This window comes from Vidua chalybeata, chromosome 2 (genome assembly GCF_026979565.1).
Source record: "Vidua chalybeata isolate OUT-0048 chromosome 2, bVidCha1 merged haplotype, whole genome shotgun sequence".
Classification (NCBI taxonomy): Eukaryota; Metazoa; Chordata; class Aves; order Passeriformes; family Viduidae; genus Vidua; species Vidua chalybeata.
The window spans coordinates 114,278,144-114,349,167 of NC_071531.1; the positions used below are offsets into that span (position 1 = coordinate 114,278,144).

Sequence of the window (71,024 nt, forward strand, 5' to 3'; positions counted from 1 at the left end):
ATTTGTGAATTTTTCAAAAACTTCATTTCATAGGGAGCATCCAAAGAAAGCACAGAGGGACGTGATTTCCACTGCTTAATATTCAGAAAGTTCCACATGCTTTGCAATAGATCAGAATTTTGCTTTTTATCAGATTATTTACCAGAGAGAGATACAGAAAGCAAAAATTTAGCATTGCAGCTTCAGTGTATTTTCGTCATTTGTAGACATAAGAAACTGTTATTGAAAATATTTGTCCTGATAAGAAACAGAGGAAAGTGAATGGTAACAGTTTTGAAGAAATTTTACTTAATATTTTCAACCTCCTAAATACAACTAAAATGTCCATTGCGTCCAAGGGTAAATCAACAATTAACTACTTCAGCTCTGAAAAGCAGCATCTAAAAAGAGGGATGAAATCACTCCTGTAAATATTTCAGCTTTTTGAAACTTGTTCAGCTCCATTTAAACAAGTCCAGAAACAATTTCAGCTCTATTAAAACAAGTCCCAACTTTTCCCTTAAAGTCAAGGTTAAGCTAAAAGTACCTTCTCACATTTGCCACACAGTCAATGCTTTACTCTTCAAAAATTCTGTGTCAGTGTCTTAAAAATTGAATTTGGAACTCTCAGTAAGGATATTTATGCAAAACAATAGAAAAATTAGAAGCCACAACTCAGCTGTTTATTGAGAAAGAACATCCCAACACAGTATCTGAACTTTTGCTTAGAAAAGAAATTACTTTAAGGAGAAAGCAAGATTCAGACTGTTCACAAAAGTCAGTTCTGTGCACACCTGAACCTTCTTGTTTCCTCTCACCCAGCCATACTTTACCAAGACAAACCTGGGAACAGTTCTTCTGGTTCTGCTAAGTTATGGGGAATGTTTATGTTTTCAGAACTTTAAATAGTGAAGCAACAAAATTAAAACAAAGCTCCCAAACAATCCAAACAAGATGCAGAAAAATAAGTTTTCACCTCTAATCCCCTATAAATAAATAGAGTTTAAAAAAAAAAACAAGTTTTACACTGGCAATAATTTCAGTTATTCAGAAGTAATTGGATACTTTTCTTAGCATGACCTATCATTATAACCACCCAGTGGTAATAAATGGACTTTCAGTACCTGCAATAAAGCAGCTCAGAGTAAACAAAATACTTATTTTGAGAAAACATACAAAAATCACAACTATTATATTAAGAACTCTGTTGTAATTATATCCAAAATAACTATCAGAGCATTTGGTTCATACAGTGTTGCTGCAAGTTTTGAAATCAAGTTCTTGATCCAAGACAGTCAGTGCCAGAAATGGGCAACCACCTCAAGCTTGTCTGCTTGGGGACACAGACAGCACAATTTGTGTGTATTCATGACAAAATTGGAACCATAAGGTAAAAGGACAGGAAGCAATCGATGCAAAGAAGTTAAAAAAAAAAGACTTCAGTAATGCCAAGTTCCCTGCTCTGTCCCATTAAAGCACATTTAGAACACCCAAAGAAGCTGCCTCCCATCACAGTGTTTTGTTTTGGGTTTTCTCTTGGTTTCCTTGGGACACTTAAGACCTCCTCAATTTCAAAAGCCAGATGCAATGACTTCCTGCTACAGCTCAGGTAAGAGTTTCAACTGGTGTCCTGAAGAGAATTTGCAGTTTGTGAACCCCTCATTACACATGGCTGCCAATCCATATTTAAATGCAACCATGAAACACTCTAAAGACAGTGCAAAAGCTGAAGGAATACCCATGAAATATTTGTTAGCTCTTGAAAAGTGCCCACAAGCATCATCTGTGTTAATACCCTGTATCTCAGCCTGCCACTCAGCACCTCTTACTCAGAGAAGAGAAACTGCATGGCAGCAACAACCCAGCCCCTCACCCAGCTGTGACAAAATGCTCAGAATTTCTGAGGTTCAAACACAGTCAGTTCATTTCCATCGTACAACTCTCTCAGTTGGCTTGACTCATATTTTATGGAAGGTTCTTCCATTCGCATCTCAGGCTCCAGAGCGTTCTGCCCTACTATTTTAAGGTTCACTAGTTTTATTTTCCAGGTGTTATTCCTCATGGGGCAGCTGATGAGCCCAAAGATTTGCTCAAAGACACCCAAACAAGTGTTGTCCCTGTGCACTGTGCCAGCCACTGCCACCAGCACCAATCCATGAGGGGACACGGCACATTTCAGGCCATTGGAACGCAAATTTGGGTTGAAGAGGAGACATTCTTCTTTAACCAAGGACAGCAGGCGCAGGCTCACCATGTCTGCACCCACATATTGTTCCACGTTTTTTTCCAAAGTGTTGTAACAGAACTTCAGTTTGGCATCCTCCCAAAAATGTTGTGGTCCCCACTCTGCTTCAGATTTTACTCCCAAAGGGTGCTGAGAGTTCAGGAGTTCAAAGTACCACTGGCAGAATTCTCCTCCTAGACCACCAATGTCATCTTGTTCTGACTTCTGTCTGTTTCCATGATTCTGCAGGCAAGCAAATTTTTTTCTTAGAACTGTTCAGCAAGATTATCACTTAGAAAAACATCAAATCATGCACATACTTATATTAAACCTTTTCAAGTGTTCTGAGCCAGAGTGCCTGAAGAGAAACACCAAAGTAAAAGCTCATTTATTTTTACTAACATGATTATGTAATGTAGAGAACCAGGACAGGTTCTTTGAACTACACCTAGAAAGTGCTTCAGTATCTTGGGCTCTTTACAAACAAAGAGGAAAATCCTGGTTCTACTGAAAAAGGGCAGGGGAAGGATGTAAAGTGACATTTTTTGGAAATAAATGTACAGTTACTTTGTAGAACTTCTCAGTATTTATGACTTGACAGCAAGACTTTTTTTAGAAGTAAATCAAGTATCAAGTTTGCTAACACCAAAGTCTGCTAAGTATTAAATTGTGTTATAAGCATTAAGCAATTAAGCGTGTAAAGTCTGGAGAATTCTGTATAGAAATGCTCTATTTGCTTCATCACAAGTTGAAATTAATTTCCAATTCTGTTACATAGGTTCAAGTTTCCCATTTCTTCAAAGTGGTGAAGAAAGAAGGGATGAGAATTAAGAGAAAACAAATCAAAGAATGATGTATATGATAAAAAATCAGCTGGCTTTCTTTTAAATTTATGAATGTGTTTTAAGTACTTCATTTACGTACCATCAACCACAGAACTTTGATAAGAAAAACCTTTTTTCTTTTGTCGAATTATGCACACAGAAAGTTGTTTTGAAAACAATTCTCAGCTAAACGCTAACTGCCATCAGTTAATCCCTGAGTGAAAGCTCTGTGCAATAGGTTCTCAACAGGGACAGAGTTCTCACAGCCCAGGAGGTGGGGCTGCTGCCCATGAGTGCTCTGAACCACAGCAAGGGGCCAATTACAATGACAAATAAACCCCTTCAAGTGCATTACACCACGAGGATTTGCTAAATGGCAAAGATTTTAACTTCAAAATAACCTATTATTGCCAAAACACGTTTCCTTACCCCGTATTAAGTGTTACAAACTCATGGGCAAAGTTTGTTCAGTTCTTTCTGGCTTATATGGAATTCATTGCTGCAGCTCAAGGGAACAGCTCTTACTCAGCTGAATGTGTGTTGGTTTTCCTTCTCATCAGCCTGGGACATCAGCATGGACATTGTTCAGATCTCAAAGAGGAGAAAATCATCTAAACTACAGGGATAAGGAATGTGTCCTCTGTTCTCATCAGTGTTCTGTTGCAGGATTACCAGATCTTGAGGGCAGGCATTCCTTACTACAGCTCTGAACAGAGCCCACCATTATGATGAGTTCTGTTGTTTGGAAAAAAGGGAAAACAAATGGCACTGACCTGTCACTGCTGGAAACTGCACATTTTATCAATATATAAACTCACTAAAATCACGAGGGCCTCTGCAGGATTTCTGTGCCATTCATAATGTTTTCAGCTGTCCCTGAACCCACAAAACTATCTGTGAGTATCTTCTATTTTAGCCTAGAGGACAACTTAAAAATTCAAAGCATGGCGAAGACCCCGCACATTAGAGTTCAAATACTGTGGAAAACAGAGGAGACACCTTCAGATGTTGTCATTTAAAAACCAACCCAACCAACCCAACTAAAACCAAACCGACCAAGAGTTCAAAAGGTTTGGGACCTTCCTACAGGTGCAGAGCCACATTTGCACGGGTCATGCTGTGGAGGCAGCGCTGGGCAGCCCGAGGATTTCCTCAGCAGCAGCTCTCACCTGCGCAGGAGGTTTCCTGGGCCCGGGCTCCGGGGCTCGAGCCGGGAGCTGCCCGCTCCAGAGCTGCCTCACACGCTCAATCAGAACTTGTTTCTCCGAGGAGGGAGGCACCGCCACTCCCTGTGCTGCCAAGTACTTGAAGATGATTTCCCTGCAGACTTTCCTGCGCCTCAGAAGCTCTTCCACGTTTTGGCTGTACAGCAGAATGGCATGAATGGCCTCTGCAAGGAAAGAAATTGAAGTTAGAGTTACCTTCTTTCACAATGAAACCCCAAACCTAAGCCATTTCTTAAACTCCTGACCTCCAAACACGGTACAAGAAAAGGTGGCAGGACACGAAGAGACCGAAAGTTTGTCTGGAAACTGAAATCTGGCCTCATCATATCACACAGAATACACCCAAAGGCTTGCAAATATGCTTCTTGGACAAGAGTTCCAGTGAAGTGCTTCAGCAATGCACAGCAGTTTGAGAAAGTGAGGTTCCACCTCTTTCCTCCTTCCTGAAGCCTGCTGGAAATGGAACTAAATCTGTTTTATTTCTACACTAATGTGATTACAACTCCCATGTTCATAAGAAAATGCATCCTAGCACAACAACAGTGCATTGAATGGCAACAGTAAACAAAATTCAGCTACAAGGCTCTGTGGCAGAACAAGGAAACATGACAAACTTAAATTCACTTTTAAAACAGTTGCAGCGGACAGTTCCCACCTGAACTGAGGCTAGCACTTAACAGGAGACCTATAAAAACCCTAAATCTAACTAGAAAGAAATAGCTAAAATAAAACACAAAAGTCTTTTAATTTAACTTACAACCACTGCAAAAAAGTAGGGGAAAAAAAGGTAAGGAAAAAAAAAAACTACAGGCAAAACACCTTTTAAAGAAATGTGTTGGGCAAATCTTACAGGTTTTAGTTACATCACATAAAACATACTCAAGGCTTTAGGATGAGCATATATCTATATATATATACTCATCAGGTGTTCATATATATGTATATATATATATATATACCTGAGACCACTGGGCAACAAACCCAGGGGCCTCAGGTAAATCTCATAAAAAATGAATTCTTATGAAACAAATCTCAACAAAGTGATGGAGGATGCTCACAACCGGAAGCGTCCTGCAAAAAAAAAAAAAAGCAAGCTCAATGTAGATTCGTATTTTACCCTTTCAAAACCTGGAAGCAACAGCGAGAGACTCCTGAGCTCCCAATACTTTTAAGCACTAAGGGCACAGCCGTGCTCGCAGCTCACTGCAGGGCTCTGAGGGGGAAGAGATGCGTGCAGAGCGGAAGGTTTGCTACGAGCCCGTCGCCACCGCAACCTCCTCGGCCTGGACAAGCCCAAGCCCCGAGCAGCCAAGCCCCGGAGCTGCTGGGCTGTGCAGGAGAAGCTGTGCAGGGTCGCTCAGGCAGCGACCCTGAGCCCTGCGAGCCCCGGCCCTCCCCGGAGCAGCCGCAGCCGCCGGGCCCGGGGAAGCGCAGGCGGGGCCCAGCCCCGCTCGGCAGGCCCCGGACCGGCGGCGCCGGCGCTGCCCGCGCACCTTGGCGGTTCTCCGGGTGCACCAGGCGGTTGGTGACGGTGTCGGTGAGCGCCAGCAGCTCGTCGGTGCGCAGGAGCTGCAGCAGGTCCCGGCACCCCGCCCGCTCCCGCTCGCTCAGCCCCGGGCCCGCCATGGCCGCCCCGCCCGGCCGCGCAGTGCGCGGCGCCGGCTGGAAAGAGCGGCCGGCCCCGAGGTTCCGCGCGGAGAAACGGCCGGGAGCGGGGCGAGGCGGCAGGGAGGCGGGTTCGAACGTATCGATTGTGGGTTATACACGTGGAGGGTTTATAGCGGAGCGTGTCCTTCCCTTCCAGCCCGCCCCGAGGGCGTGCTGAGCTCTGCGGGCGTGCTGGAGAGCGGCAGCATGGAAAGGGATGTGCGGCTACTGGTCCATGGCCACTGGATGGGGGCCGGCCCTGGAGCCAGGGCCGGCATCCCTGTCCTGGGGACATCAGGAGATTGTCCTGGGGACATCAGGGACAGCATGGCCAGTGGGGATTGTCCCGCTCTGCTCTGTTCTGGGGCACCATGCTATAAGAAAGTTATAATGCCATTAGAGAGTGTCCAAGGGAGGGCAAAAAAGATGGGGAAGGGGCTTGAGGAGAAGCCGTATGAGGAGGGCTTGGTCTCTTCAGCTGGACAAGAGGAGGCCTCAGTGCAGTTAAAGCATCCTCATGAGGGGAAGAGGAGGGACAGACACTGATCTCTCTGTGGTGACAGTGACAGGACCCCGAGGGAAGGACCTGAAGTGGCAGAGAAGGTTTGGGCTGCAAGTTAGAAAAAATCTCCTCCCCAGCAGCAGCCTGGCAGAGTTCGAGCAGCATCTTGACAATGAATGCTCTTAGCACAGGGTGTGACTCCCGGGGTCCTGTGCAGGGCCAGGAGATGGACTCGGTGATCCTTGGGGGTCCCATCCACATCAGGATATTCTCTGATGTCATTCTATGATTCCTACCACTGGTCACTGGTGACCAGAGTCATCCGCTTGTGACTGAGGCATGTGCCCAAGTGATGCATCTCCCCAGGACTGGGAAATCCAACAGCACAGCACCTGCTTAAGGAAACCAAGTCCTATAAGTTTTTGTTTTGGGTTTTTTGTTTGTTTGTTTTGGGTTTTGTTTTTTTTACTTAATGCAAGCTCTCAACCTTGTGTTGCTCTTCCACTTGGGACTATCATCTTTGTCAGGGGCAGAGCAAACCAGTGATGGACACTTCATAAAAGAGACAATAGGAAAGAACAAAAAAAAAGGGAATAGAAGACAGCAGAAGCTTCCACTGAGCTAAGCATCATAAGCTGCATGCCGAGAAAAATAAAGGTGCAAGAGTGCTTGACCTTTCTGTGGCAGAAAAAGCCAACACTCTCCTCGACCCCCTACTTTAATAGGGATGTGTAAGGAGACCAACTTTTTGTGGTAAAGCTGCCTGTGATTTCAAACCCAGGAACACCCAGATCCTCTAAAGATACACTAAAGAACCATGTCTGAATTACTGATGATGCTTTTGCATAAACAACTGAACTCATCATAGTGGTGGGCTCTGTTCAGAGCTGTAGTAAGGAATGCCTGCCCTCAAGATCTGGTAATCCTGCAACAGAACACTGATGAGAACAGAGGACAAATTCCTTATCCCTGTAGTTTAGATGATTGTTTCCTCTTTGAGATCTAAACAATGTCCATGCAGATGTCCCAGGTTGATGAGAAGGAAAACCAACACACATTCAGCTGAGTAACAGCTGTTCCCGTGAGCTGCAGCAATGAATTCCATATAAGCCAGAAAGAACTGAACAAAATTTGCCCATGAATTTTAAGTTTAACATTCAGATAAAAATTCATTCTGGAAGCATCTGGAAAGCTTTAACATAATAACACTTATTGTCTGTTGTGCCAAACTTCCCCTCACGTGCACAATGATTTAATATTCTTGATTAGTATCAATCCTGCACACTACAAATTAGACAATGCATCTGAGAAATATAAATTACCTTTGCTTCATTTTGCTTAAAGGTTTCAATAAACCTTTATTTAGATTTGAAGCCTTCAAGGAGTAATACCTATCCAATTCATCTGGAATTCAGGGGGAAAAAAACAACAACCATCAAGATGCCATTTTAAAAATTAGACTGAGATGTTTGCTGTGTTTTCAGTAAGAAATCAGGGGGTGGGAGGGGAAGGCAGGGTGAGGTCGCCTTGGAACAGTCACATTCCCATTAATCCTTAGAGAGGAAAAGTGCACTGGCAGCAGAGACTGGAGAGACTTTTCAATATTCAGGACAGCCCTTTCCTGTTCTAAACCAAGGCCAGCCCTTTCAGTAGGATTATTTATAATTATTTCTAATATATTTATATATTATCTTACAAGTCCTTCCCCTTTGCAGGTGATGGGGGTGGAAAGGGGATAATCTCAGAAGTAGGTTTCATTTTTTTCTTTCTCCTAACTCCAAATTCCCTTTAGAGTTTTTATTCAAACTTTTAATTGACTTAAGTACTGAGCAGCAACTGGCATTCCCAAAGGGGAAGAAACAGGAAAATTATTAGCCTATATAAACCAAAAGGTGAACAGTACTCTTGTAACAATAAATTGCTGTCGTAATTCAAGGAGTTACTACAAGGGCTTTTGTTGTATTTTCTGTCCATCTGACGAGGGGCAAAAAAGTTTATATTTGGTGTAAATATATTTAACATTTAATTTATTAAATGGCTTATGTACACATTGCCATTTTGATAAATATTTTTGCTGGCAAAATGTACTGAGGCCCCTTACCCTTATACCCACATGTAACTTCCTCAGGGCAAATTTGTCAAAAATATCCACAGTAGAAAACAAAGGTAAGTTGGAAGTTACACACACAAAAAAAAGTCACCATCCACAATTTTCCAGAAGACAGTCAAAAATCTGCAGTCAAAAAACTCCTAGGAATTTACAGGGCTGTAAATAATAAATTTAAATTATCCAGTAATTTCAGGTGGCAGTATTGAACTTTCTGAAGCAAAAGAAAAAAGCAGCTACACTGTCTTTCTGTCTGAACCCAACAACCAACCAGAAGCAGAGGTATCTTCAAACAGCTGCACCCAGACTCCTTTGTGGCCCCAAATTTGGATTTAGAGCCCTAGGAATTAACTGCTTCCCCCATTCTGAAGCTTGGTCTGTTCAAATCCAAACATCAACACACCTGGAACACCAAGACCTGGCATGTTCACACAGGTGCCACACAACCATCACGTACCAAACATAACACAGTAGCTCTGAACATCACAGCAGCATTTCCAGAGTGATTCTCCAAAAGACAAGATCAGTTTCTATCAACAACAAAGACAATGTTTTATTGAACAAATCTATGTACAGTACAAAAGGTCTTCAAAATGAAACACTACTGTAGATTTATTGCAGTTTGATGGCTCAGTTTTAATTTGTACTCTTATATAAAATGCAAAGTAAAATAATTTAACATTCAACAAGGAAGCACAAATTTCCTTTCTTGCTGAACCTGAAACAGCTTTTACAAATTAAGAGTCCCAAAATGCATACACTGCATTTAATCAGAAAGGTGTTATACAGTACCAAATAAATTAAGAAAATAGTAACACTACCACCCCCGCTGGGTCTTTTGTCCATAGCACTGGTGTTAAACAATAAAAGAAATGAGTACAGCTGAACCTTCCATGTGATATTAAAATCACAAAGTTTAATGTTATAAATTATCCAAACTATACAATTCATATAATTTTTATGAATATGGCTAAATAACCAAAGTACCAGTGACCTTGTCCCACAGATATGACCACTTGCAACCTACTTTCAGTATTCCTTTTTTTTTTGTGAAAAGGTGCCTACACCAAGCAGCAGCTTTTTGGAATTAGAAATCACATGACCTTTACAGTGAAACATGATGGGGGTTAGAGGAGACACTCTTAAAAGCAAAGTCCAAATCCAGCTGGAGGAATGTTATTAAATACAATTATGAGCACTGAATTGCACCAACTTTGATCCAACAAGGCTCCTAAGCTCATGGATAACTTCAGGCAGCTTTAGGGTAGCTGGAAGCTTACACTACACACGTACTTCAGGATTTATTGAATCAAAGTGATACATCTTCAAGGATTTCCAATTATATCACACAATGCTTAAATGCCTAGGGAAAAAAAAAATCAACTGAAAAACCTCCAACTTTCAAGACTTGCAACCTGTTTTCAGCCTTAGAAGTTGCAGGCTTACTCAAAATAAAAGAATCCTTAAAGAGCATGGAGAATTATTGGACACATGATTAGAATTATTCCACACATGATCCAAGTATCTTTTTGCCTCTGATTAAAGTTGTTTAATACTGCACCTATCTGACAATACCAACAGGTATCAGAGAGCAGATTAAAGAAAATGCAATGTCTTTTCAAGTGGAAATAATTTTAAAACATTACCACCCACTTGCTACTTTTAAGTCAATTTAACAGATTGCTGATAATTGTTGGGTGATGCTCATCTTCACCTACATAAGAATTCATATTTTCCTCCTCTTCTCCAGAGTGTACACACTGAATACATGAGAGAAACAAACGGTAGTGTCCCAGAAAACCATCTTGGAACAAAAATGACTTTAATGCAGGTACAAAAAATTATGGTCACAGTTTATGCATGTACACAGATGCATTTATCTAAACACTTAAACCAAAGATAATACACGTCTCAATCATGTTTTTAAAGCATCTTCAGACATATGGAGCTCCAGGGAAAAGCAAAAAGCACCAAAGATTAAAAGGTACATTAAAAAGATTTGACACAAGCATCTTTATCTTTCTTGACTCACTTTTTAGATTTTCAGAACTATAATACTTTAAACTTTTTTTTTCCCCCAAATATATTTAAGCAATGTCAAGCAAAGAAGGGAGAGACTGGGAACATTCAACACAGTACCCGGGTCCTTAAAAATTAGTTGGTATCTTGAAAGTAAAAAATGTGAAAGTGCATTTGTCTGATAAGGACCCCATTAACTTCATGTTTAAAACTTTTTAGGTATTTATACATGTAAATATATATATATAGTGTGTATATACGCATATATAATGAATGATGCATTAAATTAGGTTTTTTGCAACTGCAAAAAAAAAAATTCTTTGGTGCCTCAAACATCATAGTGGGCCATAACTGGGATTCATGTAATGCACACATACCTGTGATCATAATTTTATAACCTTTTATGTTAATCCAACTCAAAGTTAAGGCAAAACTCTTCTAGAACTCAAAAACATGATTTCAAGTTAGCATTCTTTTTTACCTTGCAGGAAGGGGAAAGAAAGCAGAATTAATGCAAATATCTTTTTACTTCCACAGAGGATTATTAGCAGAGGCATTACTGAACTACTGAGTTTATGTTCCAGAACTACTTCACAGCCAATCTTACAGAGAAACCCTTAGGTTTGCAAGAGTGAGCCATTGCTACAATGAACAGGGGTTTTATGCACCCCCTGATTTTTTCATTAATTTTCACCCACCTGTTGATTTAAGCCCTGCACACACTGTGAAGAACTCTTCAGTGACAGCTGAGCAGGAACAGTTGCTCTGTGCTGTCCTACATTTCTGGAATAACTCTGAACATCAGTTCTCACCCCTGTCCATCCCGTGCCTGCAATCCCACTACAATTTTCATAGAACAGGATCCCAAATAAAAAAATATTATGTGGCAAGACAGTGTGGGATAAATTAGAGGATAAATTAGCACAGTAACTGGACAATGTGCATGTTTGCCACACCTCTGCCTTAGGGTAGGAAGACCAAAATCTACAACAGCATCTTTTCGGTTTCAAAAATCTTCTGTATTTCAGTTTTCCATATAGAACTGAAGAACTCCTGTTTCATGTCTTCATATTGTGATTGTTTCTATGAACAGTGAATTGTGAATAAAGTGCTTAACATTTAAGTAACTCCTTCACCAGCCTCAGGGAAAGGCTTTCCTTTCAAGGGATGCAACTAAATAGGATTGCAATGTGTCTTCAGGAGTGAGAGGATCCCTCTTTTCTCCCTTCTAGACAATGAATAATTAGTGACAGTACTGAGTTGTGGCCCACCACCATTAAGCAACATGATAGATGTGAAACAGGTTCTTTCTGACCTTTTTGTTCACCCCAACCTGATGTGCTCAGCTTCTGTTTGCCTTCTCAAGCTCTTGTCTGTCCTACCAACAGCTGAGGGACCTCTGTGCTTGCAGAATATTAGTTTAACTCTGCAATCTTAGCCCTCCCAACATTCCAGATTTGCTTCCATCAGCTGCTGTTAATATCCACACAATCTATCACTTGTGTTGGTCTTCCCACACCTACAGCAGATGTTTTACAGGAGTCACTTTTACCTCAGCCTTGCAAAGGGCTTCTCTTGCATGCATCTGATTTCCACAGTGTGCAAGTCTCACAAAATAGCACATCAACTCACTTTTTCCTGCTTGTTCTGTATTTCAAGTTTTTGGCTATTCCAGCATCCCATCTAGCTCAAGGTTTCCTTCCACATTCCTCTTTGGATTCTGAGTACAAGTTTATGAAACAAGCTCCATGCTTTTGAGCAGATAATGGACTCACACACTCAGACTTTAAAAAAGAAAAAGAATGGATGGTTTCTTTATGCATTTATCCACAAGGTAAGAATGCAACACCTCCTTGAATGAGTCCTTCTCAGCTGTGTGGACAGATACCCATTAACCACTAAAGCAGCTTTCAGAACTGGCTGGTTGGATTTCCACAAGGCAATGAACACCTCTGCTTCCTCTGCCTGCTCACCTCTATGACTCATTGTCCTTCAACCTTCATGATAGAAAAGCTGTGCCACTAAACTTCAATCATACATTTGGAATGAACATGGCTTTTTTGGATAACTGGTACTTTGGGGGTTTTGTAGCAACTTTTCTGGACTCAAGACCTGCAGAGCTCCTATTACTTCTTTGTGAGTTTAGTCTAGAAAATGTGCTTTCTCTTTATCAAGGTCATGCTTTTCTATAGGAATTTGAGACTGCTTCATGATTAAGGCCAACTGGGAAACAAACTGATGCTGCTTCACGTAGTGTTTCCTTACACCACTACTCCTCATCTGGTACTTTTCCACAACATTGAATCAGGCACCTGTAAAAGACAAAAGATCAGAATGTAAATCATTCCTTAATCTAGAACACTGCTTATGTTTTTCACCATGTTTAGTGTCAAACATGCAAGGAAAGACAGATTGAATTACCCCATTCTGTTTTATCAGAAGTCTTTTCCATGAGTTTGCCTACAAATTCTCACCACCTCTTTCTTATTCTGAACAGTATGTCCAATTTCAACTTCCAGTTTAGCAGAGTACCTGTGTCTTATCTATTCCTGTTTTCAAAGACCATTTTCTGACTGCTATTGACTGCCAAAGAAACCATCATGGAAGGACTGCAGGACTTACTTTCATCATCTGAATCGAATCCAAAGAGCGTCTGACACTTCTTTTGTGCAAGGTGAGCCTCAAGTGCTTCTGAATTACAGTAGATGGTCAAGCAGTTGCCACATCTAAATCTTTCTGTTGATTTGCTACAAATTTTGTCTTGTTCAGAGTAAGCATCTACTTCATCGGCCAAAATTTTTCTCCGTTTTGGCATGCTAATATAACGTTCATCAAGGTAACTGGGAGGCAACGGTCTGACGTAGGGTTTTGTTAAGATGACACCATATGAAGTAGTCTCTGTTGTCTGATTTGGTTTAGAAGGTACTTGTGAGGCCGCAGGAGCATTATTTTGTGGTGCATCATGACAATTCTGTAAAACTGGTAACACTGACCCATTTTCTGTCCTTGTTTCATCTGCTACTCTGTCCAAAGGTATCTGGGCTGCCTTGGATGATGTTTGATCTGGGTCACTGTGCCCATTGACCAGTTGGTCACTAACAACATTACAGTTTTCAGGATTTGGCTGTGACACAGGTGTCTTTTGGTCTATCAAACTTAAAACTGGAGCACTACCCTCAGGTGAGCTTTCATTTCCATTGTGAATTACATTATTTGCTTTCTTCTCCACACTTTGAATATACGTCTTTGGTTCTGCAGAATCCTTCCTTGACTTCCAGGTTGGAATTGGTAAATCTACAGTTTCTTTTTCATTAACAGATTCATCATCATCTTGGTAACTACAGAGTTCTGAAGGATCATCTGAAGAATCTTTTTCACTTGCATCTTCTGAACATTCTGGGGTTTTATTTAAATAATGCTGAGCCTCGTGTTCATACAGCAAAGGGAGCTCCTCAAATAGCTCACAGCAGTTTGAGAAATTGCACTGGGCTTTAAACACACTGTGACTTTTCGTATGTTCTGCAAGCTCAGTCGACAGCTTAAATCTCTGATTACAATTAAAGTGTAAACAAAAGTAAACATTTGGATACACATGTCTCTTCAGGTGGTCTATAAAATGCTGGGAATCAGCAAATTTCCTCTGGCAGAAGCGACATTTTCCTTTATTCCATTTCATTATATGCTGCTGCACCTTCAGATCAGTAGGGTGAGTTTTTCTGGCGTGTTTGTTGAGGAATCTTATTTTTTTAAACACTCTAGCACAACCATTAGCAGGGCACTTAAAGGTTCCTTCCTCATCCAAAGCATCAATATCTTTTTGAGGGCAAAACACTCCATTCACTTTATGCAGAATGGGTGACTCTTTACTGGAGCTCTCATCATCCTCAGGCAAACTCTCTGTACTTAAAGCATCAGGAACATTATTAAAACAGCTGTCACTACTGTTTTCAGTAGCATCATCCTGGTCACTTAGATGGTTTTCCACTGCCTCAAAAACCTGTTCTGCAGTCTCAGCCTCCTCTTGGACCTGATCAGAACTCGGAGCTACTGTAGCTACGGTAGCCTCTGGTTCAGTATCTTTGGAACCCTCAGAATTCCCATTTTCAAGAGACACAGAAACACCTGAACATTGCACTTCATGAAGAGCAGGAGCCTCCTGACCAGCCTCAAGAGCTGCAGCAAGATGTTGCCTTTCTATCTTCCTGACATGATTCCTTAAATGCTTCAGCATGAGTCCTTTCTGCCTGAACTTCCTGGTGCAAAGCACACAGGAGAAGCTGCCCTTTTTTTGGTGAGCTTGTGCGTGTTTCACTATGTGATCTCCAAGGAACTCCTTGTTGCAGATCACACAGCGGTGCCTTGGTTCAGTCTGATCCAACGTTTTGGATGCCTCAAGAGCTTGGTGGTTCTTTCTGGCATTCCCTTTGGAGCGGGCTCCGGAGCAGTTTCCAGCGTCAAGCTCCCCATTGCTGACATCTGTTAAACAGCCACGTTCCTCACCCAGAGCCCTGTACTCTGCTGTTTTCTCTGTGTTTGCAGGAGAGTTTTCCAGTGTACTTTCACTCAAGCCATCCAAGGCTTTATCCCCCAACAAGGCTAAACAATTCTGCTTGATCATCAAGAAATTCCAGAACTCGGGATCAAAAAACAATCCTTTCTTCAAGATGGGCAGCAGCTCGAACCGCACGCGGTTCTGAACAGAACTAGTGCACTCATTGTATTCTTCATCTGCACATTTGTACAAGTGCTCAACAGTGTAGTAAGACTCCAAGGTGCGCTCCAGGAAAAAGATGGAGAGAGCACAAATTCTGAGGATCTCCAAGTCATTTGGCAGAAAATGAGCGATTGCTTTATAAATAAGACTTTTCATGTTGGGATCTTCACGGAGGTCCAGCTGTAGGGCACATCCACATATCTCAACACAGATCTGAAGGCCATCTTCACCAACCTGCAGGAAGGAAATCACAGTGTACAATCAACAATTCCCAAACATCGCACATATTTATATTCTATTGCCAAGCAGGAAAGCATCCAGCTACTGAACTTCATCCAAGGGCATGAACGCTTGAAAATATTGCTCAAACAAGGCTATAAATACAGATACAAAAATGGTCTGCAGTGAAAGCTGTACAGCTACAAAGCTTCAGCTCTGCCCCATGCAGCTCTCTAGTTAAAGACAATTATTTGGGGATATAAACCAGAAGTGCAAGAGATCATATCAGCCTGCCTCTTCATTACCTAGGCTGCTTCGCACTATAATTGGACAGCTCCTCTGTATTTTGGCCTTGTAACTTTTTTAGCTTGAATTACGTAAAAACCATGGTAATATTGCTCACAGTTTTGAGCAACCCACGGCCAAGAAGTCTAAAGGCTTCATTTTCCAAAACTGATGACCCATCCTTCCAATGAGATTTCCTATTCCCCACTTCAAGCTGGGGGCCCTCATGAACATGGAACTCAGAGGAACAGTCAGAAATACACTGCCCAACAAAAGAGGTACAGGAAATTTAGAAATAATTAATACCTCCTGTATTTGGGTTTTAACAAATACAGACAATGTTCCATAATTAGGGGATTATTAAAATAATGAGACTATTCAGATGCAAATAGAATTATTAATATCACCACAAGCATTTTAGAATACATATCCTTGAACAGCAACAAATTAATGCATTGAGATCTGACAAGATATAGAATTCATCTAAGGCATAAAATATGAAGGAGCTCTGTTAAGTCAGGTCAATGGCAAATAACATTTGTTAGGAAACAAGTCTCAGGCCTGTGTGCAAAGCATTGCACATTACATCTTTTGCAGATGGGGCAGAATAAGACTGAGATATGAAGCATGAAATGCAGCACCATTTTCTGAAGCAAAATAATGTCTTCACCTGTATTATTCTGCCTTTTCCTTTATGTTATAGTAAGCAATTTTTTTCAAGATTTGATTAGAATTGGTAAAAAGATTCAGAATTTAACAAGGATGAAGGGTACATACAATTACTTACTATTTCCTTAAGAGGTCAGGCTGAAAAAAAAACCCAACCAATAACACATTCACATTTATCCCATGGACTTATTCCTCAAACTTGCTGCAGAAACAGAAAAACTCAGCATTCAGTTTTTAAAAATAAACCTTAAAACCACACAAGCAATCATAATATTGAAGCCCATTCTGGAACCTGACAAAATTTTAAAGATAATACTGTGTCCTTCCCTAACCCCTCTTTTTTAACTTTCCACCAAAAGTAGTCATTACACAGTATAAACATCACTTCTTTTTAGTTTAACTTGTTACCAAAAGAATGGTGGATGAGGTGAAAACAGACACAACTTACTTCATCCTTAATGACTTTCATGAAAGGGAAAATTACTCTGACATTTGTAGCAATTCTTAGAAGCTGGTAGCACTGGTCCACAAATACTTGTTTGGATGGGTTAGATTTGAGCTGCAGTTTACTCCAAATGAAGATCAGGTCCCTATTAGGTAGAGAATAAAATATTCCAGTTACATTGAGTTTTAGAGCTCTCTCACTAAGCACAATGCATCACTAAAGCCAATTATTTGCGTATTCTGTGATTTAAATAATATTTGAGGGTGTAACACTGACCTAATTAACACCACGACTGCACACAACGTGCACAACGGAAAATGCAACTTAATTACTTTGTTAAAGCATTCAGGGTATCTCCTATCACCAACCAATTAAATATTCAACAAAACATTCATGTATTGTTGAATAGCTCAGTTTCAGAGAAGTGCACAATAAAATCAGATGGAACAGCACCTAGCCCTCAACACCACAGGCAATAAACATCTGTATGCTCTTGGGATTAAGTCACTTCCAGTACAAGGATGAAGAGTCCTTCAGGAAAAGAAGCTTTTGAATGTGAAAAATGGAAGCAGCACCAGAAGCTCCTGATGTGGCAGGAAATAGTGGTGTTCTCCACTTATTACAGCACAATTTTCTGCCTAAAGCATTTACACCAAACTTTCTGGCTCTACAGCTATGCTGCATCTCTATGAGTTGCAGTTAAAAAACATTCCTATCTGAGAAAAGAAAATGTAAGAACAGATTAGTGCTGAACTCTGCTCAAGTGATGTGCTAGCCTATAAAATAAAGCTAATTGAAGCTTAGAGCATCAAAGTTCTGTGCACTTTAATTCAGAGACTTAGGAAGGCAACTAGGCTAACTTTTAGTCACAAGAAGATTTTTGCCAGCACTAAGATCTCACACAAAGGCTAGGTCTAGCTAGGACTCCAGAGAAATCCCACCACAGCATTACAATGAAAGCAGGACCCACTGACTTCCATGTTCTGAAGGAACACACTTGTCTACTCCAGCAGGCTCCTCCCTCAGAAAACAAACCTGGTTACTGACAAAATATTTGGCTGATTTCCAGAGTCAGACAAACATTTTGAGGTTAAGCTTCTCTTAGTGAGCTCCGAGCCTGAAAGAAGGGAAGTGACAGAACTGCCTATGACAAAACCAACTCCACTTCTAAGTTCAGAACAGCTCTAAAATTCTGCTTGACATTGAGACCTTGATTGTTTTCTTTCATTCAGAACCCAAGGGAACTAAAGTTGAAATAAAGATCAAGCTTATGTGGGAAACTGAAAAGGGAGACCTATAAGCAGCTCTACACACAAAGTCTTTCTGGTTTTCTAAACATACAAACTGCTCACCTCTGCCTTTACCAGGCTGGAAACCTGAATCCTACATATTTGCAAACTTCATATGCAAGTTTGAAATTAGTGTCTTCATGCACTAAACCATTCTTAAAAACTCAGTAGAAGTCTCAACCTAAAGTACAAAAGTAAGAACTGAGTAGTTTTGCTGTTATATGTTACACAATAATCCATCTCATTCACTGCTTTGCCTCTCACCATTTCAGAGCAAGCCATTTCAATACTAATTCCAGAGAATATGAGAAAAATCAAATTATTCTTGAGAGATTAGTGGTTAAAGGGGCTTGCTGTGTGTTCAGAAAAGTGCTAGGCTGGCACAAGGAAAGAGTTGTAAAAGGAAAGCAGAAAACTGGAAGTAGAAGGAAGAGCTGCATGGCTGAACAACAAGGTGTTACCCACCATTTACCTAGACTCTGACATAAAACACTATTTTAGTCTTTTAGTTTTATTTTTCTACGTCAATACAATGGATTCTCTTTTTCAAGTCCATTTCTGACTTTGTTGGGACAACTTAAATTGTTACTGGGAGATCACACAACTCAGCACCTCTTTACCAGAGGCAATCATGCATTCCAGCCTCTTAACCACCTACAAAATACCAAAACCACTGTGTGCCTCCACCAGCAACATGAAATGATGGTTAAACCCTCCCTAACTTAGCTGGATCTAAACCCTTTGCTACTCTTAATAAGTAGGGAACATGCTTTACCAAAAGACTGTTCAAACCTGTGGTAAAGATTCTTTCACTTACTGAAGTTACTGCATAGGAATCACCTGGAAACAGCCAAAATAACATTTATCAAAATACTATGTGTCTTCCTGAAGAGACAAGACTTGGATACAAAGTATTATGAATTGATTTCTTACCATTGCTTCACACAAAAATATTTTTAGTATGACCAAGCACAGCTTGCTTGATGATTTCACTTGAGAAAAATTATTTGTTCATCTGAATCTAGAATTTGTTCTTAACAGCAGTGAAAATTTGAGTTTCGTAACCAAGCTCCTTAAAGTTCATCTTCCTCCAAGATGACAACTAATGGTTTTAGCTTGAAGATTTCATTTAGGCTGCAGCAAATATCTGCTATTTACAGCTTTCTAATCTGTTTTGTTGTCTTATCTTTGCTTGTAGTGTTAGCAGCTAGATCTCTGTTAGATCTGCAAGGACCTCAGCTCCAGACAAGGTGAGATGATTTATACTCTGCTGGCGACACTAAAATCTTCCCTGGGGAAAAATAGACTCTGTAGGTTAATTTAACCTGGCTCCTAATTCTTCAAAAAATTGGACTAGAGTATAGTCATGCCTTGACAAGCTTTGCTGCAGTTTCCATGAGCTATTAAGTATTACACAGAGTTCTTGCTGGGAACACAATTGTTAAGGCTCAGCATCTGTGAAAAATGATACATCTGTTTGAGCTGCACAGACAGAACTGCTCTGAACCCTCTTCCAAAGATCCTCAAGTTCTACATTCTGAATAAATTAAAGTACTGAGAGATGCCAAGATTATTTCCCTGAAAACCGGGAGTCATACAGTACTCAAGCCTCTACTGGAATTTCATCTTTGATGTCTGATTTGCCAGAACAAAAAGAGATACATCTTGCTTTGAACAGCAATTTCAAAAATGGATGATGCAAAACTCAATCAGCTGGGCAAGAGCAAGGTCAACAGGTTATTACAGCAAAAGGGAGTTTTAATTACAGTATTGAAAATGCACTTCTTCAAAGACTGACTCCCCCAAACAGAAAGCGTTAATCCATGGAGGTTACACCTGTAATTTCCTAGGAAGAAATAGGGAGATGCAGCTTTTGGGCAGGAATCAGCAAAGATGGATTAAATTCCCACTGAGCTCACACAAACTCTACCTTTTTGATTCAACTTCATCTTTCCTATGGGGAGAGTCCTGTACAACTTTTCGTGGACAGACTGGATGAAAAATGTCAGTAGCTATTACCAACACATTGTATTGTAAATGGATGTCATTATCATAATCCCAATGCTTTTGATTGAGCAATTACTCCTCCTACAGTCCAGTAGTTAAGGAAAAATATGAATATCAAAGTAAACATTACCTTATCTAACTTTCATTAGTTTCTCAAGACAACAAAGCTTTTTGATTTCCTGCAATCTGAACACAGAAATCCAAGGTAGCCCCGGAACTCAATATAAATATTAGTTAGACAGATTGATAATTCGATCTCTGTCAAATCCTTGCTAGGCTGTTTTGCTTTAACTACATAAACAAAACATTTTATCAAGGAATGCAGATGTTCATTTAGGTACAGAAATTATACAGGCTCAACAGAAGGATTATATTCCTTAGCCATCTTTCAGTCCCCAGAATGATGAAATTTGTTGCCAGCACTCTAGAAAACACTTCTTAGTCCTAAAACCAAGTCCAGGTATAAAAATAATTGAATGTGTGTGAAGGCATCTTCAATGTTTTCTAGAGAACCCCACTGAGGTGATACCTCTGTTCATGACATCCAAGTTTCCATAATTAAGAGCACATTTCCAGCACCACACATTTTCTTTTTAGGCACACTGGTGACACACTACAAGTTACACAGCAAGATATCTACATGGTTAAGCCTACAAGACTGCATTTTGCTAATAATAAATGCTACATTTCTAGGTAAGGTATGCAAAAGTTCACTTTTCTGTTACTTGGAAACAGTAAATATTGAGTTATGAACTATTAGGCTACCCTGTCTATGACTGTGTGTAAAAGGGCAAACAGGCACAACAGAAGCACCAGGAACATTTAAAAATCATTTTTATCTGGTATTTTTAAGTTAGGTGAGTTTCATTTTGGCAATAAGCATGTATTTTCTGCTCAGCTGCTTCCCCAGAAATAAAGTATTTACCATATACAATACATGTCCCCATTTTGGAGCTGTGGGACTAGGAAGGATTCACAAAGCTGTAAGGCTAAGGTAGTCTTCCCTTCTTTTTCAGTGTTGCAGATGATCTCAATTCCACTCTTGCAATCAGTCCTCAACAAGTGCTATACAATCAAAATAAAATCGATTTAGATCAATTTGCTGACATGAAATCAAAACCAGTCAGACCTTGCTCTACTAAAAACTTCAGGAATTGCTATTAACACAGGATGGCTTTGGAATGGCTTTTGTGTACATCTATAAGTAAAGAATTTGGAGGCATTTCAAGATCTTTCATATTTCTTAGAGTAATGACCAGCAGAATAATTGTCTGAGAAATTAAAATACAACACAAAAGCACCTTTTTGCTTGTTCTTGCCACTTTTCTTAAAACAAGGTTAAGAAAAGCATAATAATAATAAGATAAATAATTTTATCTACCAAATGCTATCAGTGATAAAATAGGGCCACATTCAGCTCAAGTGTCATTTTACATATTGGGGCATCATTAAAAAACTTTAACAAAGCTACATAATGTATGATTAACATCAATTAGGCTCAAGTGCTTTTACTAAATTTGTCAATAGTAAAATAGTCAATACACTGAAGTCACAAAATATTTAGGAACTACATCTACAGGAATACTTGACCATAAAATTGCATTTAGGTCAACAAGATTTGTAGGCACTTCACATTCAACTTCTCCAAGCTTAAGCCAGCACTAAGTGTGGCTGCCTGATTTTATGACATTTGGTTCCACAAAATCAGAGTTCCACATGCTCCTCTTGACAACTCGTACACAGCAAGTATAAAGCACCACTTCATTTTAAAAAAGAAATGTATACTGACAAACAATACCTCCTGGAATAGCTGATCTTCTAATGGTGACATATAAAGACAGGTGAAAAGAGCTTGATGGAAATACAGATCTTTACTGATATCTGGATGATTTATGCAAGATTTGATAAGAGCCATTGCCTCAGGGATGCGTTCACAGGCAATAAGGTATCTGGCACGGAGTTCAAAGAACAGTGGATTTTCAGAGCTTAAATATTTGTTAACTGCACAGAAAAGAAAGATTTAAAGGCAATTAGAATATGAAGTCCAAACAACAAATATATCTAAATGTAATGTTGTTTTTAATAACAAATAATATCAAGAAAAATAAAGGCTCTGCTAAAAATTAAATTAAATACTATAAGAAACCTGTCCTTCTGCTTGGAAACAGAAATTGTTATTTATCTTACATCAGTAATCTAATTCAGTATTTTGTTTCTAACAAGTTAACACAAGGTGCTGCAAAGGATTGGTAAAAATTATATTATATAGAAGCAGATGTGAGCATTTTAAAGAAAGAAAATTCCCTCCTTTCTCCACAGTAGAATCCATGTGACAGTCAGAAGTACAAGATTGACATCACCTCCAAAGCTATAATTATAAGTATTTTAAAAAACCTCAAGAGACTCATTATCCATTAAAATGTAAGACCTCAAACTGGTGAAATGAGTTAACTACAATTCACATCCTAGTGCCTTAAGAAGCTTTGAATGCCTTGATTTTGCTTGCTTGGAAAACATATCTTCCTCTGAAAGTGATATTGGATACAATTCCTATCTAAATACCTTTAAACTCTGGCTCCTCATTTCTGGAAATCTTTTTTTCAGCTCTCAAAGATAATATTAACACTAATATCGGAATGAAATAATTTCAAGTGAGATACTGAAAATACTCAACACTGAAGTAACTGGAAATTCAGAAATACCTAGAAGACATGCCTTGCACCTTTATTATAAAAGATCATACAGATTGTAGTATCTCTGTGGATTAAAAGTTAAAATACCACTAGCTACAAGGCTACAACTTCAGTGTTTCATGTTTTAAAGAAAGAAAGAATGAGATTGTCAATTTAAAGTCAGTGAAGGTTGAAAGTTCATCCCTTAGAAGGAATCCGTATTAATTACAAGCAACTTGAAGTGATACTTAAGAAATGGTTACTAAAATCCACAAACAGAACAAAGATTTTTTTCCCCCAAAATGAAGAGATTACTTGTACAATAAGCTTTCAATTAAAGCTTTTTTTTTTTTAACGACTGAAATAATTCCTTACCCTCAAACCCACAATTTCTCTAGCATCTTTATTTTTATGCAGGCTAGCAGTGTTCCATGCTAATGAACATTTAAGCAGTATCATTCAAGGTGTCAGGTTTCAATTTGATTTGTTAACAGATGCACTGTAAGAAAGAAACATCTCATTCCCATTATCCATTAGCACTTTTGAGAACAAGCTCAGAAAACAAGAGGACTAAAAGGCAAGCCAGTGTCCAATGGGGGCGATGAACTGCAAGAAAAAGTCATTATATGGAAAAGTCCTTAGAGCCAAGTAAAGGCCTCTCCTCTTGTGAATTACCACCCTTAGGATAATAAACTACATCCTCTGTTTTGTATGCAAGCATTACAGAAAAATAAGGCTGGAAATACTCAGTTTTGGTAAGTGCTAATGGTAAGAAAATGCTGCCCATCTAACAGGTGGCTGTAACATCCTTTTCTCTTAAAGGAGGGAGAACTGCACTGCACAGAGCTCAGCTCACCCTGTTCTACCATTCCCATCTGGTGTGGGGAACTCTCAGGTCCCTTTTGCTCCAGAAATGAGACTGACAGCCTCCTCTCCCAGGGAAGGGCATCTCCACACCCTACACCACTGCCAGCAGGAGCTCTCCAAGGATGGGGGTTCCTACAGCCTTCTCTGTTTCCAAACAGTTTCACTGATGCTGCTGGCAGGGCAGTGCTCCCTCCCTGTCCTGGAATGTCCTATTTTCCCATGGCAGCACACAGAGCTGTTCTAACCCCACAAACTGCCAGCTACAGTAGCATTTGGCCAAGCCTGAGAGACACTAAGAAACAACATTTATTCTTGCCCAGGCAGTGATGCTTTGCTTTAGAGCAACAGACATCAACCAGCACCTCAGAAAATCATTAATTGCTCCATCTGACTGCACTCTGTCATGTTCTCTTCTAGATGCCCACCTCATTCGTCCTAGTCCATTAGAAGTTGATTGTTCCTATATCTCAACCCTACTATTTTTCTTCCAACTCAATGACTGCTTTGTTTCCAGCCATCTCCAAAGAGATTGTGACATCTGAAAGTTTACTACAACTCCTCTAAAGACAGGCACAGAGAGGTTTGTCTTGGCCTAAGCTTGTCCATGGAGTTATTGAATCCAGGACAGGATTATGCACACAAACTGATTTTTGCAAGGAATCGTTGGTGATTCAGCAATAATAGGCAGTTTTTCCTATTTTAAATAACCCCTGAGGGAGCTACATGGCCAAGTTTCAAAATACACACTAAACACTGCTAGCCTATAAAGCAGCACAGGATGTTTGCTTTGTGTAAGACTTCACAAGAATCAAATTTTAGAGGAAGCGAGAGGAAGAAAGAACAGGCTTTCAAAATATAAATTATCTAAAATAAAACATTTGTCAGCACAGATGAGATGTGTCAAGGGTGTGTATGAGGATATCAAGGTAAAAGGAGAGAAAATCTCTCAGCAGAGGGGAAGGAGATGCAGCCTGAAACAAAAGGGAACAAAGTGCTCATCTAGTGACAACAGGTCTCATTCTTGCTCTGCCAGGTAAAAAACAAACATCCTCAAACTATTACCCATCATAGAGAGGATTCATGATGACCAAGAGAATCATTACAGCAAAGGACTAAACTAATTCTTTGCTGGAGAGAGGGAGATCAAGACCTAATTTCTCATCATAATTACCAAAATCATGCAATGCAGAACAAAACAAGGTTCATCTTGGTTTTCATTTTCTTTCTGCAGGTGTTTGACCAGAACTTTATGAGATATATAATAAAAATCATGGGTAAATCTGTTGCTCAAGCAGTTGTTTCACAAAAGAGACAGAACAACAAAGGCATAATGATGTTGATTTGCTATCAAAAACCCTTGTTCTGGTTAAGGAGGCAGCTCACTGAGCTGTCCTGACTTTTGTGCTCTTCCTCTCTCTCAATGGACACACTGTCACAAACACAGTGATGAGTTTCTATCAGGCACTTCATTATAATAGAGAAGAGCTGGCATTTTCCATCACTATCAAACTAAAAACAACTTTTAAGAGTTCCCCTGTGAACATTGTTGCTTAATATGTTAGTAAAGACTTGACTGTAGCTTGGGTATTTTTCCTCTCAGGAAGTTTCATTAGCATTCCAGTGATTTTGTTCCCATGCACTGCACCTTTCCCAGCTCCAGGAATTACATGTCCATAAAAAGAAAGCAGCTGTCACATGTAGCCATGGGCATCATTGGAAACAGAACCAAGAAAAGCCACAACTATTTACAACTGAAGAGAAAAATTAAATGAGTCAGAGTGCCAGGAGACAAATACACGTCAGATCCTCTCCAAACATGTTATTTCAGGAGTCTAACTGAAGTCAAGTTGTCTCCATGCTTTAAACGTACAGTTAGATTTGGGAAATTCACCCGGTGAATTTTATGAACTACTCCATAGTTGCCTGTGTCTGACCAATCTGATCTCTACATTATAAGAGCAGACTTAAATTAGCAAAGAAATTCAGCTTTCTTTCAAACAAAAAAGGGACCAGCACATTTTACTACAGAAAAAATAGTTAAAACACTGTGCAATGCCAGCAGATAACACCTGAACCTGTGTATTTTAAAAAAGCAAAATTGAACACGTTTTTCAGTACTCTAGAAAATTAGTGTGATAAATGAAGTACCTAATTCCTGTGACACAGGCTTTGCTTTAAGAATTGCTTGTAATACTGGATCCTCCCATGGTCCACCATCTCGAATGATTCGAGTCACTAGTTCCAGGTTCAGATTCCTGTATTTATGTAGAAGGTTCTGACATTCCTAAGGGTAAAAATAGAAACAATTAGACAGAATAACAAGATGTTGTCTAAAAACAGGCTATCCCAAAGATACAAACCAAGAAACCCATGCATGGCTGAGCATTTCCTCACTCAATAATCTGAGCTACAAAGTCTTTCATTGATGATACAGAAAGCCCTAAAGCAACAACTGATCTTATAGCATATATATATATACATATATATATACAAATAGAAATACAGAACTGTTGAAGGTCAAATTCATGGCTTCTACAGCCCTCAGAAAGAGTCTTCCATTTGTATAACAATGCAAAACCAACTTGGACTGGAGATATTACTGGCACAAGCCTTCACCTCATGGCAGCCTGCAACAGATTTAGACATGTTGAGCTGGATTTGTGATTTCTGAGGGAAAAACTGAATTAAGCCATGAGTCACCAGCCCTCAAGCAACCATTTTTCTCCAAATCTCTACATAACAGGAATTATGTTTGCCTGTAATATCATGGAATGCTTTAGCCAGCCATGATTTTCACATGTCAACTTCCCTCTCATCCTCACACATTATTTGCTGTAAAAGTGTCAACACCACCATTAATCAACAGAAAATTTTAGTAATGAGAGAGTTCTCTAATATTGAAACAAAAAATGCAGCAGAAGAATGGCTTCCATCCACATACAATTACCTGCTTTTCACTGCCAGTTTGATTCCACAACTGATGCAGAAACAGTGCTGGCATATTAATTTGGAGAAGCAGTAATAGACAGGTATCAACATAAAAACAAAGGAAGAGCTTTTTCTCAAACTATAGTTCCATGAGCAGTATTAACAGAGACACAACTCAGGCTTTCATCCTTCCTTTCCCTACAAAGTTTCCTCTCATGGTGGCACAACCCAAAAAATCCCTTTGGGTATAAAAAAAAAAAAAATCCAAACAAACCAAACCCCACACTTACCTGGCAAAGCAAGATTTTAATTCAGGGTCATTTATCGTATGCAGTTGTACATAGACATAGAAAACTCTGTCCCAATCTACCCAAGAATAGAACAAATTAAACTATCCATTTTCAGTCTTCACTGAGATGAAGCTTCAATTTCAAATTTAGTGTTTAAAACCAGAGGGGAAACATGAAATCTCATGTCATTAACTGAATGACATGAAGCTCTAAATAGACATAAACAAGCAAAGTTTCTTTCATTATAATGGCACGTTTCCTCCAGGTCATATATTCACAAAAACTAACTTTACATCTACTAAAATAATATTAAAAGTTTATATGAAAGTAGGCAACACTACCTGGATTGAACCTAAAATATCTTTCAAAGGATCTTCATAGAACTCATCCTTTCCAAAGAACAGCAGCAATTCAAAAAAACTCCTAAAAAACAGAAGTAGTGACAAGTCAAACTAAACACATTCATTCAAAAAATGAGGCTACTGTAAGTCTCTTACTTTTAGCAGCACTCAAACCAAAACTAGAAATTCTGTGAATTCTAGACTTGTGCCATGTGCAGTCACTCAAAGGTTTTTGGTGGCCAACAATTCCTGTTTTCAGGCACTTTCTACAAACACAATTTCTTTCATTTCAGCCTGTCATGTCATAACTGAAGACTCTCTATTAAGATGTTGGTTTAAAGGTATTAATTATTTTATATTTTCAAAAAAAGCTTTTTAAGATTATTTAGAAAAGGACAGCTTTTGTGCAAATATGCAAACAAAACTACCTTCACCTTCTGTGTGGCATTCAAATTCATACAACTCGAATTTTACCACCACCAAGTTTTTAAGCAGATCAGGTCTCTGTCCAGCAAGATGAACTCACAAGTGTTACCCCAAAAAGAGGTGGCAGAAATGGGTGAAGAAAGGACTAATACTTTCAACAGCTGCTTAGATTCAAACTGATTTGTGGCGTCCATGGTTATCATTTTAAAATACTGGTCTAGCATTTTATTTCTTTTAAATCCTGTTACAGAAACAGAGAGGTTGGTAAAAAGCAGCTTTCCAGATCTCCTTTCAATTCAGGTTTTTGTTTATAAAAGTTTCCCTCCAGATAATGCAGTTGAGTGAATTCAATCAAAAACTTGGCACTCGTGGATCTGCAGTGCAACTGTTACTGTTCTGCCTGAAGATTCTGAGAAATTTCATTTCTACTTGGAAAAAGTACCAGGCAGGCATTACACTAAACTAATGAGATGCAATTGCTGATTGAGAAAGTCAAGAGCAGCAGACAAGAACTGAGCAACTCTCCAAGGGACAGGCAGGACTTCAAAAAATATTGTGCAAATTAAAGGCATTTTTTTTCTCCTCAGTAACATTTTCAGGAATACTGTGCATTAAAAAAAGTCTTAATGCTCACAGACAAAATGAAGTTTTCCATAGGAATAATGGAAAAGTACTGTAAAATTAGATTTCCAATAGATTACGCCGAAGTAATTTTTTTTTTCTAACTAATGATTAACTATGCCAAAAACAGGCTTAGAGAAATAGATACAAACTTATGTTCAGTGACAGAATTTCTCTCAAGGCTAAGTCTGTGAATCTCAATTCAAATATGCAATGAAAAAACAATCCCTACCCAAATAAGTATGTGGTTCTGAAAAAACATTAGCTCATTTCATGTTAAACAAAATTTTGCAGCATACTTGACTCTCAGGAAAGGTCAGCCATGAGTCATATCATGATCTGGCAAGCAACCAAACTGGAACTTAAATAATAAGACAAAACTAGTTAGAGTAAATGATGTTAAATTTGCTTTGCCTGATTTAAAAAGAAGAGGATCTTGCAAAAAAAAAAAATCTGGAAATCCATAGTGAATAAGTCTAAACTACAATTTTCTGCGTTATCAAGGCACTTGTTCACAGTCTAATAAAGGAAGCCATCAAAATATTTTTATTTCCTCATCACCAGTCTCCAGTTAAAATTACTACAGTCAGTTCCAACTTTATTTCAAAACTGTCTGCAGCACTGCATATCCACATTTCTATCCATCCAGATTGATCACATCACTGCTTTGACATCAGAAGATTGCCTAAAACCACCAGTGTGGCACCATTATAGAACCCCCCTGATATTAAAGCAGATGCTGCTTCATTTGCTATGAATAGCAAGGTTATCAAGTATAGCAAATAAACCAGTTGCTCCTGTTAACAGTTTATTGTCTGGTTACCAAGGAAATCTCATTCAAAGATGACAGCACAGAGTTTTGCTCTCCAAGAACTAAGACCTAATATACAGTGAATTTTCAAAAGAGATTCGAGCAAGGTTGCCCAGGTAACTGCAGCTACTAAGCCCTGGGATGCCTTTATATCACATCACATGCAAAACTGTGCCAGCCAGACAGAAGAATAAATAATGTCACATCCTAGAATGGAAGCAAATCTCATGGAGTAAACCCACTCTCAAAAATCAAAATAGACAAAGGTGACAAGAACTCAGTAACCAATTTACTTCTTGATTATCAGAATGTATCCATCAAAAAAAACCCCCTGAATTTCCACCTTTTTACCTCCCAAGCTTTGCTATTTAGAAGTACATATAAACATGGTTTGAACTTTGTAGGTTTTTTCCTTCAAACTAGTGAAAAAACCCACTGCAACAGATGTCACCATGTTTTGATTTAACTTTGAAAATTGTGGTCTTATGATGCCATAAATAGTCCTCTGTCAAACAGTTTCACAGACACCAAACAGGAAATGTCCACAGTGAAGCTTCACCAGCATTTCAAGGCAGCATTTCTTTTTTCTTATGTACTTATTACCCTGACATTTCCCATCTTCATGTGGGAAAATGACCAGTGCATCAAGAAACTTGAAATTAGAGCAAAATTTTACACAACATCCTGCAATTCTTGAGGCTGAATGTGACTTTGGGACGGTTTACTCGTCATGCAGTTATTCCTGCAAGCGTTTTGATGACTCAAACATAAAAATCTATACAATTTTAAAGTAATTGACTTCTTTCTTAAGAAATTTATCTTAAGAAGTACTTAGCTTATTACATCACTAGAAGTACAGAAGTAAAAATTTGAGATAAATTATTTTAAATTATCTACTGGCAAAGGCTGGTCTTCAAATACTCCAAAATAAGGTTATGATGATCACTTATTTCTTAGATTATTCATTCTGCCAGACATCCCTTATGACAAAACACTGTCATAGCCAATTTGACTATTAAACAAGGACACAAAAAAGACAAAACTAAATTCTAGTCAGCAATTCTTGGTTCTGTAAAAGCCCTCTGGGGAGCTCTTGAGGATCTGAAACCCTTGTGCTATGCTATTGTAAAGGAAGGAATAACAAAAAAGAAGAAGTACTCACAAAGCAAGGCTACTCAGTACATACTGCACGTGCTCACATTCGGCTGGGAAGGACACACAGGCAGACGTGAAGCAGCACAGCGCCGTCTGCAGCACCTGCAGCTGAGGCAAAGGGACCTGCCATCTCCCAGCATAGTCTTCAACAACCTAGGCAAAACCATGGAAATACAGATTGTTATGTAAAACATCCCCCTTGATCAGAAAGAGGAAGCAGTTAATGCTGTACCTGCTTTAGCTCCCTGCCTTCTCCCTCAGGAGCAGAGTTTGTAACCTAAAAAATGTGACTGTTTTCTGGTTTATGACCTATGTCATGAAAGGAATAGCACAAGGGACCTTCAGCTATTCTTTTCAGAGGATAAGACAGGAAATACCTTCTTATGCTGTGCCACAGTAGATATTGCTCTTTGCATTTAAACACAAGCTTTTATTTTGGAAGGGGATGCAAATTAGAGAGTCTGTAACAACATCCAAACGTTCTAGTCTAAAAATTTTCCAAGAGGGGAAAGAGTAACCCACACTCTTCCAGCCTTTATGTCACACAGTCACAAACATTCCAGCCACTCTTCCTTATCTGATCAAATGAGTAAATTTCGCTTTATTTAGACCTAGGATGGATCTAAGGCAACGGCAGCTGAGATGGATCCATACTTGTATGTAGATTCTAAGTTTCCCAAATTTACTTTAGTAACTTGTTTGAAAAACTGTTAGCTTAGTGCAGCAAATATCTAAGTCAACTGAAGAAGAATTAGCAGACTTGTAGATAAATACTCTTCCTCTTAAGAGTAAACATTTTTAAAGATAGTTCTGCCTCACAGACCTATTAAGAGTTCCCTGAAATAGCTGTAGCCAAGTCCCTTTTATAGAAAACCACAAAAGCCTTAGAAAAACAAAGCAGACAGAAATAAAAAACATCCTTTAGAGGTGTGAGCCTCCAAAAGGTCAAACAAAGGTGGAAATAAAGCATCACTTCCCACCAGGATGTTTCACAATGCTTGCACTTGATGGGCACAGTATAGATATGTTCATAAATTATTTCAAGCAATAAAACAACATTTTGTGCCCTACTGTACAGCCCTCACTGCACCTCCAGCACTCATCTGAAGTAATGTAAGCTCAATTAGGGATTAATGGGCAGGGAACAGCCTCTCCCCAAAAAAAGCCATCAGTCCCAGTCTGCACCAGCTCCTCTGCCACACAAATACCAGAGCCAGCAGAAAAAGGAACACAGCAGCAACACCACCTTGTCCTGGCAGTGGGTCTGCAACTCAAATGTACCAAAACACATTGACAGCAACAGTCCCCCCATCCCAAACTGCTCAGGATTTTAGCAAATTTTTCCTGAATGTAGATAACCTGAAATCATGAATTCATCAGTCACAGGAAAAAAGAAATCTAACTGGTGAATTCTCAGAAGACTTGCAACAATCAGGAAAAGATGGGGGAGTGGGGAGTGTGTGAACAAAAAGCTAAACTAAGCATAAAATAATAAATTCCAAACCACACTTCACACACATTCTATACAGAAGGAGAGGCAGAGAATATTGTACACTTCAATGTCTGTTTTTAAGTTATCTCATGGCATAGCTTCTTCTGTAATAGAAACCTTTCTTTTGTACAAAATACTCCAGATGCCATGCTTTGAAACATGACTGCAAAGCAAAACATAAATAAAAGTTTATCAGCACATTTTGAACAGGCACTCCAATTTCAATACAAAGAAGAACATAACACTGTCAAAGCACAGTGGCCTTGTTCAATACACAGCAAAGAAAATCAGAAGGAAAGCAACCTTTTTCTGTGAATTTCTGCAACAGGTGCTTTCAAAGTCTCTGGTAGGGTGCAATTTTTAATATCCTTAAAGCATCACCCTCCAGTCTGTCTGCACCTGCCATTGCTAATAACCATGAAGGGACTGGGCCTTTTTGTTTTCCCTCTCTCATTCAGAGCAGATCAAGGCACTGAAAGGAGGCTGAAGCACCTTCCTGACACCAAACCCCCCATTCAGCTCCACCTTTCTCCCACACCAATACACTGCTTCCCTTCCTTTAATAGGTTTTAATAACTCAGAGGAAAATCCAAGACTCAGATGTGTCCCATTAAAAAGATCAAGACTAGACTGATCAAAAATTTCTGAGCACACAGCTAACTAAGGCAGCTAATCCCCAAAATAACAAGGCAATAATTAAAAGCCTGGACTACAGCAGTGAAAACAATAGCTTTTCTTGGAATATTACATTTAACTGATTAATTATACACATATATTTTAAGTTATTATATATGCATATACAGAGTTAGAACTGATTAATTCTATACATCTATTTTAAGTGATTAAATATGCACATGTAAAGTTATTTGGCTGTATTTCAAAGACTTTAGAGAAACAGCATTGCAAATAATTAGATTTGCAAATACACAGGACACAAGCCCCAAATGTTTTATGCAGTGCTAGGCTGGAAGTTGCTACAGCTTTTCCTATTCCTCCACACAACAACAACAACAACAAAAAAAAAGAAACTACAAATCCCACCAATTCTAAGTTTAGCATTACTAGGATTTCAAACATGGTTACTCCCATAGCTTCTTGTGAGATTTAACAGTAAAGTCACCACAGGATTAAACTCACAACAATTCTGAGAGTTTTTCTCTTTATAGTTTTCAGACATAGAAAGCTTCTGGGCAAATATAATGGTTGTCATTCATTATAATAAACATATGTAAGGGTTGTCACATGAGAGGACAAACCCAAAAAGGGCAAGCTTAGAAAAATGAAAGTTTCCTGAAAATTAAAATCCGTAATTAAAAGCACCCACCACAGTTGCCTGATCAGCAGAAATACCAGAGCTGCTCAGATACCAAAGTTCAGCTCTAGAACTTGAGTAATACTACATTTACTCTTCCTGGAAACATCACAAGAAACAATCACAGCTTTTTAACTGTCTTTTGAACCTGTTCAGTGGATGAAGAGCATTTTGTTTTGTTTCCAAATACAAACAAGCCAACCATGTCCTTACAAATAAGGATTTTGCTATCCAAATAGAGAATAGGAAAAGCCTGATGATTTTAGGGTAATATGAAATATTACTTGACATGTAAAAGTTGAAAATTGCTTTATACAAAAATATGTAAACAATGGCTTTACTGCAATTCACATGTGAATATTACATAAGGAGTAACCAAACATAATCACACTTCTGGCAAAAGAAAACACATCACCCAGCAACACAGCATGACACATCCATGAGACAAGTTTCTACCCTTAAAGCTAAATGCACTCCCCCTACTCACCAAAATCTCATCCATCTCCTCAGCCTGCTTGAGGCATGAACCATTCCCAAGATTGGGTACCATATGCCCATTACATTTAGCCAGCCAAAAAGTCATGTGTGTTTATAGTCTGTCACTTGCACAACAGTGAAAACTATACACCAACTCTAGAAAAGCAGTTTGGGCTGATTGGAGCACTGATTTACAGCTGAGAGATAAATATATACTGAAAAGTAGAAATATTCATCCTCATCTCTTGATTAGCACCTCGCCCCCCAAATGAAAGTCAACTAATTAAAGGAATTGTTTTGCTCACATATGAGCAAGAACTGCCAATCTTGTGAACACACAAATGCTCACATCCACATCACTGGTAACCAGTAAAATACAATTTATTAGGTGCATCATTGAAAAAGCACAATTACTTCTTTCCCTCATCTAAACAAAAGGACAGAACTTTTGGATTTTTGCATTACCTCCTGCACTAAGTGTGCCTTCTCTAAGAAGGCCATGAAGCAAAGCCATCAGCCAGAAGCATTACTCAGTGGAGATCCTCCCCTTAGGTATAAAAACCTGCAACTCCTTTCTAAGTTATAATCCTGATACATTTTTCCAAGGAAAAATAACGAGCATACAAAAGTTATACTTAACAAAAAGGCATTAAAACCTGGAGAAGCTTTTTCCATACAAAAGCTATACTTAATGAAAAGGCATAAAAACCTGGAGAAGTAGCAATACCAAGAAGTTTCAAAGGTCGAAGAGGAAAGTTTCAGAAAAGTAGGATGTTACAAAGATCAAGAAAAGCCTCCAATGTATCGCACAAATGTTTCTTTTGGAAAATAGTAACTCCTTAATCCTACTTGTAAAACAGGGAGATCATTTCCCCGAGTAAAGCTGAAAGGACAGCAGGCACAAAAGCTGATGAGAACTACCCTGAGTATGTGAATAAGAAAAGATTTTATGACGCTAATGACAAGAGCACTGAAGACTGGAAGCCTGGAGGAGTCAATCTTCAGATAAAGAGGTTGCAAATCAACTGCTATTGTGAATTCTCCTGAACTGACTGAGGAGTCAAGTGCACTTCACCCACCGGAGCCCAGTTCTGCATGACAGACCCTTATCAGTTTTCCCATCAAGCGTCAGAGGAAGAAGGAGTGACACTACCCATCCCAGGCTAAGCACAACCTTCTGCACACACAGCTAAGTCCTCACCACAACTGGAAGCTCACCTTGGCATCAAAAACCACGTGGTTTTGCCACATCTATTTCATAAGGATTTCCTTTTGAACATGAATTCATTTGAAACTCAAGCAACACAGTACTAAACTACCAATAAGTACACTGAACATACTGGTTTCCACCAGTCCCACATGTAAAAAAACACCATGACAGGTTAATTTTTAAATTTAAATTGTTTCAAGCAGTTGTGGTACTCTTTGAAATTTAGTTGCTGGAATGTATAACAGGCCCATTGCAAGCATTCATGTAACAAGCAGTATCAACATTCAAAACCATGAAGAAGTCAAATATTACTTACAATGGTGCTCTTATAATTTGAGCCATTAACAAGGATAAAGCATATTTGTTCAGGAAGGTACAAAAACCCCAAAACATCAACACCACAAATTATTACCCAAGCAAATAGGAAGTGAAAAATTACAGATTGTGCCTTTTCAGAGAAATAAGCTTCAAGGATGTTGAAGAAATCATTTTTCACTACAAGTATTCATGTGAACAAGACTGGTGTAGCTGAGCCTTAAAATGGTGTATGTAGATCAAATATGGATCCCAAAGGTCCAAAATTTGATAAAATAAAAGTTTGGCATAACCTAAAAGTTTGGGGAGGTTTTCTTTGCACTTGTTTTTGTTTTTTAGTATAAAAACAACTTAACCACTATTGATCTGAAGCCCAGAGTAGGAGACAAAAGCAAATACTTGCACATTTAGACACAAAAAGTGTGAAACTACATTAACCCCAAAGTCAGAAGAACAAACATCTAAAGTTGTGTATTTTTTTACTTCTATCAGTACAAAGCAAGACAAACAACAGTTGAGTCACACACCCCTCCCTGCCTTTTTTTTGCCTGCTAAAATAAAGCCAGGAAACACCATCTTCTCTGGTGTGTTACTATATTTTACTACTTAACATTTTATAAGGCCAAGAATTGTTTTTCCACCAATTAATGTAAGCAAAGGAGGTAATCTTTCTTTCAGGAGTGGGATGATGCTGGAAGGCTGTAAGGTGATGCCACAGGAAGAACAGATCAAGAGTGTTTACCCCTCACAGCATCACCTTGTTACTTGAGATGAACTCACCTGGTGTTTATTGCATAAAATAACATCTAGTACAGTTATGCAGCCCTGAGGACAACTACAGAAATGCTGCAAGCAACTTGTAATATTTTGATAGTACTTAAAGTTATGAGAAAATACCCCAAAAATGAAATTGATTTCTTTTTCTAGTTAATAAAACTGTATCCACTTCCATTGCAATGAAGGAAGCGACATCCATTTTCCAGCTCACCATTAAAGTTTGCTTTTAAGCCAAATAAAATTGGAAATTCATCCTTCCAGTTACAAAAGCATTCCTTTTAACCCTCATACCAAAAAAGTCACCATTTATGCTGTTTTCACTGCCCTTCACCATTTCTATTTCTGTCTCACCGGAACCTCTCAATGGCTGAGAAACCTCATGAAAGAATTGCAAATTCTGCATACAAACACAAGCTGAAACTCCTCCAAACGTTTAGGCTGAAGGAGTTTCTTCTAGGTACCACCTTTCAAATGTCTTCAACTTACAAAGTAGTTACAGATGCGTTATTCTTTTGCCTGCCAAAGCTGGGAACAGCAGATTTGTTTTTCCCAACATCCAAGTGGGCTTGGAACTCCACAAATAAGAGGAAAAGCCACATCAGCAGATTAAAGAAAGTAACACAGAAACAGCTGGTGAGATGCATAAGCTGGGCACTTGACTCATCTTCCAAGTGTCTTTTTTCCCTTCCAGCCATAGAAAGTTTGATTTCTGCTCTGCCCATGTCATCAATCTCAAATAAAATTCCAAGAAAGCATTTTATTCCATATTCCCTTGAAGGATTCAGGCTCTAATGACTCTCTATGACCACAAACACCTACAAGACACAGATCCCAAAACTATAAATGGGCTTCAAGATGCCACATTGCAGCTGCATCTTGTATCCCTAAATTGTGATTACCCAGAGATTTATGGAAAATGCTCTCATAATCCTGACACCTCATCTTTTTTAACTGGTACTTAATTGATCCAAAAGTCAAGTTGAGCTACAATACTCCAGGCCTCAAGAGAACTGAATCTGGCTGTTTACAGCAGTTTTTTTTACCTTTCTAACATCACTTAAGGATAACAGATGTGCACACCAGTGCGTTTCAAGCTCTAAGCCACTCTCTTAAAGATCAGTAGGATCTTCTGTGTACAGAAAACAGATCTACAGACTGGAAAAGGCTTTATTTACACCTTGCTGCATTTCTCCTGTACTTCTTACTGAGAGATGCTCACAGACTTCAGCAGCTTAACTACAAGCAATCTAAACAATATTATTTTCAGGTGACAGCAAGCTGCAGCACCATGTCTGAAGCACAGCCAAGTGTTTTGATAGATTGTTATTCTGAAAATAACTATGTTTCTTTTGGGGAGTCCAAATTCACAGCACCATCGCTAAGCAACTATTTCTACAACTGCTGTTCTACTTAGGACACAAAACAAGGAGCACAGAAGGCAAACTAGGACCTTCAGAAGGGCCAAATGAGTATGAAGACAAGCAAAACTGTGTTAGCAGTGCAAAGTGGAGTGAGGTGGGAAGGCTCAGTCTGCACAGCAGCCAAACATGTCCTTCAGGAGATCTGGATAGAAAAGTACAGATATATATTACATGTATAATTACACAGTGTCAATCCCAGGAGGAAAAATGAGCTCATGTGGAGCACACACAAGTTCATTTGTTGTCAACCCATAAATGTCACAGAGCTACAGGCTTTTCAAACCAGCACAACGCTTACGATCTTGTCTTTGTATGGTTAAATCAGCAGAAAAAACCCATTGCTAAAAAACATGCTTAAACAAAACACTGATTACCTTGAGCACATGACTGCTGTTCACACCAGGCCAAATTTACACAAAACAAGTAAAAAAAAAAAGGAAACCCTGGGGACAAACTGTTAATACATTAACTTACTCTCATCAGGATTATTTAAACTATGCATTGTTGAAAAGAAAGTTTAAGAGAAAAGGAGCAGAGCCCTTTACATACTCAGAACATTGGCTGCTTTTCTGGAGGGTTCATCAAGGCAAAGTAGGGGAGAGGTTTTGGCACTCTCCCTACACAAAAAAAAAAAAAAAAAATCTGCAGAAGTCAACACTAGATATATAACACATAAAACACCTGTGATACAACTATTTCACAGGAAAATTCTTCCTCTGCTCTTGTCCTCTTCTGTTTCCTACTAATTCATACCTTCCCCTGGGACTGGCATTAGTACATGAAGCTATCACCTTGTCTGCATTTAATCCACACAATAAATTCAACATACAGTAAGCACAGAGACAACAATTTAAGATAAAAACCCCAAGGTTGAGCCAAAGTAAATGTCCTTCCAACCAGCCAACATAATCAAACATGGTTGTCGTTCCTTACAGTTGTAGAAAATGCCAGACTTCCAAAAACACTTGCTTCTTCTTTTACTGGCTCCACGATTTTTGAGAGATCATGAAACAGAAGAAAACATGAAAGGATCAAACAGCCCCAAAAAGCAACCCATGGGCTTAGTGAGCAGAATGAGCCCCGAGATTATTGTAAGCACGTTTAACAGAAAACAATACTTCAAACAGGACGTTTCACTGAACGACGAAACAGGAACAAAGTGACAGCCTGGCATCACATTTCTGTAGATGGCAGAAGACAACTGTAGAGGTGAGGTAAGTCAAAAAGTTGGTAAAATGAAGCAGTTCTATATAAAATAACCTCAGGGCTGCGTTTTGGGCAGCAGCAAGTGGCGTGGCTGGAATGCACCAAAGGTAATAATGCTCCCTCCACAGCTGCTGATGAAAGCAACCAGGAGAAGCAACCTGTTGGTGCTTGTCACTTTGCAAGGCACACCTAAAGGGCTTGTGAGGAGGAGCACGACAACTCCGGGCCCGCATCGAGAAAACGCCGCTTTTCAAAGGGCAAACCCCTAAAAACCATAAAACACCCTGGACTAATCCGGTCAGCGAGACGAGAACTGCTCCCGAGGCCCTTCTTGCCTCTCCGCTCCCTCCGCCACGCAGGCGAGGCCACCCGGAATGGCTCTGCCCGCAGCACCGGCAGCACCACGCGTGTCCCCGCGGCCGCCCCCGGCTCTCCCGGCCCGCTCCCGCTCCGGCCCCGGCCGGGACCCGCCTCGCCCGCCTTCCCTTCCCCCCGGGAGCCTCCCTGCCCGCCCGGCGCTGCCCCCGCTCCCCGGGGCCGCGCCCCGCGCCCGCTCCTCGGCCCGGCGGCGCGGCGGGCCCGGCCCGGCTCCCTCCGCCGCTGCGCCGCGGCGCTCACCTGGCAGAAGCGGCGGCAGTAGTACTGGCTGCGGAGCAGAGCGGGCAGCCCGGCCGGGAGCCCCGGCGCCGCCAGCGCCTCCAGCTCCTCGCTGAGGCGCTCCGACTCCTGGTCGCTCTCGTCTTCCGCCATGGCGGCCCCGCCGCCCCGCGCGTACCGAGCGCCCCCGCCCCGCCCCGCCGCGCCGGAAGAGCCGCCCCCGCCGCGCCGCCAAGCGTCCGGCCACGCCCCCGCCGCCAGCGCTCCTATTGGCTCGCCGGCCCTGTCCATCAACGCGCCGCTCGGCGCTGGCTCCGCCCCTTCGCAGGAGCGCGCTGCGATTGGTGGAAAAGTCTCGCCGTTACTTCAGTCCCGCCCTCCCACTGGCTGCTCGCCCCGTCTGTCACGCCCACCCTCCGCAGCCACCTCCCCGCTGCCGCCCGCGCTCTGATTGGTCGGCGCACGCCTCTATCAGCGCTCTCACGCCCGCCCCCCACTCTCAATTGGGCGCAAGCCTCGCCCATCTCCGCGGCGAACCAATCAGCGAGTGACTTCCGGCGGGGTGGGCGGGGCCGCGCGGCTGCGGCGGAGCGGCGCGTCCGGCCCGGCCCGGCGGGGCCCAGCGCGGAGCGGCGGCGGCGGCGGCGGCGGCGGCGGGGCGGCCCCGGGCGCGGACGGGCGGCGCGGCCGCTGCGGGTAATGGTGCCGGGCGCGGGGCCCGCGCGGATCCGCGCGTGGGGAGGAGGCTGCGCGGCCTCCCGGGGAAACAGCCGCGCTGCGGGGCCTGGGCTGTGCCGGGCCGGGCTGTGCGCGTTGAGCCCCGCGCGGGGCACACGGCGCCGGCAGCCCCGGGGCACGAACCCGGGCAAGGAACGCAGCGAGTTCCGGTCCCGCTCCGCGGGAGGAACGCGCCCGGTGCGCGGAGATGCAGACTCGCTGTGCTCCTCACCCAGCGGCCCCGGGGCTGGCGGCGGCTCCGGTGCGGTGGCAGCGGTCACAGCCGAGTCCCCGGGGCCGCCGCCTCGCCCGGAGCGGAGAGCGGATCCGTGGGCACCCCGAGGTGCGGAGGCAGCAGCCCTCTGCGAGGAAACCACGCCAGAATCTGACACCCCCCCTCCAAAAAAAAAAAAAAAATAGACCTACCAAAATTCCTGTGTTCTGCTGCTCTCAGGATCCCGAGAGAGTTTGCTGCAGTAGCTCTACAAATACCTGGTTTGGTGGGGGGATATTTTTTTGGCCTTTCAGAAGCTAAAGCAACAAGTTTGTGTTGAGTTAGGACTTGTTTTCTGCTTGATTTCAGGAAATGGTTCCTTAGAAAACTCATATAAAGCAAGAAAAAGAAGAAACTTCTATCGATGCTGGATAAAGATTGTTTATCTTTGTATCAGCCTAAGACTTACAGGTCTGCAAAGCGCAGTGAGGGCAAAAAAATTCACTAGGAAAATAGCAAATACGAAGATCTTTGTTTCCTTTTTTGTGGAGGCTTGTAATCTCTTCATGTAGAAATGGCTTAAGAAAAAAAGACAGTGTTGCAGACAGAATTCTCTATTTCTTTAGTTCCAGGGCGGGCAGAAACCATTCTGGACAGTAGAAACTGTATTCAACCTTTTTTTTTTTTTTCCTTTTAAATGTTGCAACAGCAAACTGGGTAACAGGAAAAAAAAAATAAATACAGAGAAGTACATCCGGAGGTATCTGGATACTTAGAAGAAATATTCTTGCCTTTTGGGGTTTTTTTGTTTGAGGTTTTTTTTAAGGAAATGGGTAGTTAATGTGATGACCATTAATTTTGCTCAGAAAACCTCAAACCTGAACAGAGCTATTACTTGACTTCAACTTTACTTTAAAAAGGGGTTGAATTATCTTTAGTTCAGATTTGCAGTAGCTACTCCATACCCCAAAAACAAAAGGACACAGGTCCTGTTTGATTTCAGAGCACTTAACTGGGTTATTGCCTGCTTTGGTGACATGGTCTAGTTCAGAGTGATGTTAAACCTCTTTGAAAATACACTTTCTTATTTTGCATTGCAATAGATGCAATTCTGTGTTCCCATTAGGCTGTTCCAGCAGTAATTGCAGTGACAAAATTATTTGCTCTAAGCTCCAGGTTCAATCTAATAGCTGTGGTTTAAAAACCAGGGCTGTTTCCAAACAAGTGCTGGCAAAGCTTTAGTTTGGTTTTGGTTTGGGGTTGTTTTTTGTTGGGGGTTATTGCCTTTTAAAAGTGACAGTAGTGGTTTTCTTGCTTGCTGTAATACACAGAAAAACACTGACTCAACAGTTAAGAAAATGTCAAATATGTTGAAAATGCTAAGAAGAAAGTACCCTTTGTCCTAGAGTGTAAAGGATAAAAAAGGAAAAAGCAAAAAGTATTTTTGTTTAAGTGATTACCAGATTGAGTTCTTAGGGTTCTGTTGAGTCACCACAATATTAGTGGTGTGAGGATAACTTCAAACAATTATTAAAAAGCATTTTCTCTACTTACAATCTAATACCTTATAGCTACACATATATATCCACCACAATCTTAACAGATTCGCAATACATGCTATAAAAAAATCAAACAGAAAAAAAAACCGCTCACCACATTAACAAGTCCAAATAGACTCTTACAATAACCCAAATAACAAAAACCACTTATAATAAACCAAAAAACCAGACCAAAAAAGTGCTTTACTCTGACCCACAAGGAACTTCATTCTCCCAATTAACTGGACTTCCAGGTGAAAGGCCTTTCAGTAGCAGCACAAACGTGCCTTACGTGTAAGCAGTGCTGTTCGAGGTGCCAGCAGGTGCCAGGCTGGATGCTGAACGAGCTCTTGTTGTGTTTCCCAGCTTTGCCGGGCCGGAGGCGGCGATGGAGCGCTTCGGGGTGAAGTCGGCGCCGTCGCGGAACCGCTCCAAGACCGCTCTGTACGTGACCCCCCAGGACCGCGTGACGGAGTTCGGCAGCGAGCTGCACGAGGACGGCGGGAAGCTCTTCTGCACCTCCTGCAACGTGGTGCTGAACCACGTCCGCAAGTCCGCCATCAACGACCACCTCAAGTCCAAAACGCACACCAAGAGGAAGGCGGAGTTCGAGGAGCAGAACGTCAGGAAGAAGCAAAGGACTCTGACTGCCTCCCTGCAGTGCAACAGCACTGCCCAGACAGAGAAAAGCAGCGTGATCCAGGACTTTGTGAAAATGTGCCTGGAAGCCAATATCCCCCTGGAGAAGGCCGATCACCCCTCTGTGCGAGCCTTCCTGTCCCGCTACGTCAAGAACGGCAGCTCCATACCCAAGTCGGAGCAGCTAAGGAAAGCCTATCTGCCTGATGGCTATGACAATGAGAACCAGCTCATCAACACTGAAGACCGTTGAGAGAGAACTGTTTTCATCCTCGTTGTGAAGTTTTACATATTGATGGTGTGGTTTATTTTTATATTCATGCATATATACAGTGTTACATATTGATTTTACAAGCTATTTTGTATTCTTGTAGAAATGACAATCTACTCCTGAACTTAGCGGTGTGCCGCAGATTGTTGCTAACCCTGCTGTGGATTTCAGAGCTACACTGATGTAGAGCTCATGAGGAATGTAGGGAGCATCCCTGGCATACACCTGATCTCTGTTCAGTCCAGCTGTAAGTGAGGCTGAGAAAAAGGCACTTGAATGGAGGACCCCACTTCACAGTGCATCTAAGAAGACGGTGTGGTAGGGAATACTACTCGTGGCAGTGGATTGCTGTGTCCAGTATCCTGTCCCTGAGTGACCAAGAAGAGGTGCTGCACCTTTGAAGCTCTAGGATGGTTAGTTAAAATATCACTGCTCTGTTGGGGGAGGACTATTGCAACTTTCTATTCAAGCTTGGTTTATGTTTTGAAACAGGAAACTTTTTTCTTCTAGAACTCTCTTATGCTGTTTGGTGCAACTGTGGATGTGTTCATTATCCAGCTTAACCAGCCAGTCTCTTGTACTGACCTCTGAACTCCACTATTCTCATAAGGCTGAGAGTTCTGCAGGTTTGCCATGTCTGCTTTTCTAAAATGACCATTTCTTTGTCTTGGTTTCACATGCCCCCTTCTGTTTTAGTGCCAATATTTGAAAGCTGAGTAGACAAACCAGTAACTGAGTGTGATTTGCAGTGCAGCTGCTGTCAAGTGAAACTTATGCTGGACCAAGTTCTTAGCAGAGAAGATTAATGCCTTTTTCCTACTAGCAGGACTAAGCTAAATCTAAATTGAGGATGGCAGAGGCACTAAATTGAGGAGTTGGGAAGGTTTTTTCATTGTGCACAGGAGAAGAGGCTGCTCCATCTTTTCCTGAAGGTCCTTTACACCTCTGGCCTTGTCACAGCATTGCAGTCAAGGGAGGTGAAGTGATTAAAATAGTTTTTAAATCAGTTACTGCAAAGACTCTTCAGTACTTGTAAACACAAGTAGGAAGGCAGATACATTTTGAATTTATAATGGAATTACAGACCTGGGCTGTATTTCTTACTCTGTGCCATGGCCATATCTATTGGACTGGCAAAAAGCAAAATGGGAAATTGAGGAATTTCAGTAATACTCTCTCCAAAATACAGTAAACAGTTACTAAGCTATTCCAAATGATGATGACAAATAGTTCACCTAACACAAATGTTCCATTAAGGTTTGGAACGAAACGAGGGAGTACTGTGCAAAGTGCTGGAATGAACTGTCCTCTGCCTGCTCTAGATCTCCTGGAGATGCTCTGGGTTCAGATAGGTGCCAAGCGTCTCCTGGGAGCACAGGAATCCTCCCTCTCCATGGGTACAATGGCATAAGGATGCTTTAACTCCTGAGGGTGCAGCCAGTTGTCCAGCTTCCTTTCCCCAGCAGAGTTTCGCAGCAGTTTATTTACAGCAATACCAAGGAATTGCTGAAAAGACACAAAAGAACGAGATTATTCTGGGTTTAGAGCTATTTCCCCAGCTGTATCTAGAGCAGTCTACTTTGCTGGGCTGAGAGAGACTTACATACTTAGTAACAACTATTTTTTGTGCAATTAATCTGCAGAAATGCACTTGTGTTCCATGCCCCATTATGAAACCTGCTGCAATAAATGGACAAAGCTAAAAAGCAGAAGGTTTCTTACCCATGTGCATCAATCCAGGGGTGCTCAGCCCACTGCTGGTCTAGGACTTCAGACAGAAATAACAGTAGCAACTTTTTAATCTAATCCTAGAGATCAAGATATGCCTTCCTAAATATAATTTTTTATTGCACAAGCTTGGGTTTAGCTTAAAATCCTTAACTGCCTTGGGCTAGAACTGTTTAATAAATCTTCTGAAGACAAGTGAAAGGTAAACTGCCAATAGCCTTTTCTGTCCTGACAAGAACTGAAAGTATTTTCTCACAGCTGCTGTTTCCTTACAGTGAAACAACATCCTTGCTTTAATTTTTAATCTTTATTGAAACCTCAGCAATGCAAGCTTAGAATTGAAGCAAATGGAGAATAATGGGATATTGAGAAAACAAAAGCAGCTAGAGAAGTGGGATGGTCAAAAGGTAGGAATTTGGGCTAGTTCAGTCAGCTTTTGCTAACATGGGATTTTCCAGGCTGCACCCCATAACAATTTTATATGGGATTAGATGCTGTGTGTTCTTCTCTTGACTGACAGACATTTTGAAATGCTTCATAGGAACATTAAAGAGGCTCCTGCGTAACTGAAAAAAAAAAAAAAAAAGAAAAAAATCAAGTTGCTTTCAAAGTTACAGTTTTACATTAAAATGAAACAATGTTCAAGTGTAATGAACTCGATTTGCAGGACATTGCTGTTTTAATAATAGGATATTTTCATTGAAAAATAAAGCCACAATACTTTTCAAGCTTTTTTGAAAATCAGGACGTTGATCCATTGCAACAAACATTAGTAATGGAGTAAAGCTATGAAAAATAAAGCACTTCCAGGTAATCTAGAAAGAATGAATAAGTTTAAAATCATGATCTTAACCTAAATCATCAAGACATTTTTAAAGAAAATATGAGTAAGTGGTTGCATTCTGTCACGAAACAAGTCCTGCAAACACTCAGTGCAGAACATAATTTTGCCAGTATGGCTGCAGTTGGATAAAACATAACTTTCTTTTAGTTGCTGTTGATCTCACAGAAGATTTACAGCAGAAGTTTTCTCATCTATCTAAACCTAAAGAATAACTAAATCCTAGTTTTGAGGCTCTGATGGAGTTGTTTGAACAGTCACCATTGGGGATTCTTGTGCAAGAATGTATTTCCTGTAAAGAAGAAAATTGTCAGAAGTAAAGGGAGGGTGGTAACAGTGTCGGCTTTTCACTTTACATCCAAATGTAGGGACAAGCTCTAAGGGATACTTTCTGCCATGTGGTTTTAGGAATGTATTTGAACTCTAAATGTAATAGAAAAAAAATTAAAATAAGAAATATTTTCTTCTCTGACCAATACTTAAACTAATTTAGCCAAATTAGCTAAAATTACTCCCAAGCATTTTTCTTGAAACAATACTTGCAACGATTAAAATACAAACAGGAGCACTCTCTGTTGTGTGACTCCTTACAGGGACACACCATGCTAGTTTCAGTTTGCATGTTCTTGAAAAAAACAGGAGCAAACTTCAAAATTTTTAACCATTTTGAAGCCTGTAATTTGGCAGGTCCCATGGGAAGGTGAAGCATTCAGCATAATAAAAGGGAATTGTTTTTCACTGGAGAGAGAAACTTGTTCTGCACAGTATGGGATATTCTCATGATAGAAAGGCTGGTTTTAGCCAGAGCCCATTTTAGTAATTCTGTTGAACTGAAGAGTGAGATGCTCCCTGTTAGGTTTTGCAGCATAATGAGCTGATTTTCAGGAAAAAGGAAAAAAAAAAAAAAAAAGCTGGAACTTTGGCAAGGATAATCTCTATTTATATTTACATATAAAAAGAGGCAAGGCTCACTGTTGTTGCATTCACATTGTACTCACTGCTACTTACTCTGTGTAATTTGAGTGCTTGTTGTCTTTGTACAATTTTAAAGTCGTGTCTAACTTTCAAAATATTTTTATTTTAACAAAGTTTCTCACTGTAATAGTGCTGTTAGAGTTTAGTCTCTTTTGGTCTAATGAAGATGCTTTATTTTTGTTTTGGTGGTAGGGATGTTTTGTTGATGATGAGTGGCCACAGAAATGGTTTTATTTAAAAAAATGAGTCATGAACTTATGATTAGATACTAGAGTGAGGCTGAAGATACCTGCGTCCTGCAGTGCCACAAGACTTCCTGTAGGAACAGTAAGACCAGAGTAAGTGATTTAAGTTTTTATATTAAAACAATACTGAAGAGAAATACTTTACATTGTAAAGTTTTCACTTGGTAATGAAAAAACGGTCTCTTAAAAAAAAAATAAAGGTATTCCTTTTTTATAGAATTTATGCATACTCTCTTATTTTACCAATCAAGTGGATTAAGAACCTGTGGTAGGTTCCATAGAGTGGTGTAAGAAATGGATGGGGACAGGAAAATTTAAGAAGCTGCTGCTGTAGCTTAAGGTAACATCAGATATTGAAGCATTTGGTTGATTTACCTATGCAATGACACTGAAATCTGTTCCAGGACTGGTTATACAAAACCTCTGCTTCCTGTCAATTCCTGAGTTTCTTCATGGTGACAGAAATCCCCTAATGATGCCTTCTGCTCCAAGTGAATACCAGGTGGAATGATTGTTGTGAATTTTGACACTGCAGTAAACCCTTTGTAGGTACAGGATCTTGCAGCTACCCAAGGCCTCAGATCTTTTCAGGAAGGGCTTCTGCAATGTGGAAGAATCCAAAAAGGTCACAGTTTGATCCCTCTCCCTTGGGGACTTCATGAAAATTGAGCAAATAACATCAACCCATCAAAAATTATCATCAAGTGTGGGTTTGATTGTTTACACATTTCTTTTCCTGAATTCTGACCTGTCTTGACATCTCAGGATGGATCAATGATAAATTCAGGCAACCTCTTGACTGATGAATTTATGAACTATTATTTTCTCATTTTCAGTCATTTCCAGGTCACAGCACATTAAGATCAAGTGCTTTTTGTTGTGAAATGGAAAAGCAGAATAGAAATAAACATACCCTTTGTAAAATTTCCTTGTGTGGACAATTCGTGTATGAAACAGCAAATGCACACTTGCAAAATCAATGTATCAGTCAGGATTTCTGTGGAAGCTGATGTAGAACCAGGTGAAGCAAATATTTAAAGTTCAGTAATTAGGCCATGCTAAATTCTGATGGTCTCATTTTACCTTTTTAACTGAATCAAGGCAGTTCAATCCATATCCGGGATGCAGTAGGATCAAGTACACACAGCTTTCAGGCCACAGTGGTACTGATAATTAGGTCTGACATTTGTTATTTGCATAGGCTGAAGGAGAGACAATCTCTGACAGTTTGTTGTTTTTTTTTTTCCTCATCCCACTTTTTTTACAAGGGGTTTGGAATTTGTGGCTTGTGTGGCCACCTCTTTCATATCTACAAGCACATCTCAGGTAGAAGCAGAAAGTGCAGGATGAGAGTTGGAATACAGAGAGCTACTGCAGCTCAGCTGAAAGTACTGTTCAGTAGTTCTGTTCAGAGCTGGAAGAAAACTATTTAGGAACTTCAGAGGTTCTTAAGAGGGGTTTGTATATTGGTTTGCCTCAAGTGTTTTTTTAATCTGTCCTCCAGTGTACAAAATAGCTCCAATTCAGCATTTGATTTCACTGCAGTAACTGACACCTTCTCACCTTAGTTCTTCTATAATTAGCTTTAAATTGCTTCCTCCTTCCCCTTATTTCTGAAGCCTGTCATTACCTCAAGACAAATCCAACAGACAACAAGCCCCCAAGTGGAGCTGTAACCAGCTCTGGACACAATGAACTGAGCCCCCTTGTGAGTGCACCCAAGCTCAGCCAACAGTTCAGAACCTGGCTCAAGATATGTGCTTTGATTTAACAAGGCTCAGCTCATCTCCTGAAACTGAAACTGCTGGGGGAAAAGTGGGGAGATGCAAAGAATCTCATGTTGTGAAGGAGTTCCGTCAAAATGAAGGAGCTGACCCCCTCCTCTGACAGGGAATTACAGGAGTAAAGCTGCAGGTGCAGCAGCAAATCCTGAGCTCTGTGATCACCGGTGACAGGCAAGGAGCTGACGGGACACTGGAACATTGCTGTTCCTTTAAGGCACTAAAACCTCCTTCACGCAGTGTTAAAAGGTAATTTTCAGCAGACTTCCTGGAGCCCACTCTCAGAACGTTGTGTGTCACTCTGTGGTTTCCTGCAAACAGGAAAAATGCAGCCCCAAAATAGAACGTTGGTCTTGTGAGAAGAAAAACTGAGGTGGGACAGAATGCACATTGCATAGATTATGGTTGGGTTTTTCTTTTCACTTGCATTCAGTAAAGTAGCAACAGCAGTGACAAAGGGGACTGAATCAGGTAAAGAAGGTTCCTATTTATAGCAGTCCTCAGGTCTGAATTTCACCCCATGTTTTTGGAGCCTTTTCCTCCAAAATAATCGTATTTAATACAGAGAACTGTGCTAGTTGTGTTTAAATTGCGTAAGTTCTTTGAATTCAATTGCACTGAATGAGGGTTTTTGAATTTTTTAAAACCTGACATCTCTTAGAATTCAGTAAAGTTATTGAGTTACTACAGACAGTGCAAATCAGTGCTCATCTGGTGACATCTTTTTCTGCCATCTCCCTTTCCTAATTATACAGTTTAGGATTAGGACTCTCATTCCTTACTTTGACAAATACTTATATTTATTTAGCATTTACTATCCCCTGAAACATGCTTTTAAAGCAAAACTATGCTCTTGCAGTGTCTCAAATCCATGGTCTGAGTTAAAAAACAAAATTAAAAAATCTAAATTACCATTTGGAGATCGAAAAGATCTCATACCTTAATAATATCATAAAAATAGAATGGCTCAAGGTGGTAATTAAGTCTCAGCAAGAGAAAAACTTCCCTGAATAACCAATTTTTCTCTCAGAGCTGGCTATGGATGCAACCACCAGGTGTCTTCAGTGCATAAAAATGCAATTTGTGATAGGAGTGTTTTGGCTCAAGTGGAGCCCTGCTGTGTGTGCAGTTACACTCGAGGAGTTTTCTTCCATAAATATTTTCCATTTAGGCTGGATTGGATTTTTTTGTCAGGCTTTTTCCGTTCCTCACAAACATCAGTCGGATTCTCCTGATCATCACACACTCTAATCAAACACAACATTTCTGACAGGAAAAGGAAATCCAAACATAACATTTCAGAAAGCTGTTCCATTATTTTCTCCAAAATATTACTCTGGGAAAAAAATCCTGCTAATTTAGGCTTTGGTAAGCATTTCCATCATAAGCAGAGGTGACAATTGCTATATAAGAAATTCCTGTTTGCCTTCCATTTGGTTCTAACTTTATGAAGAAACTTTACACAGGCAAAAGTTTTTGGGAAGGTTCAGCTAAGTGCTTCAATTTCTTAAAAATACTCAGGGGAAAAAAAATCTTAAAGACATGCTGAGAAAAGAACACACAAAATCCAAATTTCTTGTCCTTATGAAGATGCTGAGAACAACCAGCAGAAAAAATCATCCTTTACAGTGCAGATTGTTGTGTGAACAGTGATTTTTTTCAACTTCTTAATTGATTAACATTGAATTAGAGTCATGCAGAAGCACTGAATATGTTTAAAATCCTGCTTTGCATCCCTGCTCTCTGCTATCTTGCTTCTTGTAAAATCAAAACCTCATGTGCAGGAGCATCTTTCAAAAACAAAAAAATCTGCAGCTTTGTTGTCTATGAGGGGAGCCAGGAGCCAGAGAAGGGGAGATGGTTTTTAAACCCTCAGGATCACCTTCTCTTTCCAATGCCCAGACAATAAAGATTTCTCCAGTTATGCTGATAAAAAGAATATTCCTGTAGATTCTGTTGGTAATGCTGGCTCAGAGCAATTATCAAGTTTACAGTAAGACGTGGCCTCATAATTAAATCTGTCTGTAGCTATTAAACATTACAGGTGGAGAACAGAAACCAAAGCAGTGCTCAGTGCACCCTGGAGATAATGGGTCAGAGCCTCCTAATTTAACTGAAGAGGATGATAGTGATAATAACAGAAATATTCAGCAACTGACTAGATAAGAACTCCAGCACCTGAGGACAAGCAACTTTTGAACCATGGCCAAAGTTTTTGGTAGCATTTAACCCTGAGCTTGAAATCTGGAAATCCTACAAGCTCTAGGTCCAGTCTGCAGTCAAATTATCCTTCATTTGACAGTGTATCTGCAATTATTTAGCTTAACCACAACTAATTACCATCCCACTTTCAACTTTGAATGGCCACAGATTTTGAGTAAGAGGCTCTGCTAATTTGGACTGATGTGAAGACTACACTGTGCCCAGTATCCTCCTGTGATAAAGCACTGCTAAAATGACACTAAATGACTACAAATATCAAAATAATGTTTATAGGAGCATTACACAAACCAAAGTCTTGCAAGTCAGTCTCTACAGAACCATGATGGAAATAATTTTTTTTTAATGCATTCCATCTTACCCCTTCTAAACTTGTTTGGTTTTTATTTTGGTCAAAGTAAGCTGGGAGTTGAAGCCAACTTATTTAAGCTTTGTATCCACAGACAAAATGATGAGAGACACAGAAAATTCTCCAGTATACACCGAAAAACTATACTATTGTTTCTTTAAAATCGGGGGGAAAAAAAGTGAAAACTCCTAAAATTCAGTTTCTATTTGCAAAATTGCATTCCTCAAAAAGTCCCAATATAAATACGTACAATTACTAAAATAAATTTTTCCATCATTCTTTGAGAAGCCATCTCTGAAGCTCGTGGAAGGTGTTTAATGAGCTGCAGAACTGTTGTGCTCATTACAAGGGATTGAAGAATTGGAGAATCCTCCTTATCTGCTGCTGGAACATCTTCATGCGTTGGAAGAGACGAGAAGCTCAGTACCCTGAGTAGCACAGCAGCAAAATATTTGACAGCTATGTGAGAACAAGTGAAACAACTCCTAACTCTGCCTTCACATTTAGCATTGTATAAAGCGCCACTGTATTTCCATCTGTGCACTGATCCAAACTTCCTCCAAATGCTTTTGTGGTGAACTCTGAGCATCTGTGTATTTTAACCAGGCTCTTTCTTCTTCTCTGAAGGTCACAGGGACGTGGAAGACTCTGGTCCTTAATCGAGGCCAAAGTGATCTGTGCTGAGAACGCTGATCCTAGGAGAGGAAAGAACTTCTTAAGCCAACACAAGGATACCTTAACACTGCTGCTTGTAAACTTGCAGTTTGTTGTGAGTGCTGATGGTGTAAAATGATCCTGGTTCTGACCAATGACAACTGAAGACTACAAATTAAAAGTGATATGTGTGCATGGCTTGTAGAAGTGAGACTCTCTGGTGTGTGGCACTGGTTATGTCAAAGGATATTAGATCATTATGAACCCATTGATATTATGTTCCCTACTTCAGTTTTTGGGTTCATTTCTTTCTGGATGTTTTGCTTGTATGAGTAAGTTCCTGCCATTAAGAGAGGGCAGATTGCATTCACTTCAGTGTTTACCAACTGACAACTCTGTGTTCAATTTTCTTCATGCCTACTACCTGTCAGGTGAAGAGAAGTTATCAAGATTTCCTAAATCTGAGGATTGTCAGCATCTCTTGTCCTGCTTGCCTGGAAAGTACTTGTGTGCCTTTTAAGCCACTTTTCTTCATTGTTTCCAGAATTTCATCTGCAATGGAAAGTACAGTGTTTACAAATGAGTTGAAATTGTTATAGAAGATAGTTCTAAAATATCTGTCAAGCTGTAAAGCAAAGCTTAAAAACTGTCCTCCTACTCTGTCAGACAGAAACTTTTATGCAAAATCATCTCCCACCAAGCACAAATAAAGCTTACAATTTACAAACTGAGGTTCAGTATTTTTCTATAATTCTGTATGAAGCTAAACTGTAGGAGGAAGTGAAATTTGTAGCACCTTCTCACAAAAGCTGCCTAATAAATCAGGTCTGAAAAATAATCTTGACATTACACAATCATTTGTGGCCATTAAGCATTAGATCAGAAGGAACAAGTCCAAATCCTTTCTCTACACCTGTAATATGAAAGACATCACATTTCCCACTAAGCCTTTTTGGTTAACACCACCATTCTCTTCCATAAGAAAGAACTGGTTTGGCATCATTAATTAATTCAGACTTAATTAATCCACCTTTCAGACTTGGAACTGAACTCCTGCAGAGCTGCTGGGGTCCCACACGCTTTCAGTTTCCAAACTACCCTGGGGAGTTTTTAGTTTTGATAAATTTGCTTGCATTTTTGGTTTAGCTGTGATCAGCATTTTGATTTATACGATATTAAACCTGGTTTGCCCATTGGAATGTTCAAGGACAGTGATCACCTGGATTATTTTCTTTAATTGTGACCAAGTAGAATAATCCTCCTGGTGAAAGCAGGTCTGGTACTAATGGGAAAACCCTATCCATTACTTCTCTGCCCTGTTTGCCCCCAGCCCAGGATGCCTCTATTCCACAGCCTTTCACCTAGGAAGAAGGAAAGCAAAGGTTGTCATAACACAGCATGGCAGAATTGCCACAACAACAGACAGTAGCAATACTATTTTTACTGTGTTTTTCAAAATTCTCCTACCTCTTCAGAAGGTGTTACCACATATGGTGGGTTAAACAGCAGTAGATCAACCTTCCCATTTAATCTTGGGGATAATCCTTTGACCTGTAGGTGAAGTTGATGATTGTGTGGGGTATCTTTTTGGGAACATGAATAATGCAAATGTTTCGTAAAAATACAGTTACATAGTGCAGTTGTTCAGCCATTTATTGTGGCCTACCTACACCATCTTTTATAAACATATAAGAGGATTAAAGGGATGAGAAAAATTAGCTTTTTTCCATATCAAATTTTGTAAGACAATAAAGTTAACAACAGACAAAAGTTCTAATTAAATCAGAAAAGGTTGAGAACCAAGAACTGCATAATTTTAGACAAAGGGCTATGATAATGTCAGGCCACTACAGAATTCCTGTCCAGCACTTTCCAAACGATATCTACAGATTTATTTAATTAATACAATGAATTCTTAGAGCTTAATTTTGAATTTTAGAGCTTGAGTAGTTGGTTGGGGTTTTTTTGGCAGTGGGTGATGTCCAGAGGTCCCTTCCAACCCTAACTATTGTGTGACTGCATTATCTGCAGCAAGTATTAAAAAATTACACAAACTATGAAGGAAATACTACTGAAACCTCCCTCTTACCAAGTCAGTGATGACAGGCTGCAGGTGAACATTGTTAAGGAGAGCTGTCTCTTGGGTACAGTAAGCTGCCATGGGGTTGATATCTGTGCATCTAAAAGGGAAATATTACCAAGTGTAAGTTATAGGCTACTGTACCTGGAAACTTAACGCTATGAACCACAAGCTAGTTTATAGAATCAAAGAATATTCTGAGTTAAAAAGGACCAACAAGGATTAAAACCAGCAAACAGAAGTGCAGGCTTAGTAATTTGTCTGGGAAATGGGAAAATGGATTTCTAGTCACAGCACTACTCGTTTGTTACAGAACCCAAAGTAAATAATTCAGGCTGCACCATAAGCTCAGAAATGCTCAACAGGCTCTCTATGCTTTGATTCAGGTGTCTATAGAATTGAGAAAAGAATAGTTTTTAAAATGTGAAAATGATAAATATGTATGAGAGGGCTAATCATCCTGGGCTAAATATCCTTTATTATTGCATGCAACAGTTTAGGTGCTGTTCTACTTACATGTACAGTGCACTGGGTCCAAGGATGGAAGAAGCCAGAAATGTTGAAACCACACCAGATCCAGATCCTATTTCAAGAGAGATCTCGACTCTAAAAAGAGAACACTCTGGATGGCATTTGTTTTAATAGACAAAGAATTGGTCAAGACAGCATGCTGTCCTCCCAAACACATGGAATTAGAGAATCACAGAATATCCTGAGCTGGAAGGGAGCCCCAGGGATCATCCAGTTCAACCCCTGGCCCTGCAAAGACACCCCAACAATCCCACCCTGTGCATCCCTGGGAGCGCTGTCCAAAGCCTTTCTGAGCTCCGTCAGGATGCTGCTGTGACCATTCCCTGGGGAGCCTTTTCCAGCACCCCACCAGCCTCTGGGAGAAGAACCTTTCCCTGATACCCACCCTAACCCTTCCAGACGCAAATTCAGGCCATTCCCTCAGGTCACAGAGAGCAGGACCACAGGACCATTGCTGGCCATTGCTGGCGACAGATCAACCAGGCTGAGGAAGCCAAGCGCCCTCAGCTTCCCCTGCAGGCCCTTCCCCATCTCCGCAGCCCCTCTGCCGCTCCCTCACAGCTTTAACACCCCTGTGCCAGCAATCCCCGCTCAGCTCACCCCTCCCGGCCCTTCCCCATCTCCGCAGCCCCTCTGGAGCTCTCCAATGGCTTTAACACCCCTGTGCCAGCGATCCCCCCCCTCAGCTCACCCCTCCCAGCCCTTCCCCATCTCCGCAGCCCCTCTGGACCTCTCCAATGGCTTTAACATCCCTGTGCCAGCGATCCCCCCTCAGCTCGCTCCTCCCGGCCCTTCCCCATCTCCGCAGCCCCTCTGCCGCTCCCTCACAGCTTTAACACCCCTGTGCCAGCAATCCCTGCTCAGCTCACCCCTCCCGGCCCTTCCCCATCTCCGCAGCCCCTCTGGAGCTCTCCAATGGCTTTAACATCCCTGTGCCAGCGATCCCCGCCTCAGTTCGCCCCTCCCGGCCCTTCCCCATCTCCGCAGCCCCTCTGGAGCTCTCCAATGGCTTTAACACCCCCGTGCCAGCGATCCCCCCTCAGCTCGCTCCTCCCGGCTCCCCTGCCCGCCCTGCCGCACCGAGCCTCCCGCAGGCTGCCCGCGTCCCTCTCCAGCGCATCGAGCAGCAGGAAGGTGTCCTCGGCCGGCTCGTACACGTCCCGAAAAGGCCCCCGCGGGCCCAGGTGCTCGTACCGCGGGGTGGGCAGCGCCATCCCGGCCCGCATCCGGGGGAAGGGGAGGGACAAGGGCAGGAACGGGGCGGGGTGCGCCCGTGTCCCCTCAGCATCGCTCGCTGACGCTCGGATGTGCTCGGCCCGCAGTTGCAGCGGGTGCCGTGGCACCTCATGGCCTCGATCCAACATTAAACACCCTCGGTGTGTTTAGGGTGCGATCCCCGCCGCAGGTGCCCCCGAGGGCGGGGAGAGAGGGGCGCTGCTGCTCCTGCTCCTCATTTCGGTGTCGGCTTCACAAATTGTGTTTCCGTCACGAAAACGACCACAGGGAGTCAGCACAAACCCGAAGGAAGGGGCCGCTGAGGAAGTTTCTGAAACCCTGATACTGATATCCAAAAAAAGCTCTGTTTTCTGATAATTAAAGGACTATATTTCTGTGATCGTTAGCCAGCAACACTAGACAGCATCCTTATGTACCAGTCTGAACTTCAGCGTCACAGAAACACAGATTGATTTGGCTTCGGAAGGACTTTAAAGCTTATCTCATTCCATCCCTGCCATGGCAGGGACACCTTCCACTATGCCAGGTTGCTCCAAGCCCCATCCAGCCTGGCCTTGGACACTTCCGGGGATCCAGGGGCAGCCACAGCTTCTCTGGGCACCCTGTGCCAGGCCACCTACCCTCACTCAGTAAAATAATTTTTTCCTAATATTCACTCTAAAGCTACTCTCTATAAATTTGAAGCCGTTCCTGACTGTGCTATACCTCCAGCCCCTTGTAAATAGTCTCTCTCCATCTTCCTTGCAGGCTCCCTTCAGATGCTGGAAGGCTGCAATTAGATTATCCTGAAGCCTTTTCCAGGCAGAACAATCCCAATTCTCTCAGCCTTTCCTCCCAGCAGAGCTGCTCCATCCCTCTGACCATCCTGGTGCCTCCCCTGGGCTCTCTCCAACAGCTCCAGGTCCTTCCCATGCTGGGACCCCAGAGCTGGAGGCAGCACTCTTAAGAAAAATTAGGTTCTGCAAAATTAAGAATTGAGGAAAAATTTCAGGCCACAGGTCGGGTTAATAATTTTCTCTACTCAGTGAGACCCTAAGACATTCTGATCAAAAGCAGAAGAAAGAGCTGAACAGATTCTAATTCCCATTAAATGTCTGTGTTGGATTATTAATGCCCTGAACACTCAAATTCTGAGTGACTGTCTAGGTCAATGGAGGAAAAAGGTGATGTTAACAAAGTCTGTGCAATCAGATCTCCAGAGATTAATATTTACAGATCCAAAGATGAGGTTTTGACTCAAGGGTTGGTTTTGTCCTGACATGGAAATGAAATCACCAAGCTTTATCTTAAAATAGGCTTCTTGCTCCACTATCTAAAAAACGCAATTATAGAAATTCAAAAGCTCAGAAAATTTCAGTTTCCAGAGTAAATTTATTCATGGACCTGATCTTGTACTAATATTACCTTTTAATTTAAGATGTTACTTTCTCTTCAGGAGACAATACCAGCTTTTTTTGGCTCCAAAGGAAATCTAGTAGATGGTCCTTCATTTCATCTGCCTTCCCAAAGATTTGCTGCTGTGCCAGAGGAACAAGTACTTGTAAAACATATTAAGCTTCCATAAAATTCCATTCCTTTGGCCAAATGAAGTCATGTTAAGAGACAGAATTTTGCACTGTGCCCATATTAGGAAAATTAATTCTTCGGATATATTTTTTTAATCTCTCCAGGTGGTCAAGCTTTGGAGTGCAGTACGAGAAATGACTTCACCTCCTTCAGCTGTACTACTTATTATTTTTGGCTGTTTCATACTTCATGAAATCTGGTTAATTCTTATTGGGGGCTTTTTAAAATACTTCTAAGTCCTTGTGGGTGCATTTTATAAAACATTTATTTTTACTGCTTATATAACTACCTACCTAAAATGTTTTTCTTGGTAGACAACTGTACTGTTTTTGCCAAAACAGATTCTATTTCAATTTTGGGAAATTGTTGGAAAGCTGATATTCCCGTTTTTCAGCGGTGCCTGTGCCATGTTATTAAACTGGTCTTTATGGAGATGAAAAATTGATCTTGACAGGAATCATAACCATTTGTTTACACTAAGCTGTATGGCTTTATCCCATCTGGAATTCAGTGCCATGCCTGTCATGCAGAATTCTTAACCCATTATTTCCTGTCAGCCCTCAAAAGCTTCCTCTGTAAAAATTGCAAACATTTCACAGATGCATCTCGTGGAAGAGCCCTAGGCCTCTGCTGGACCTGGGAATTCTCCTGTTTTGCTGCATTTGAGGAAGTAGAGCCACCAGGATAACTGCAAAGACAGAACTGCTAAGAGAAGGCTGGAAGAAACCTCATAATTTCTTTCTTCAACTGAACAAGTATCTTCCTAAAAGTAGATAATTTTCTTGCCATCAGAATTTCAAATTAAAAGATAACTCTTTAGTGCCCTAATAAGTAGAAACCTTGTAGATCCTGGCATAAATGCAGAGGGGATAGGTTTTACACTCAGTCTTCTGGCAAGTATGTAAACTTAAGCAATTCTTTTCACATTTTTGCTTGGTGGATTTGTAGGCAAAGAGAAGTTCTCATCAGCCCTTGTTCTGCTTGACTAAATAAAACATGCTCTTAAAATTTTCCTGTCACAAGACATTATTTTCATTTCTCTTACCACACTTCTAGACTTTCTGCATATGGATTCAAGTCTGAGTTCACCCTCAATGTGACTGGCACAAATTATTACAGTTAATACCTTATGGATGCTTTGAATCATTTACAAGCTTCATTATCTCTTGTGGAACTTTGGTGGTTCATGCCAGGCTCATGGTTGCACTTGCTTTGCAGAAATGTTTTTTTGCCCTTTTGTGATCAGCTGGCTTTCCTAAGTTTTCCTCAATAATTTCCAAATGACTGACCATAAAGTGAGAATTCTGTAGCATTTTACTGGTTTTAATAGTTCCCTTTTTGCATGCCTATTGCTCACAGTCTGATAATTTCATTTTAAATCGATGTCTCCTGATTTCTTGTTGTCATCACAGTGATGCCAAGGATCCTGATAAAAACGCTAAGCACAATCAGCCCCGGGACTGAAATTTCAGGAGTCACCAGCAGTGACTGAATCCATCACTATTCCTTTTGAGTATAGTATATGACTTAACTTATATTCAGTTTCTTGTTCACTTCATGCTCCTGCTGCCAATTCCAGCTTAGTTCATACTTTTCCATTTAACATCACATCTTAAGCTTCACGGGAGCCTAAGCAGATTCATTTTTGGTGTTTAAAAATGGAGACAGACTCTGCAGTAAAGTAGCAAGGTGTCCTGCCTCTGCCCCATGGCCAAAATCATCACTCAGCTGTTATTTCTAATTGTTATCCCAGGTCAGTGGTACAGAGGTCCTGCTGTTCTCCTTCTTGTCCTCTTGGACACATGTCCAAACTTTTTTGCTCTAGTATTTAATATCTTCAATAGAAATATAGAATCATAAAATGGTTTGGGTTAGAAGGGAATTTAAAGATCACCTCATTCCAGCACCCTGCCATGGGCAGGAACACCTTCCATGAGACCAGGTTACTCCAAGATCTGTCCAACCTGCCCTTGAATGCTTCAAATTTTAATAATTCTTATTTTACATTATTTATTTTAGCTTCTAAGACATAGCTTTATTAGTGATCAGTCTTTTACCCTCTTTCTTTTTGACACTATCTCATGTTTGAGATGGTTGTTTAACCAATAAGCTTTGAAGACTATTCCTGCTCTCATTCATTCCATCTCTTAGCTCAATCAAATGTTTTCATCTCATTCTGACCTTGGCATCCCTCAATAACATGCTCATCGCTTAACCAAGGCCAAAATAACATCATCTTTTGACTGCTTTCCTGGCTATTATATGTAAAGAACTCCTGCTGCTGTGAAAACCACTTGGATGTTACTCATTTCTTGTCTCTGGATAATTCATTCTTTTTCCAAGTGTCACATTTCCCATGGACCCTTTCTAATCATACCAGAGTTCCCCAACCTACCAAACAACAAACCTTGGGGTTCATCCTCCAATAAAACTCCCCAGTCTCCACAGGTACTGTCAGATGAGTCAAATCTGGGTTTACACACAGTTCTCTTGTATTTCTAAGGTGAACAGCTCAAATCTCTTATCACTTCCCTGCTCCCCTCCTGACTGACGAAAATCCTTGCCCTTACATCATTCTGCAGTACATCATGGCACGGCTGTGGGATTTTTAGACCTGCTAAGGAATGGTCCAGGGATGACATATTAGAGAGCAGGAATGCTGGATGCTTGTTTACAGCCCTTCCTGAAAAGATCCTGGAGTGCATGTTAAGTTTTGAAAACCAATTGCGAGCTCTTGAAGGAAGTATTACATCACTCCAACACTGAAATGCAGCTGCCTCAGGGGAAAGGCAGGGAATTTTTAACAGTGCATAGAAGTATTTCAGCACTTCAGGAGAGAAAGTGAATAATGCCATAATCAACTGAGCAGAAAGGGAATGTTTAGTAAGAAGTCATATATAGTTGTTTTAACTGGATTTAGGCCAGAAACCTGGGAAAAACCTGCTGCTAATGGCAAAAATGAAATTGGGGTTTTTAAGTCACTAATGACCAAGTCCTTTGGTTTTCATTTGCATTTTAAGCCACAGCACATGAAGCAGCAGAGTTGTGGTGGAGCTTTCTTTTATAACTGGTTACCAACATTTCCTCCTTCAGTGAGCAGGAATGATGTCTGATTTCCCCAGGAACTCACAAGAAATTAGGTCCTATACAGGCCTGTACAGAGAAGCAGCAACACCACAATCACTTGGTTATTCCAGTCAGTCAGTGCTAGAGAAAACAATAATTAACACCAATTTTGTCTCATCATATATCATGAGTGGGTTTAAATGCAGCACACCAGGTCTTTGTCTATTTTAATTTACCATTTTATTGACTTCATCAGAGCTGTAACCACTCTAGTGTTCATAAATATAAGATAGAAAACCTAGAAAACACAGTTATAATTGTCCTTATACATTTCAGGATAAATTCATTGTCATCCATCAAAAAATAAATCAGCATCATGGAAAATCAGGGAAAATCTGTTTGAGATACTATAGGTGTACTTTAGGTCAAAAGGAGAGGAAATAAAATTGGAATTATTGTATTATTATATATATATTGATGTTGAGATATATAAGCATACATATATTTGCAATGACAATTTAAAAATGGTATTTTATGTAATATATGTCACCTGATGATGTATATATTTTTTCATATCATATTTTTTGTGTCCCTGTTTTGTAAAGAAGCTCATAAATGGGCGATGGAAAGCTGTTGAAGCCAGGAAAAGACTCAGACTAAAAAAGAATATATTAGGATGGGAGACAATGGAAGAATAAGAATAAAATGTGATTGGAGCTTTTAAAATACTTAATGTTAAAAACTACATCATATGAAAGGAAGAATTTGAAACTATGAGTGAATTCTTGGGAACTCAGAAAATTGAAGACAAGAAAGGTTTTTTCCTTTCTGTATTTTAGTGTGAAAACCTAATAAAGAGATATTTAAAAGGGTTTTTGCTTCAAAACAACCCTTGAAATGTTGTTCAAAAATGACGTTTTGAAATAATACATTGTTCAGTAAAAAATAGAATAGCAAAATTTGGCCCATAATGAGGGATTTTATGGCAGTACAAGACAGGAGCAAACTGCCACCAACACAATCTGAGTGCAAGGGACTATGAATGAGAGGCCATGTTTTCTATGGCTTTCCATAACTTTATATCAATTCTTTAATTACTTTTCTTAGATTTTTTAAACAAAGAGTAAAAGAAAATACACAAAAAAACATGACTGAAAGAAGAAACTGAACATATTGTGGGAAGGAACCTGAAGATTAGCATATTCCTGGCTGAGTTAGCATGATCTACAATCAGAATGTGAGATTTGTGAAACTTTTTTTATTTTTGGCTTGTAACATTTTCATTGGACTACACCCAAACGGAGTCTTTGTCCAGTAACAACAACCTCCTTAAGTTGTCTGTTCTTCACACTCACACCTGTTAATATATTTTAAAGGAAATACTAAAAATATGTTACAAGTAGAGACATAACATATGTCAGGAAGAATGAATGAGGTGATTTAGAATTAAAACTTTCAAGGTGCTTGGTTGGTGAGCCATGCTCCAAAGCACTGCAGGTTGCTGCGATAGATCCTTGTCACTCCTTCCCCCTCACTTTGGTCTCTTAGTGTGGGGCTGAAGTTTGTAAGAAATGTTGGAAAATATTTTGTGATGTGGTGGTGAGTTGAGACAAAGCTCTGGAGACCTGCATCTGCTGCATGTAAACTTGGAGGGCTGAACTCAAAGATTTTTGTCCCTTTCAGTAGCAAATTCCCACCAAGAGGTATTTAAATTACAAAGGTTGAAGTTGAGGAGCACCTCACAGGGAGAAATTTCCAAGCAAGAAGAAACACAGAAAAAACAAAGAAAACAAGAACAAAATGCTTTTTAGAAAGATTAAACATTTCTCTAATTGTGTAAGATGAATTGCATTTTTTCCCCCTTTTCTGAGTCTGTAAAGGTTTTGATCAGCTGTCACCTGTATCAGTGGTACTTTGGAATATGCCAGAAGATTTGGGGGATATTTGAGCTCCTTGGCATCTTTGGTGCCTAAACACAGGGCTGCCAGCATCTAGAGGGTTTTGGGGACTTATCTCAGGAAAGGGAGTACTAAGGCGGAGTACTGCTTCTAAAGGGAGTAAATCTGTAGTATCCTCACTGTGCAAAGAACAGCCTTTTGAAATATCACTTTGAAATGTAATACCCTGAGCAGATGTTCAGTCAAACAAAGATTTAGAGAGAGATATAAGTAAGCTCTAGGAGCTAGAATTTGGGAAGGGAATAGAAACCTGTAAGTAGATACACAAATCAGGTCACTCTTTATTAGGTCCACAGCAATTGCACATAGAAAAAAAATTGTTATAAATCCTTTCTGACGTTACATATGCTAAAGAAAGCAAAACTAATCAATCACTGGGAGATAGGCTGGTGGTCTGATTAATTAATGTAATTCTCCCAAGTAAAAGTAATTTTTAAAAAAATATGCTAGATGTTACCATGAAACCTATCAAATAAAAATTCCTACAGCCATGTTTTTTTCATTGCCAGCTTAAACTAACAATGCTGACCTTGGCATGAAATAATTTCTTGAGATTAATGACCAGTTTGGGTTAATGATCCTTGGCTGTGCTGCTGACCTTCATCCCCTCCCAGCCAGACATTAATCCTCAGGAAATTTACTGCACCTTGATTGCTGTTGCTCACACATGTACAAGCCTCGGGATATGGGGCAAATACCTAAGTTGTACATTGCATCAAGAACTCCTACAGCAAAAACCAAAGCAAGAGCAGCCTGGAACCTCTGAAAAATCAGAAAGGCAAATCATCTGATTTTGAGCAAAGAATTAGTAACAGCCTTTGCTGTGCATTGTTCTCTCTGTATGAGTCTTGGAGCAATTATTGAGGAGTATTACAGAATACAAAAAATGTAGCCCTTGGCATTGACTATCAGGGTCAGGCATTTCTGAAACTGCTGTCAACTTTGAATTTAAATGCCAAATACAATATTTTGCCTTGATGCAATTCTTCCAAGTACCATCCATCCTCCTTTTGCTGGAAATGGTGCAAAACAGAACAATGCTTTTATGAAGGTATGAAATGAATGGGAAGGTTTTGGCTCATCAAATCTTTTCTACTACCCACGGGTCACATAATTAATTCTTGCTCTTAGCTACAGCTTGCAGAGGGAGATGATGAGGCAGAGGGTTTGCACAAGACCTTACAAAAAGCCATATATAGAGTTATAATTTGAAAATGAGATGTTTCTTATTAATAATGGTGTTGGTGTTCATTCCAGAAGACTTTTTTTCTTCTCTGTGCTAAGGATGTGATGTTTATATACCTGATGATGGTGTACAAACCACAGTTACCTTTTCTAGCACCAAGAATTTCATCAGATCTCCAGATACAGAAACAAATAGGAAGAAAAATGTGATATGATCCTCCTTTCTACAGTTGTGTGAACTGGCAGTTCTGGAGAAAAAAAAATTACACAAACCCCACATGGCTGAAATCAGACATAAATACTTCACTGTATCAGAGATCTTACTGTTAAATTTGGATCTAACTAAACATCTTCTTCCTTCTGAAAATGAACAAACAAGAAGTCTGAGTAGGAAGACATCCTAGAATACTTTAGTCACATCAGTTAATGCCTGCAAAGACACTTTTCCTTGAAAATTAATGGCTTTAAAGGCCTCTGCAGATCCATCTTCTTCCATTTTTGTGGCTTTCTTGTCCTAGTTCTTTACCAACCTAGGCTCTGCATTGCCTGCCAGCAGCATTCTGGCTAAGGGAAATAGTATGAAAACCTTGGAAGTGCTGTATTTTAACCAACTGTGCAGATAACCCAGAAAAATGTCAGGAATTTATTTCCCCCACAAACAATTCATCACAATGTCTTGCCAGCATTCCCATGTCTGCCAGTCTGAGAGGCAAAATACCTGAGGAGCAGGAATAAAACTCCTCCGAAATTTTTTCTTTCCAGGGCAATTTCTGACTGTGCAGATGTGGATGGAGCAAGTGAAAGAGTGGTTTTCCCTAGAGAATAAAAAAAAAATCAAAATGCTTTTTAAGGACTTCATGAAGACTGTTGGACATTTTTAATGACAATAAGTAGAGTCATCTTTCTTCCCACACTATATATAACTTTGTACACCTTCCATCAGAGCTCTTTGCATGTAACATAAGCTGCATCCAAAAATCCAGTGAAGTCTTTACAAAGTGAACATTTTATGGATCATTTCCCCTGCTACATTTTGATAACACAAAAGTACAAACAATTTGGCCTTTCTTTAGCTCTAAGAGGATTTTACTGAGAAAAAATGAGAAGTTCAGCAGTTGTTCAAACCTCTAGTTTTAGTGTAAATTTAGTATCTTGCAGTGCAGGGGAGAAAGAAGGAAGATTTTCAGGGAGATTGAAAGAACTGAATATGAAAATAACAGAACTTTATTGTTTCGGTCAATCCCTGACATGAACTGAAATTTTTTGTTCTCCAAATCTCTTTTGACTTTACGGCATTTCACTAACATGAAGTTTATCTAATTTCCAAATATTTGTTCTAGTATCACACTGACATTGGGACATGAGTGATATTTTTAGAAATACCAGTGCAGGTAATAAACAGTAATGATTTAACTGAGAGTAAAAAATTATGGATGGCTCATCACTCAAAACTATTCCAGCTCCAATATCCCATTGTGAGGCAAGAATCCTCAAATATTTAGTTACTGATTAACCAACAGCCAGCTTGAAAAGATTTTGAGAAATGGAGAGCTATTGACAATGAGGACAAGAGCACCAGAACAGGACAAGAACATCAGAACAGGGCAGGAGTGGGAGAATATTCCCATTACAGTTTTTTGTCTTACAGTATGTATAAGGCATGGAAAGAAGTGTTTTATTTACTGATCTCCCAAAATTACCAAGCAACATCCATCCAGGGCAGATACTCCAGCCTCCCCTCCTGGTGGTGGAAGAGCAGCTCTGTCACTGCTGTGGCACAGGGAAGGACAGATTGGGCTTCTTCTGGTTCACAGCCTGATAATTTGGGGGCCACTGGGGGTGGGGGGAGTGCTGAGGACAGGCTGCACACACTGCTGGCCTGATTCAAAGCTACACAGAGCACCTGGCACAGCTGAGTCTTGGACAGGCCTCCAGAGGGGTTTTCTCTGACCTGTTTTCTTGTGAGGAGATAGAGAAAATGCTCAAATCTACCATAACATCCATTTCCACCCACCTGTGGGGTTTAGACTGTCCTTTCCCCCATGCAAGTAAGAACCAAAAAGCCACTGTGGTCATTCCTGACATGTCCTTAAAGATATCCATGACACAGGCTCCAGGGTTTCCTAGGCACTCTATTACACATTGATACTTCTCTTAAAATTAGACTTTTCAAAATGCCTGTCCCAAACAGCTCTCTTTTCAGTTCAAGCCCGGGACTCCTTGTTTCCACCAAAGAAATAAGATAACTCCTTGTAGTGAAAGATTGTTGTCATGACTGCCACTGTGGACACTGTGGTGTTTAACACCAGCTGGAAATTCAACTCCAAATAAGCTGCTGCCCTTCCTCCCTGCTCCCTTCAGCTGGAGAGGGACAAAGGCAGAGACTGAGGGTTGAGATAATTTACTGAAAGCAAACAGCAATGGGGCGAGGAAATGCACAGCAGCAGCAGCAACCTGTTTGGATAGATCAAGATTAAACACAACCACACCTGATTCACTCTGTATGTGCCACAACAAGAGGAAAACAATGAGTACTTCTCTCTAGTCACATCACATTTACTGCGCAGAAAAAGTTCCTTTCTTCGTGCAGGACCATTTTTTTCCAAAGGGTTTCTTTTTTCTCTCTAGCCCTGCCAACATTCCTTTCACATGAAGAAACTTGAACAGATTTAAGCCCTTGTTCAGAGCACGGTTTGTAGTACAAACATGCTACAGTTATCAGCTCACAATGCCCAAACACACAGGGGCAAAACCAGACTGAGCTCCCACAACTTAATTTTAGAAAATGGTACAAAAAGTAGATGTTCTAAAAGCAGATCACTATTTTGTCATCTATTCATGAGAACTGGTAAAACTAGTGTTGTCTATAAGATTTAAGATATATACTCAATAATTAAAATGTTCAATATAAATATAAATTGTACAAAATAAAATACAAATTACCTCAGCACACTTTTGCTTCGTCTGCCCGGATTCCACAGGTTAGCTTTATAACACAGCCAAGGAGACAAGAGTTATTATTGAAATTCCACCTGTCTCCACTGGTATGTACCCAAAACTGAGGCCAAGTCTAGCATGATGTCAAAATGGATCCACTCACACAAGAACAGAATTAACCTAACTGACAGCACTTGATGTTATCCAGACGCCCTCAGAAAAAGGAGAAAAGCTAAACTGGGCAGAATTTTTGCTAGAGAAAATATGCAAAAATTATATGCTAAGATTTCTGCTGAGTATTCATCTTTGAAAACTAATTTTTTAGCTTTCTCATGTAGAGTGGGACCCTGCAAAGCAAGGGGATGACAGCAGTGTATACACATCTTGCATCCTACAACAGGAGGATTACATTTATCCTGAACAACAGGATAAATTCCAAGCTCTTATGCACTTCCATGTCTGCAAACTCATAGAAGCCTTATCTTGTGAGATGACAGAATAAACCCACAATCATTCAGATGTACTGCAGTGCCAATCCCAGGGGGGTCTTCTGAGAGAACAAAAATCTCTTTTTTTTTGCATGTGGCCACTCATACTAGTTTTTAAGCTGTCTGAGTTTTTGTGGAGGCTGTTTTTGTGCATAGCGTGTCTGAAATAGAAACTGTTTGGAACAGAGTACTGGGTTGGATTTTTCAAGATTGTTTAAATTTATCCTTAAAAAAAAAAAAAAGAAAAAAGGGTAGGCTTTTCACAATTGAACTGGCAGAGAAGGAGATCTGAACCCACAATACACTGTGTTTTTTGGTGGCCATGGTTCCATTGGTTCCATTAGTGGAGAACTAGGTTACTAAGACAAAAAAGATTGTCACCACTAAATGATTTAATGGATGATTTCTATTTCTCTCCGTTCAATTGCTGAGTCATCCCTTTTAGTGTCCATAAGGTTTGTTAAGGTCAGAGCTTCTTTCTGGTGTCATGTTGCAACTGAATCGATTAATGTAATAGTTAACAAGAAATTCATGAATGGCTATTTTTCTCCTGAAAGAGATATTTAAGTGAGGACATTCAATTTAATTTGGGCAGATTTATCAAGAATACATGACCAAGAGGAAAAAAAAAAGGAGAAGGAAAAAAGGAAGGAAAAGTTCCAGTATTCCTTGGCAGATAGATCTGTAATGACTAATTGTGTCTGATGGTTGTAGTAGCATTTTGCTAAACAATGTTTATAGTTCCTGTAGTGTATAATTTGGCAGGATGCTGTTGTTCCTTGGGAATGTGGAATTCAAATGCCTCAGTGTTGGAAACACACTGTAATTAAAACTGCTGCTTTATTAATGGCTGGTTTGTGAGCTATGTGATCCTGCACTCCAGCAAAACTGCAAATAGTCCCAACAGTTATGCCTGAACTGAAATAAAACCTAGAAATTCAACATAAGTGCAGGGAAAAAGCAGGGAAAGCATCTGCATGGGTCACGGAGGATAAGCATGAAAATATATGAGATTTTCAATTGAAGCTCAAAGAATAGTTTTAAAAACACAAGTAGTCTGGAATCTGCATAATTTCCTTTGCCAGGCTATACATGAGATCATCCTTTAACATTTTTTAGGAGGGCACTGATGAGTTCAGAGGGAGCTGTGTTAATCTTCAGCATTCCTAACACAATGGCACAGCACAGGCAGTAGAAGGTGCTCTTGTAACAGCAAACAGTGGTGCTTGATTTGACCAGCTCAGAATCCTCCTGCCTCTCACGCATCCCGTGTTCCAAAAGCCACGGAGCCAAAGGATTGCACAACCTGAATGTTTTTAATCAAGCAAGGCTAGCTTTAGCCACACTGAAATAGATAGGGAGGGAATTCCTTCATGGTATAGGGACTTACCCATTGCTGTTGTTCCCTCTCTCTACAGCACCTGGATTATCCCTCAACCTTGGAAGATCTGACAGCTCTGATGGTGCAGAATATTTCTCTATTTAAATAGATTGGAAAAGTTAATTTCTACTAAATATGGTTTATCTGCATAACAATTAGGACAGGTGAGTGTGAAACAACTTTTACTGCTTCACAGTGTCAGGTATTGGGAATCCTGTTCCTGCAGTCTTCAGGAAAAGGAGCTGAACTTTTTCCTGAGCAGCTTTTAATGGTGAATGGGAGAAAATTTAACAGTTTTTCAGCTGTTTTAACATCCTCTCTGTTTTTATCTGAGTCTTGCACATACAAGAGATCTAGCACTTTCCAAGCCCTTTCAAATGCCCAGGTAAAACAGAGCATGAAATTGTGAAAAAGGACCTTGTGACTGGACAGCTGTTGACAGTTCTGGTTCCCATTGTTGGGACATGGATCTCAGCACTCACGGAACAAGGTTTGTGGAAGGGACACAGATAAGTAACACACATTAACTTAACTGGAACATTTGAAAAAAAAATGTTAACATTTCTCTTTAGATGGATGAATGGATGAATTTCAATTTGCCCCTTCAAGACTTAAAAGAACTTACAGCTGTTACTTGCTAGAGGAAGGCATATTGTAATTCTTACTATGCCCTGGAAATGACTGTGTTTTCACTCACATCTTAGTATCAGTAAACCAATACTACTAGAATTATTCTTTAAATAAGTCCTATCTATGGATTTTTATAGTTCATGGTGATTCCCAGCCTGAAGAAGAGTAAGTGCTAGTGAGATTTTTCCTGAAATTTAAAGGAAGAATTATCTTGGGTATCTTTTACAGTTGTGTTTCCTGGTTAATGACAGTATTAATAGCCAGACAAACCAACAGGGCACATGCTTTAAGAAGCCTCAAGCATCACACACATGGATTAATATGTAAGAACTTGTTAATGTTTAGAAGAAAAAAGGAAACTGATGTTTTGAAGTCACAAGAATAAGTTTGTTCCCTTTTATGTCTTCATATGTTTCCATTAAAAAAAATCTAAATAAAAAGAAGAAGCAATGTAAAATTACATGATCACATGCCTAGTTGGTTGTTTCAGAAGCAGAAATCGGTGCATTGCAAGGCACAGAATTCCTGATTCAACAGGTGTTTCCCTAAATGAGCTGTCCTGTTCTTCTGCATAATATATAGAGATTATCCCTGTAATAGTTTTGGCCTTTAAGTGGCACAGTAACCCACATGCCCTCAGACTGTACTACCAGACAGCTTGATGCTTTCTTTGGCAGAACATTTGAACAGAGAATAAAGGTAAAAATGGTAAAAATGATGGATTCAGCCAGAGAATTATCCCTGCTCCTAAAGGACAACTACCCTTGTTACAAGCCTAGTCACTGCAATTATGTCTTCTAGAAGTTGAAATTATCATGCAGTGATAAAATCATAGGATGGTTTGGGCTGGAAAAAACTTTAAATATAATCTGGTTCCAACCCCTGCTGCTGCCATGGGCAGGGATGCCTTCCACTGGATTACGTTGATGCTTAAAGTGTCACAAATTTATGGAAATGATGCACTGCCCTGACATGGCACTGCCTCTGCTGCCTCAGAGACAGGGCCAGTAGGGACAAGTGTGTCCCCATGCTCTCAGCAGTTGCCATTTGCTTTTTCCCATGTGTATTCCTCACACAATTCACTCCTTAAATGGCTCTGACATTTCCCCAGCCACCTCCCTCCCCACATCCGATCAGAGGATTGCCACCAAGGCAAAAGAGACAGGCTGGGTTTTTTCTTAGGTGGATTTTTGGCAAATGGGCAGACAATTTTGAGCACAAATGTTATGAATTGCAGTTGCCAAGTCACAAGGCATTTTCCTGATGTTCTTGCTCCTCTCAGCTCTGTCTGATACAGAGATTTGGGTGCAGCTACTTCGTGATGCTGCATTCCCTGGAGGCACATTGCTCGCTGTCACCTTTACCAGCTGACCTTGGGTCTTGTGCTTCCAGCATCCTCCTCCTATTCCTGAAAAATTTCTTTCCATCATCCAGGTGCCTGGGAAATCAGTGTGGTTCTAGTGCATCTTTTCCTAGCAGCAGACAGAGGAGTTTCAGGAAGATTCACTGGCCTTTTTGAGCCACACATGATATTTTCTATGAGCAGACGTAACTGCACTGATCAGAGGCAGACAGGAGCCAGGAGAATGCAAGCGTTGTGCAGCCCCTATGCACATTTATGTAATGGATCCTGATGTTCAGCACCTTCTTCAACCTCATATTCCCCTTCCTTATAAACACAGCCTGCCAGCCATGCTCTACCAGGCAATGTTTTTGCAGTGGGACCTCTGAGGTATTGATGATATCATTAAGATATCCCCAAAAAACAGGCAGGCTTTGCATCTTCACATCTGGAAGCTCTAGGTTTGTGCTTAAAAGTCCCCTGATGTCTCCCAGAAATGCAGGTTTGCTGCCTCTCCTTTCTGTTTTCCAAATTTGACTTTCAAATGAGCAGAGCAGTAGGAATTTTATTTTGTGCTGGGTCTGGGCATGTCCAGTTCAGCACTTGGTAATTAGTTAGCTGATTTCACAGAACACTGCATGTGGTGTGCAGCAAGTGATTGCAAAATGGGTTATAAATGAATCCATAAAAATGTGGAGCTTTGGCCCATGATGGATTTCCAAACAAAAGCCTTGGATGCTGAATGTTACTTTGATTTTTAACACCTGTAAGAAACTGAGATTTATTTCTCCACCACTCTCCTGGCCTGAATATTTATTTTGCTCATATTACAATCAGGCTTATCTGGGGTTTAAGGTTTAACTTCTGTTTAAGTTTCCAGATGCAATTACTGTTTTAAGATGGGTGGTTGTACCTATTCCAGCAATGCTGTGCTGCTTCAGCAGATTTTTAATTCTCATGCATATATTTATTTTGTAGTTTGTCTTGGCCTTACAGGAAACATTCTTCATGAATCTCTTGAAATCCCAGCAGCATTCACCTTTACAGGGCTTTTACATGCATTCTTATAGGAAAGAATTCCTGACAGGCTGTAAGAAGCCTGATAATTTTATTTCTGATCTGGACATTTGGGTTGTGCAAGTATGCTGTAAGAGGCTCTCCTTTATTTTCCTATTCCTTTCTACCCAATTGGCTCAGTGAGCTTGCAGTAATTACCACATGTGACATCTGAATTTAGGGCTCCCCTGGTACTCAGTAGAGAGTGAATTGATGTCACTACAATGACACAGTAGATTCTTTTGTTTGCAATATGTTAAAACATGCTTTTTATTTTAATACATTTTTGTTCTCCTCTTGCATTCAAACGATTCCCAGCAAT

At 40.4% G+C, this 71,024-nt stretch overlaps 4 protein-coding genes across 9 annotated transcripts; 1 reads left to right on the forward strand and 3 right to left on the reverse strand.

Moving 5' to 3' along the window:
• Window positions 1–640: 640 nt before the first annotated feature.
• On the reverse strand, window positions 641–5,922 carry C2H3orf38 (chromosome 2 C3orf38 homolog). The gene is made up of 3 exons (XM_053936151.1): window positions 5,747–5,922; window positions 4,197–4,417; window positions 641–2,446 (listed from the first exon to the last, which is right to left on the reverse strand). Exons 1-3 carry the CDS (start codon window positions 5,877–5,879, stop codon window positions 1,871–1,873), a joined length of 930 nt encoding a protein of 309 aa, XP_053792126.1. The 5' UTR covers window positions 5,880–5,922; the 3' UTR covers window positions 641–1,870.
• A 3,110-nt stretch (window positions 5,923–9,032) lies between these two features.
• ZNF654 (zinc finger protein 654) lies at window positions 9,033–39,227 on the reverse strand. Its single transcript, XM_053935373.1, has 9 exons — window positions 39,096–39,227; window positions 30,275–30,420; window positions 27,255–27,336; window positions 25,844–25,979; window positions 21,955–22,157; window positions 21,082–21,221; window positions 16,864–17,005; window positions 13,151–15,476; window positions 9,033–12,840 (listed from the first exon to the last, which is right to left on the reverse strand). Exons 1-9 carry the CDS (start codon window positions 39,225–39,227, stop codon window positions 12,833–12,835), a joined length of 3,315 nt encoding a protein of 1,104 aa, XP_053791348.1. The 3' UTR covers window positions 9,033–12,832.
• Window positions 39,228–40,223: 996 nt separating this feature from the next.
• On the forward strand, window positions 40,224–46,461 carry CGGBP1 (CGG triplet repeat binding protein 1). 2 transcript variants are annotated; one of them, XM_053934138.1, is made up of 3 exons: window positions 40,224–40,476; window positions 41,910–42,480; window positions 42,557–46,461. In XM_053934138.1, the coding sequence occupies exons 1-2, from the start codon at window positions 40,430–40,432 to the stop codon at window positions 42,433–42,435; spliced, it is 573 nt and encodes a 190-aa protein (XP_053790113.1). In that variant the 5' UTR covers window positions 40,224–40,429; the 3' UTR covers window positions 42,436–42,480; window positions 42,557–46,461. The 2 variants fall into 2 exon arrangements, with proteins under 2 accessions (XP_053790113.1, XP_053790111.1); XM_053934136.1 differs by having other exon boundaries at window positions 41,910–46,461.
• Window positions 44,667–55,238, reverse strand: N6AMT1 (N-6 adenine-specific DNA methyltransferase 1). Of its 5 annotated transcripts, XR_008429162.1 has the most exons (9): window positions 54,938–55,238; window positions 53,843–53,932; window positions 53,336–53,426; window positions 52,714–52,797; window positions 52,466–52,607; window positions 51,671–51,798; window positions 50,843–51,287; window positions 46,618–46,842; window positions 44,668–44,747 (listed from the first exon to the last, which is right to left on the reverse strand). XR_008429162.1 is itself a non-coding variant. In XM_053934135.1 (7 exons), the coding sequence occupies exons 1-6, from the start codon at window positions 55,219–55,221 to the stop codon at window positions 51,692–51,694; spliced, it is 684 nt and encodes a 227-aa protein (XP_053790110.1). In that variant the 5' UTR covers window positions 55,222–55,238; the 3' UTR covers window positions 50,494–51,287; window positions 51,671–51,691. The 5 variants fall into 5 exon arrangements, 2 of the variants coding, with proteins under 2 accessions (XP_053790110.1, XP_053790109.1); XR_008429163.1 differs by lacking the exon at window positions 46,618–46,842 and having other exon boundaries at window positions 44,667–44,747; XR_008429161.1 differs by lacking the exon at window positions 44,668–44,747 and having other exon boundaries at window positions 46,554–46,842.
• Window positions 55,239–71,024: the final 15,786 nt, after the last annotated feature.

Coding starts and splice junctions, on each gene's coding strand:
- N6AMT1 (XM_053934134.1), bottom strand. CDS start 55,221: ATGTTGGATCGAGGCCATGAGGTGCCACGGCACCCGCTGCAACTGCGG. Junction 52,798..53,335: donor AGCCTGTCATCACTGACTTG/GTAAGAGGGAGG, acceptor CTTCACCTACAG/GTCAAAGGATTATCCCCAAG. Junction 51,799..52,465: donor AATTAAAGAAAATAATCCAG/GTGATCACTGTC, acceptor TTTCCATTGCAG/ATGAAATTCTGGAAACAATG.
- ZNF654 (XM_053935373.1), bottom strand. CDS start 39,227: ATGGCGGAAGACGAGAGCGACCAGGAGTCGGAGCGCCTCAGCGAGGAG. Junction 21,222..21,954: donor AAGATCAGCTATTCCAGGAG/GTATTGTTTGTC, acceptor TTGATTGTATAG/CACTTGTTGAGGACTGATTG. Junction 15,477..16,863: donor TGAAAGTCATTAAGGATGAA/GTAAGTTGTGTC, acceptor TCCTTCCTGCAG/GTTGGTGAAGATGGCCTTCA.
- CGGBP1 (XM_053934136.1), top strand. CDS start 40,430: ATGCTGGATAAAGATTGTTTATCTTTGTATCAGCCTAAGACTTACAG. Junction 40,477..41,909: donor TATCAGCCTAAGACTTACAG/GTCTGCAAAGCG, acceptor TGTGTTTCCCAG/CTTTGCCGGGCCGGAGGCGG.
- C2H3orf38 (XM_053936151.1), bottom strand. CDS start 5,879: ATGGCGGGCCCGGGGCTGAGCGAGCGGGAGCGGGCGGGGTGCCGGGAC. Junction 4,418..5,746: donor GCACCCGGAGAACCGCCAAG/GTGCGCGGGCAG, acceptor CTTTCCTTGCAG/AGGCCATTCATGCCATTCTG. Junction 2,447..4,196: donor CCAGGAAACCTCCTGCGCAG/GTGAGAGCTGCT, acceptor GCTTGCCTGCAG/AATCATGGAAACAGACAGAA.